The sequence below is a fragment of the Citrus sinensis genome, chromosome 4, assembly GCF_022201045.2.
Source record: "Citrus sinensis cultivar Valencia sweet orange chromosome 4, DVS_A1.0, whole genome shotgun sequence".
NCBI lineage: Eukaryota > Viridiplantae > Streptophyta > Magnoliopsida > Sapindales > Rutaceae > Citrus > Citrus sinensis.
This window is the reverse complement of record NC_068559.1, coordinates 14,344,700-14,416,788: the sequence shown is the minus strand read 5'-3', so window position 1 is coordinate 14,416,788 and position 72,089 is coordinate 14,344,700. Positions and strand designations below refer to the sequence as shown.

Sequence of the window (72,089 nt, the reverse complement as noted above, 5' to 3'; positions counted from 1 at the left end):
ACTGGTCAATTGAAAGGTTGGTGGGATCATCTTCTCACTAATCGGCAACAACTAGACATCCTAAATTCTATCCAAACCGATGAGAATGGAGCTCCTATTCTTGATGAGTTCAACAATCCAATCCAGGATGCTGTTGCAACTCTCATTTTGACCATTTCCCTCCATTTCATTGGTGATCCTTCTCACCTCCGTGATAAAAACGCTGAGCTACTACATAACTTGAGATGTAGGAAACTTAGTGAATTCCAAAGCTACAAAACCTCCTTTTTCACCAGATTATTTCTAAGAGATGATGCAAATCATACTACTTGGAAAGAAAAATTTCTTGCTGGATTACCTACCCTTTTGGGTGAAAAGGTAAGAAATTCTATCAAAGCCCTTTATGACAACCGTATTCCGTATGATGAGCTCACCTATGGTGAACTTGTCAGTTTTGTCAACAAAGAAGGTTTAAAGATTTGTCAAGATTTGAAATTACAGAAACGACTTAAGTGGGAGCTTAAGAAGTCTAAACAAGAATTAGGCGGTTTCTGTAAACAATTCAATTATGACCCCTTTAAAACTTCTATTTCCAAAGATTGTAATGGTGAGTGTTCTTCTAAACCTCGCAGGAAACATTACAAATCTAAACACTTTAGAAAACCTTTTCGTGATTTTAGGAAGCTTCCTTATAAGAAACCTTCGAGGCCTTATAAGAGACAAAGTTTCTCTAAAAAGAAAGATCTTAAAGCCAAACCTATAACCCCATTCAATTTCAAAGATGCTACATGTTTCAAATGTGGCATGAAAGGTCATACTGCAAAATTTTGCAGAATGAACAAAAGACTTCATGAGCTTGACCTCGATGAAGACATTCTTTCCAAATTAGCTCCCCTCCTTGTTGAATTTTCTGATTCTGAATCTTCCATGTCGGGAGATAATGATCCTTACCAAGTTGATGAGCTTTTTGACTCAGATGACTCTGCATCTAGCAGTAGTGAATCTGAATCCGATTCATTTTTAAAGAAAATCAATGTTTTGACCAAAGACCAAGAAACTTTTCTTGAACTTGTAAAGCATATTTCTGATCCAAATCTTCAAAAAGAATATCTTGATAAACTTTTGAAAACTTTGGATTTTAACAAAACCGAGACTTCTAAAGTCCCAATTGTTAAAAAGAGTTCTTATGATCTTACTCAGATTTTGGACAAAAAGAAAACAAAAAAGTCAACACCCACTATCCAAGATCTTCAAAACGAAATCAAGCAGATTAAGCTTGAAATCAAGGATTTAAAAGAAAAACAAAAAAGTGATTCTGATACTATTCAACTCCTTTTACAAAAACAGTTACAGGATAATTCAGACAATGAATCTAATCCTGATGATGATGGTGATGATATTAAAGTAGAAAATATTGAGTCTGTACCCAATGATTTTCTGTTTGTTTTAAAACAAATCACCACAAGAAAGTATTTGATTAAAGTCACTCTCATCTTTTCTGATGATTTTGCTATGGACGCCATTGCCCTTTTTGATACTGGCGCCGATTTAAATTGCATTAGAGAAGATATTGTCCCCAAAAGATTTCATGAAAAAACAAAAGAAAAACTTTCTGCCGCTAATAATTCGAAATTGAATGTTAGCTCCAAAGTTGAAGCCTCGATTTATAATAATCAAATTGAATTTAAAACTTCTTTTGTCCTTACAAATGATATTCATCATGCTATCATTTTAGGCACTCCTTTTATAAATCTCATAACTCCTTATGCTGTCAACTATGATGGTATATATTTCAAAGCAAAATCTAAAGAACTGGTTTTCCCATTTATTGAAAAACTAAAAACTAGAAATCTAAACATTGTTAAAGCCTGTTCTGTTTATCAGCACAAAATCAATGCCATTCTTAAATCCAAACAAGATGATTTGTTTTGTTTAAAAAAGGATTTAAACTTCCAAAGAATTGAGAGTCAATTACAAAATAATTTTATTCAAAGAAAAATTTCCGATTTTAAAAGCCTCATTGAAAAAGAAATATGTGCCGATTTACCTTCTGCTTTTTGGAATCGAAAACAGCATTTAGTAGATTTGCCTTATGAAAGTTCTTTTGATGAAAAACAAATACCCACCAGAGCACGTCCAATCCAAATGAACATGGAATTGGAGGAACATTGCAAAAAAGAAATCAAAGATTTGGAGTCAAAGGGACTCATTGTCAAGTCAAGGTCCCCATGGTCTTGCGCCGCTTTTTATGTAAATAAAAATTCTAAAATTGAAAGAGGTGTACCTAGACTTGTGATAAATTATAAGCCCTTAAATAAAGCCTTAAAATGGATTAGGTACCCCATACCTAATAAAAAGGATTTGCTCCAAAAATTGTGTTCTGCTCTTATTTTTTCAAAATTTGACATGAAGTCTGGTTTTTGGCAAATTCAAATTCATCCAAAAGACCGTTATAAAACTGCTTTTACTGTTCCATTTGGACAGTACGAATGGACTGTTATGCCCTTTGGTTTAAAGAATGCACCCTCGGAATTTCAAAGAATCATGAATGACATTTATAACCCCTACTCCGAGTTTTGTATAGTTTATATTGATGATGTGTTGATTTTTTCTCAAAGTATTGATCAACACTTCAAACATTTAAAGACTTTTCATCTTGTTACAAAAAAGGCTGGCCTGGCTCTTTCAAGTACAAAGATTTCATTATTTCAAACAAAAGTCAGGTTCCTTGGTCACCATATTTCCAAAGGCACTATTACCCCTATTGAGAGATCACTTTTGTTTGCGGATAAATTCCCAGACAAAATTCTTGACAAAACCCAATTACAAAGATTTCTTGGTAGTTTAAATTACGTTCTTGACTTCTGCCCTAATATCAATAGGATGTCTAAACCTTTGCATGATAGGTTAAAAAAGAATCCTGTTGCATGGTCGGATGAACATACCAAAGTTGTTAGGTTAATAAAACAGTCTGTTAAAAACATCCCATGTTTATTTCTTGCAAATCCTGCATTACCTAAAATTGTTGAAACTGATGCATCTGACATAGGTTATGGAGGAATATTGAAACAAAGGGATAATGATAAAGAACAGATAGTTCAATATGTTTCTGCTCATTGGAATGACTGCCAGAAAAACTATTCTACTATCAAAAAAGAAATCCTTTCCATTGTTTTATGCATTACAAAATTTCAAAGTGATTTATTAAATCAAAAATTTTTACTTAGAGTTGACTGCAAAGCTGCAAAACATGTTTTAGAAAAAGATGTTCAAAACATTGCATCAAAACAAATTTTTGCACGTTGGCAAGCTATTTTAAGTGTTTTTTATTTTGATATTGAATTTATTAAAGGTGACAAAAATTCTGTTCCTGATTTTCTAACTCGGGAATTTCTTCAAAACAGATAATGCCGCCGAAGAAGAATAAAGGTAAAGCAGTTCTCAAAGACACTGGTTCCCAAGAACTTTCCAAAGAACCCCAGTCAACCCCTTCTAAAGAAAAATTACTTTCTTCTGCCATGCCCATTAAATCTTGGATTGAAATGGTTGAAGAACATGGAGCCCAATACAAATCTATTTCTTCTGATGACCAAGTAAAGCAATGGATGAGTTCCATTACAAAATCACCTGAGCTCATGCTCGCCCTCCAAAACTTTTCTCAAAGCCAAATTTCTCCCCAAAAAGAAATTGAAATTACAAAACCTTCTTCCCAAAATGTTGTTGTCTCTGCTGAAAGCTCATCCTCCCAAATTGTGCTTTCTCAGCCAACACCTTCAAAGAAAACCTCCGATTGGTTTGATAAAACCCATTTTCAAAACATTCTTTCTCTAGAAGATGGATTTTACCATTCTGATCCTTTTCAAAGCATTTCAAAGTTTTTTCCCAAAGGCTGGTTTTTCAAACCATGGGATTTGACAAAACCCCAGTCTTATTATCAAAGGATTTTGGAAATAACTGAATCAGTTAAATTCAAACATTTCTTTCTTGACAAAGCCCATCCAGAACCGGCTTATTCCACGGCCACAATCCTCAAAGTATTGAGCCCAAATCAGTGGGGTGACCTACTCCACAATTGTAAAACCTTCCCTCTAAATTTTGAAACCCGTTTACCACATTGTCGGACTTTTTCCTACTGGGATTACCAACAAGCATGGTATAACACCTTTTTTATCCAAAACCCTAAAAAATCCCACTCTTGGTTATTTTTCTTCAACACAAAGATAACCGTTCAAAGCCTTCCAAATTGGTTTCAGCATTGGTGGAATCATTTTGGCCCAATTCCACAAATCTTATCACCAAACGCTACAAATTGCCTAAACCTCTTCAAAGCCCATTATTTACCCTCTGTCTCAGAAAAAAGATTTCCCCCCTTTCTTTGCTTTTGTGCAAATTTCTTCCTTCCTTGGGTTTGTTCGTGGAACCTACGTTTCCACAACCAAGATTCCCAAGTCATCCTTCAAAGAACCTTTAAAGTCAAATGGTGGTCAAAATTTGATGAACAGTCCAAATTGACTGTCAACATGATCAAAGATTGGCTCTCCTCCAAAAACCTCCTACAACCAACCCTGGAAGCCTCTAAAGCCCAACAGACTTTCCTAACCCAAAAATCCAAAGCCCAGTCTCTTTTGGCAAGCGCCAAAACGGAAGATGAGTATTTCAAAGCCATGGAACAGCTCCTCGCCTCTCGATCAAAGTCCTCAGCTGCAGGTTCCTCTGAAGATGAAGATGAAGATGTTGATGATGATGAAGAGCCTTTCATTTCTCTCGGAGACGATAATGAAGATGACTGTTTTGGCATTTTCTCTCCGATAAAGCATTGTAAATAATTATTTGATTATTTACTTAAAAAAAAAAAAAAATGTATTTTCGGGTGGTCCCCTAGACACAAGTGAGAGCGCACATGTCTCTTCACCCGTATTGTATTTTTCTACAAAGAATCTACTATTCAAAGCTACGATCCAATTGTTACTGTGCACTCAAAATCCCGCTACAGTGAACAGTGCAACTTTCCAAAGTTTACTGTGCACTTAAAATCCCGCTACAGTGAACAGTTTAAAGATTTTGTATATAAACCGAGAGGAAGACTTAGACTCCTCAGGTTTTTCATTTTCTCTCTTCAAAGCCTCTCTCTCTTCTTCTCTTCCTTCTCTCTAAAACCTCTCTCTCTCTCTCCGAAGGGTTCCAAAGAAGTTTTCTGCTTACACAATAGTTCTATCACAAGAGCTTTGAGTGATCAGACTAGTTCTTTACCTTCAATCTTCCCGTCTTTCAATCTTCCCTTCTGGAAAGATTTGAAAATTTGTAAAGCCAGAAAGCAAAGATGTATGTTTAAATTCAGTTCTTTAAATTTTTAAAGTTTAATGTAATTTAAATTTTCGCAATTTACTTTAAAGCATTTACTTTTCTGCAATTTAATTTTATGCACATTTAAATTCCAGCAATTTATTTTCAAAGCACTTTTCTTTTCAAAGCATGTTTGCAGACTGATCTGTATCAGATCTGCCATATAAATTCTACATTCCTCTGAGGCAAAGAGACCGGATCTCGATCCTCAGTTGTAAATCTTCTCTTCTCCCTCCATTCCTTCAGAGCACCATTTCCGGGATCCGGATCTGGTACTGTGTATGTACCCAAACCTTTAAAAGAACCTAATCTAAATCTGATAATAGCCCAATAAAAAGAATCAACCACGTTTAAAGCAACTTAACTTTATTTGGTAAACTAAAACTGATTTGGTATATCGGCTGGAAACCCGAACGTGCGGGCTATTGATCTGTTCTAAGTCAGATCTGGGTCCAAAGGCTTCACTCTGTGTAGCATCGATCTGGTTTAACAACGCCACGTATCAATTAGTTATTAAAATTGACTAACCGCGTTCAAATTTGTTTGAACATTGTATGATCCAAAGAATTCCATAATCAAAGCTGGTAATTTATTATTTTATAAAATTTGGAAAAGCCGATCCATTAATTGGTTTATTTAAAGTTTTTAATATTGAGATCTAACGAAAGCACATCCATCCTTCGATCCTATTTCCTTCTGGTATCAGAGCCAAGGGGAGGAAAGTGTTTTATCGTTTAAAGTTTCCTTGTTTTAAAGCCTTGTGTTTAATTTTGAAGTTTTGTTTTGTGGTGAATTTTTACTGGTAGTAAGTCCCGTTATAGGATAAGTTTTCCGCTGAGGGCTGTAAACCCATACCTGTAGCCATTTTGACCAAACCAAAGATTAACCATACGGTTTTAACCATGGATCCTATACACTGTAGAACATCATCCTTTTCTAGCTCTTCTTCCGGGAAGACTAGTGATTCAAAGCATGTTGTGAGTTCAGAGGAATTCTTTATTGAGAACTTTGATAAAGCAATTGATTGTTGGGAACTTCCAAAAATTTCTAAAGAAAAGATTTACAAAACAAAAAAGCTTGATTTTTTAAAGAATGATTATATTATAAAGACTGAAGAACGTGACATAACTCTTTCAAAACCTTTTGAAACAATTCACTTGTTTTCTGAGCATTCTTTAAAGAAATTAAAAGAAAAGAATTTTAATTATATTCACATCGGCCTTATTCAAGTAGGAATAAAACCCTTAACCAAAGAAGGCTTGGATACTTCTATCCTTGCTATCTTAAGAGATGGGCGATTCATCTCTTTTGATGATTCTTTGCTAAGCAGCATCGAATCTAGTCTTTGTAAAGGTCCCATATCTTTTGATTGTTATCCAAATATAACAATTTCCCTTAAAGACAAAAATATTTTGAAAAGCATGATTTTACAAATCAAAACTCATAATTATAATATGATTGAGGGATCTATCCCAGTTGCCTTAATTTTTAAAATCTCATATAAGGCAATGATCACTGCATTTAGTACGCAACATAAATTCCAGTCAAAAAGAGATGAGACTCTTCTCTTGCAGACTGATTTGTCTAGAGCCAACACAGTTATTCCAAAACCTATTCAATGGAAAGATGTCCATCTTCCAGAAGAATGGATTCTTGAAGGAGCCGCTTCACCAGCGATTCCAAAACAACTTGAGCCAAATACAGAGTTACAAAACGTAACTCAGTATTCAGATGGTAAAGTCAAACTATCGTTCAGAAGATCCACCTCATCCAGATTTTCTGATAAAGCATCGTGCTCAAGTATTCCTTCATTAGAAAGGAAATTCACAAAAGTCCCTTCTGTTATAAATCTTCCTTTTCAAAGTCAACCTAGGTTTTCTACTTCAGATATTCCTAGTACCTCCATCCGATCAGTTGATTATACCACTAGTGTTCCTCATCCGATCTACACTAGTAATCAACATATTCAAAGTCAGGAAGAGAAGGAACCTTCTCCTCCAACATCTCCTACGTTTTCTGCTGTTACAGAAAATGTCATTAGTGTCATTGAAAAAGAATTTGAATTAGATAAAACTCTTCTGCATAATGATTTTTATTCTGATTTAAACAAAGAAAAAAGACTTTGGTTTTTCAAACACTTTTTAAACCAAAGAAAAGAAATCCAACAATCTTATTATGAATTTGTGAATCTTCATAAAGTTCATATATTATTTTTTGATTGGTTCGAGATATATTCCTCTAATAACAACATCTCTTACCCCTTCAAAGAGTCAAATCCTATTACTATTAGGAAAAAGACCACTGAGTGGAAACTCTCCGAAAGTAATAGAACAGTCGATTCTGAGCATCCACCCCTCCGGAGCGTAACCGTTGACCACGGCGAACCTCCTGTAGAAATCAGAGCTTCACCTTACAAAATCCCCAAACCAAATGATACTGATAGTAATTTAAGTAGTATTATTCAACAGAATAATTTCTGTAATACTAACTTAAATACTATAGGAAAACAGTTGACTAGAATAGAAAACCAATTCCAACAGTCAACCATATCTGTTTCTCCTAGTCAAAAGCCCATTCCTTCAAAACCAGATTCTGATAAAAAGCTTAAGGAACCTATTTTCAAACCTTTTCAGGTTTCGAAAACTAGCCAAAAGCTTGTTCAAGAATCAAAATCAGATTTTGCTAAAGCCATTAGAGAACAACTAGATAGGATAGAAGCTGCTTCTTCCTCATCTAGCAAAGCCCAGATAGCTCTTGATACTCCTCAATCTAGCAAAATTGGAGTATTAGAAAAAGATGACCAAACTTCTATAGCCTCTTCGGATGTTGAAGCCTTCCAAGAGGAATCCACTCCTAAAGCAAACAAAATCCATTGGGAATTAGCCCTTCCCACTGTCAAGACTCCACCTGATCTAGCAATAGATAATAGGCCAAGTGCATTAAATCAATCCCGATATAATGCATCTTCAGTCTATGAGTGGAATATCGATGGCATGTCTGAATATAATATCCTAGGATTGTTGCAACAAATGACAATGGCAGCCAATGCCTATAAAACCCAAGCAGGAACTTCTGATCGTGCCATATCGGAAATCCTCATTGCCGGTTTTACTGGTCAATTGAAAGGTTGGTGGGATCATCTTCTCACTAATCGGCAACAACTAGACATCCTAAATTCTATCCAAACCGATGAGAATGGAACTCCTATTCTTGATGAGTTCAACAATCCAATCCAGGATGCTGTTGCAACTCTCATTTTGACCATTTCCCTCTATTTCATTGGTGACCCGTCTCACCTCCGTGATAAAAACGCTGAGCTACTACATAACTTGAGATGTAGGAAACTTAGTGAATTCCAAAGCTACAAAACCTCCTTTTTCACCAGATTATTTCTAAGAGATGATGCAAATCATACTACTTGGAAAGAAAAATTTCTTGCTGGATTACCTACCCTTTTGGGTGAAAAGGTAAGAAATTCTATCAAAGCCCTTTATGACAACCGTATTCCGTATGATGAGCTCACCTATGGTGAACTTGTCAGTTTTGTCAACAAAGAAGGTTTAAAGATTTGTCAAGATTTGAAATTACAGAAACGACTTAAGTGGGAGCTTAAGAAGTCTAAACAAGAATTAGGCGGTTTCTGTAAACAATTCAATTATGACCCCTTTAAAACTTCTATTTCCAAAGATTGTAATGGTGAGTGTTCTTCTAAACCTCGCAGGAAACATTACAAATCTAAACACTTTAGAAAACCTTTTCGTGATTTTAGAAAACTTCCTTATAAGAAACCTTCGAGGCCTTATAAGAGACAAAGTTTCTCTAAAAAGAAAGAACTTAAAGCCAAACCTATAACCCCATTCAATTTCAAAGATGCTACATGTTTCAAATGTGGCATGAAAGGTCATACTGCAAAATTTTGCAGAATGAACAAAAGACTTCATGAGCTTGACCTCGATGAAGACATTCTTTCCAAATTAGCTCCCCTCCTTGTTGAATTTTCTGATTCTGAATCTTCCATGTCGGGAGATAATGATCCTTACCAAGTTGATGAGCTTTTTGACTCAGATGACTCTGCATCTAGCAGTAGTGAATCTGAATCCGATTCATTTTTAAAGAAAATCAATGTTTTGACCAAAGACCAAGAAACTTTTCTTGAACTTGTAAAGCATATTTCTGATCCAAATCTTCAAAAAGAATATCTTGATAAACTTTTGAAAACTTTGGATTTTAACAAAACCGAGACTTCTAAAGTCCCAATTGTTAAAAAGAGTTCTTATGATCTTACTCAGATTTTGGACAAAAAGAAAACAAAAAAGTCAACACCCACTATCCAAGATCTTCAAAACGAAATCAAGCAGATTAAGCTTGAAATCAAGGATTTAAAAGAAAAACAAAAAAGTGATTCTGATACTATTCAACTCCTTTTACAAAAACAGTTACAGGATAATTCAGACAATGAATCTAATCCTGATGATGATGGTGATGATATTAAAGTAGAAAATATTGAGTCTGTACCCAATGATTTTCTGTTTGTTTTAAAACAAATCACCACAAGAAAGTATTTGATTAAAGTCACTCTCATCTTTTCTGATGATTTTGCTATGGACGCCATTGCCCTTTTTGATACTGGCGCCGATTTAAATTGCATTAGAGAAGATATTGTCCCCAAAAGATTTCATGAAAAAACAAAAGAAAAACTTTCTGCCGCTAATAATTCGAAATTGAATGTTAGCTCCAAAGTTGAAGCCTCGATTTATAATAATCAAATTGAATTTAAAACTTCTTTTGTCCTTACAAATGATATTCATCATGCTATCATTTTAGGCACTCCTTTTATAAATCTCATAACTCCTTATGCTGTCAACTATGATGGTATATATTTCAAAGCAAAATCTAAAGAACTGGTTTTCCCATTTATTGAAAAACTAAAAACTAGAAATCTAAACATTGTTAAAGCCTGTTCTGTTTATCAGCACAAAATCAATGCCATTCTTAAATCCAAACAAGATGATTTGTTTTGTTTAAAAAAGGATTTAAACTTCCAAAGAATTGAGAGTCAATTACAAAATAATTTTATTCAAAGAAAAATTTCCGATTTTAAAAGCCTCATTGAAAAAGAAATATGTGCCGATTTACCTTCTGCTTTTTGGAATCGAAAACAGCATTTAGTAGATTTGCCTTATGAAAGTTCTTTTGATGAAAAACAAATACCCACCAGAGCACGTCCAATCCAAATGAACATGGAATTGGAGGAACATTGCAAAAAAGAAATCAAAGATTTGGAGTCAAAGGGACTCATTGTCAAGTCAAGGTCCCCATGGTCTTGCGCCGCTTTTTATGTAAATAAAAATTCTGAAATTGAAAGAGGTGTACCTAGACTTGTGATAAATTATAAGCCCTTAAATAAAGCCTTAAAATGGATTAGGTACCCCATACCTAATAAAAAGGATTTGCTCCAAAAATTGTGTTCTGCTCTTATTTTTTCAAAATTTGACATGAAGTCTGGTTTTTGGCAAATTCAAATTCATCCAAAAGACCGTTATAAAACTGCTTTTACTGTTCCATTTGGACAGTACGAATGGACTGTTATGCCCTTTGGTTTAAAGAATGCACCCTCGGAATTTCAAAGAATCATGAATGACATTTATAACCCCTACTCCGAGTTTTGTATAGTTTATATTGATGATGTGTTGATTTTTTCTCAAAGTATTGATCAACACTTCAAACATTTAAAGACTTTTCATCTTGTTACAAAAAAGGCTGGCCTGGCTCTTTCAAGTACAAAGATTTCATTATTTCAAACAAAAGTCAGGTTCCTTGGTCACCATATTTCCAAAGGCACTATTACCCCTATTGAGAGATCACTTTTGTTTGCGGATAAATTCCCAGACAAAATTCTTGACAAAACCCAATTACAAAGATTTCTTGGTAGTTTAAATTACGTTCTTGACTTCTGCCCTAATATCAATAGGATGTCTAAACCTTTGCATGATAGGTTAAAAAAGAATCCTGTTGCATGGTCGGATGAACATACCAAAGTTGTTAGGTTAATAAAACAGTCTGTTAAAAACATCCCATGTTTATTTCTTGCAAATCCTGCATTACCTAAAATTGTTGAAACTGATGCATCTGACATAGGTTATGGAGGAATATTGAAACAAAGGGATAATGATAAAGAACAGATAGTTCAATATGTTTCTGCTCATTGGAATGACTGCCAGAAAAACTATTCTACTATCAAAAAAGAAATCCTTTCCATTGTTTTATGCATTACAAAATTTCAAAGTGATTTATTAAATCAAAAATTTTTACTTAGAGTTGACTGCAAAGCTGCAAAACATGTTTTAGAAAAAGATGTTCAAAACATTGCATCAAAACAAATTTTTGCACGTTGGCAAGCTATTTTAAGTGTTTTTTATTTTGATATTGAATTTATTAAAGGTGACAAAAATTCTGTTCCTGATTTTCTAACTCGGGAATTTCTTCAAAACAGATAATGCCGCCGAAGAAGAATAAAGGTAAAGCAGTTCTCAAAGACACTGGTTCCCAAGAACTTTCCAAAGAACCCCAGTCAACCCCTTCTAAAGAAAAATTACTTTCTTCTGCCATGCCCATTAAATCTTGGATTGAAATGGTTGAAGAACATGGAGCCCAATACAAATCTATTTCTTCTGATGACCAAGTAAAGCAATGGATGAGTTCCATTACAAAATCACCTGAGCTCATGCTCGCCCTCCAAAACTTTTCTCAAAGCCAAATTTCTCCCCAAAAAGAAATTGAAATTACAAAACCTTCTTCCCAAAATGTTGTTGTCTCTGCTGAAAGCTCATCCTCCCAAATTGTGCTTTCTCAGCCAACACCTTCAAAGAAAACCTCCGATTGGTTTGATAAAACCCATTTTCAAAACATTCTTTCTCTAGAAGATGGATTTTACCATTCTGATCCTTTTCAAAGCATTTCAAAGTTTTTTCCCAAAGGCTGGTTTTTCAAACCATGGGATTTGACAAAACCCCAGTCTTATTATCAAAGGATTTTGGAAATAACTGAATCAGTTAAATTCAAACATTTCTTTCTTGACAAAGCCCATCCAGAACCGGCTTATTCCACGGCCACAATCCTCAAAGTATTGAGCCCAAATCAGTGGGGTGACCTACTCCACAATTGTAAAACCTTCCCTCTAAATTTTGAAACCCGTTTACCACATTGTCGGACTTTTTCCTACTGGGATTACCAACAAGCATGGTATAACACCTTTTTTATCCAAAACCCTAAAAAATCCCACTCTTGGTTATTTTTCTTCAACACAAAGATAACCGTTCAAAGCCTTCCAAATTGGTTTCAGCATTGGTGGAATCATTTTGGCCCAATTCCACAAATCTTATCACCAAACGCTACAAATTGCCTAAACCTCTTCAAAGCCCATTATTTACCCTCTGTCTCAGAAAAAAGATTTCCCCCCTTTCTTTGCTTTTGTGCAAATTTCTTCCTTCCTTGGGTTTGTTCGTGGAACCTACGTTTCCACAACCAAGATTCCCAAGTCATCCTTCAAAGAACCTTTAAAGTCAAATGGTGGTCAAAATTTGATGAACAGTCCAAATTGACTGTCAACATGATCAAAGATTGGCTCTCCTCCAAAAACCTCCTACAACCAACCCTGGAAGCCTCTAAAGCCCAACAGACTTTCCTAACCCAAAAATCCAAAGCCCAGTCTCTTTTGGCAAGCGCCAAAACGGAAGATGAGTATTTCAAAGCCATGGAACAGCTCCTCGCCTCTCGATCAAAGTCCTCAGCTGCAGGTTCCTCTGAAGATGAAGATGAAGATGTTGATGATGATGAAGAGCCTTTCATTTCTCTCGGAGACGATAATGAAGATGACTGTTTTGGCATTTTCTCTCCGATAAAGCATTGTAAATAATTATTTGATTATTTACTTAAAAAAAAAAAAATGTATTTTCGGGTGGTCCCCTGGACACAAGTGAGAGCGCACATGTCTCTTCACCCGTATTGTATTTTTCTACAAAGAATCTACTATTCAAAGCTACGATCCAATTGTTACTGTGCACTCAAAATCCCGCTACAGTGAACAGTGCAACTTTCCAAAGTTTACTGTGCACTTAAAATCCCGCTACAGTGAACAGTTTAAAGATTTTGTATATAAACCGAGAGGAAGACTTAGACTCCTCAGGTTTTTCATTTTCTCTCTTCAAAGCCTCTCTCTCTTCTTCTCTTCCTTCTCTCTAAAACCTCTCTCTCTCTCTCCGAAGGGTTCCAAAGAAGTTTTCTGCTTACACAATAGTTCTATCACAAGAGCTTTGAGTGATCAGACTAGTTCTTTACCTTCAATCTTCCCGTCTTTCAATCTTCCCTTCTGGAAAGATTTGAAAATTTGTAAAGCCAGAAAGCAAAGATGTATGTTTAAATTCAGTTCTTTAAATTTTTAAAGTTTAATGTAATTTAAATTTTCGCAATTTACTTTAAAGCATTTACTTTTCTGCAATTTAATTTTATGCACATTTAAATTCCAGCAATTTATTTTCAAAGCACTTTTCTTTTCAAAGCATGTTTGCAGACTGATCTGTATCAGATCTGCCATATAAATTCTACATTCCTCTGAGGCAAAGAGACCGGATCTCGATCCTCAGTTGTAAATCTTCTCTTCTCCCTCCATTCCTTCAGAGCACCATTTCCGGGATCCGGATCTGGTACTGTGTATGTACCCAAACCTTTAAAAGAACCTAATCAAAATCTGATAATAGCCCAATAAAAAGAATCAACCACGTTTAAAGCAACTTAACTTTATTTGGTAAACTAAAACTGATTTGGTATATCGGCTGGAAACCCGAACGTGCGGGCTATTGATCTGTTCTAAGTCAGATCTGGGTCCAAAGGCTTCACTCTGTGTAGCATCGATCTGGTTTAACAACGCCACGTATCAATTAGTTATTAAAATTGACTAACCGCGTTCAAATTTGTTTGAACATTGTATGATCCAAAGAATTCCATAATCAAAGCTGGTAATTTATTATTTTATAAAATTTGGAAAAGCCGATCCATTAATTGGTTTATTTAAAGTTTTTAATATTGAGATCTAACGAAAGCACATCCATCCTTCGATCCTATTTCCTTCTGGTATCAGAGCCAAGGGGAGGAAAGTGTTTTATCGTTTAAAGTTTCCTTGTTTTAAAGCCTTGTGTTTAATTTTGAAGTTTTGTTTTGTGGTGAATTTTTACTGGTAGTAAGTCCCGTTATAGGATAAGTTTTCCGCTGAGGGCTGTAAACCCATACCTGTAGCCATTTTGACCAAACCAAAGATTAACCATACGGTTTTAACCATGGATCCTATACACTGTAGAACATCATCCTTTTCTAGCTCTTCTTCCGGGAAGACTAGTGATTCAAAGCATGTTGTGAGTTCAGAGGAATTCTTTATTGAGAACTTTGATAAAGCAATTGATTGTTGGGAACTTCCAAAAATTTCTAAAGAAAAGATTTACAAAACAAAAAAGCTTGATTTTTTAAAGAATGATTATATTATAAAGACTGAAGAACGTGACATAACTCTTTCAAAACCTTTTGAAACAATTCACTTGTTTTCTGAGCATTCTTTAAAGAAATTAAAAGAAAAGAATTTTAATTATATTCACATCGGCCTTATTCAAGTAGGAATAAAACCCTTAACCAAAGAAGGCTTGGATACTTCTATCCTTGCTATCTTAAGAGATGGGCGATTCATCTCTTTTGATGATTCTTTGCTAAGCAGCATCGAATCTAGTCTTTGTAAAGGTCCCATATCTTTTGATTGTTATCCAAATATAACAATTTCCCTTAAAGACAAAAATATTTTGAAAAGCATGATTTTACAAATCAAAACTCATAATTATAATATGATTGAGGGATCTATCCCAGTTGCCTTAATTTTTAAAATCTCATATAAGGCAATGATCACTGCATTTAGTACGCAACATAAATTCCAGTCAAAAAGAGATGAGACTCTTCTCTTGCAGACTGATTTGTCTAGAGCCAACACAGTTATTCCAAAACCTATTCAATGGAAAGATGTCCATCTTCCAGAAGAATGGATTCTTGAAGGAGCCGCTCCACCAGCGATTCCAAAACAACTTGAGCCAAATACAGAGTTACAAAACGTAACTCAGTATTCAGATGGTAAAGTCAAACTATCGTTCAGAAGATCCACCTCATCCAGATTTTCTGATAAAGCATCGTGCTCAAGTATTCCTTCATTAGAAAGGAAATTCACAAAAGTCCCTTCTGTTATAAATCTTCCTTTTCAAAGTCAACCTAGGTTTTCTACTTCAGATATTCCTAGTACCTCCATCCGATCAGTTGATTATACCACTAGTGTTCCTCATCCGATCTACACTAGTAATCAACATATTCAAAGTCAGGAAAAGAAGGAACCTTCTCCTCCAACATCTCCTACGTTTTCTGCTGTTACAGAAAATGTCATTAGTGTCATTGAAAAAGAATTTGAATTAGATAAAACTCTTCTGCATAATGATTTTTATTCTGATTTAAACAAAGAAAAAAGACTTTGGTTTTTCAAACACTTTTTAAACCAAAGAAAAGAAATCCAACAATCTTATTATGAATTTGTGAATCTTCATAAAGTTCATATATTATTTTTTGATTGGTTCGAGATATATTCCTCTAATAACAACATCTCTTACCCCTTCAAAGAGTCAAATCCTATTACTATTAGGAAAAAGACCACTGAGTGGAAACTCTCCGAAAGTAATAGAACAGTCGATTCTGAGCATCCACCCCTCCGGAGCGTAACCGTTGACCACGGCGAACCTCCTGTAGAAATCAGAGCTTCACCTTACAAAATCCCCAAACCAAATGATACTGATAGTAATTTAAGTAGTATTATTCAACAGAATAATTTCTGTAATACTAACTTAAATACTATAGGAAAACAGTTGACTAGAATAGAAAACCAATTCCAACAGTCAACCATATCTGTTTCTCCTAGTCAAAAGCCCATTCCTTCAAAACCAGATTCTGATAAAAAGCTTAAGGAACCTATTTTCAAACCTTTTCAGGTTTCGAAAACTAGCCAAAAGCTTGTTCAAGAATCAAAATCAGATTTTGCTAAAGCCATTAGAGAACAACTAGATAGGATAGAAGCTGCTTCTTCCTCATCTAGCAAAGCCCAGATAGCTCTTGATACTCCTCAATCTAGCAAAATTGGAGTATTAGAAAAAGATGACCAAACTTCTATAGCCTCTTCGGATGTTGAAGCCTTCCAAGAGGAATCCACTCCTAAAGCAAACAAAATCCATTGGGAATTAGCCCTTCCCACTGTCAAGACTCCACCTGATCTAGCAATAGATAATAGGCCAAGTGCATTAAATCAATCCCGATATAATGCATCTTCAGTCTATGAGTGGAATATCGATGGCATGTCTGAATATAATATCCTAGGATTGTTGCAACAAATGACAATGGCAGCCAATGCCTATAAAACCCAAGCAGGAACTTCTGATCGTGCCATATCGGAAATCCTCATTGCCGGTTTTACTGGTCAATTGAAAGGTTGGTGGGATCATCTTCTCACTAATCGGCAACAACTAGACATCCTAAATTCTATCCAAACCGATGAGAATGGAGCTCCTATTCTTGATGAGTTCAACAATCCAATCCAGGATGCTGTTGCAACTCTCATTTTGACCATTTCCCTCCATTTCATTGGTGACCCGTCTCACCTCCGTGATAAAAACGCTGAGCTACTACATAACTTGAGATGTAGGAAACTTAGTGAATTCCAAAGCTACAAAACCTCCTTTTTCACCAGATTATTTCTAAGAGATGATGCAAATCATACTACTTGGAAAGAAAAATTTCTTGCTGGATTACCTACCCTTTTGGGTGAAAAGGTAAGAAATTCTATCAAAGCCCTTTATGACAACCGTATTCCGTATGATGAGCTCACCTATGGTGAACTTGTCAGTTTTGTCAACAAAGAAGGTTTAAAGATTTGTCAAGATTTGAAATTACAGAAACGACTTAAGTGGGAGCTTAAGAAGTCTAAACAAGAATTAGGCGGTTTCTGTAAACAATTCAATTATGACCCCTTTAAAACTTCTATTTCCAAAGATTGTAATGGTGAGTGTTCTTCTAAACCTCGCAGGAAACATTACAAATCTAAACACTTTAGAAAACCTTTTCGTGATTTTAGAAAACTTCCTTATAAGAAACCTTCGAGGCCTTATAAGAGACAAAGTTTCTCTAAAAAGAAAGAACTTAAAGCCAAACCTATAACCCCATTCAATTTCAAAGATGCTACATGTTTCAAATGTGGCATGAAAGGTCATACTGCAAAATTTTGCAGAATGAACAAAAGACTTCATGAGCTTGACCTCGATGAAGACATTCTTTCCAAATTAGCTCCCCTCCTTGTTGAATTTTCTGATTCTGAATCTTCCATGTCGGGAGATAATGATCCTTACCAAGTTGATGAGCTTTTTGACTCAGATGACTCTGCATCTAGCAGTAGTGAATCTGAATCCGATTCATTTTTAAAGAAAATCAATGTTTTGACCAAAGACCAAGAAACTTTTCTTGAACTTGTAAAGCATATTTCTGATCCAAATCTTCAAAAAGAATATCTTGATAAACTTTTGAAAACTTTGGATTTTAACAAAACCGAGACTTCTAAAGTCCCAATTGTTAAAAAGAGTTCTTATGATCTTACTCAGATTTTGGACAAAAAGAAAACAAAAAAGTCAACACCCACTATCCAAGATCTTCAAAACGAAATCAAGCAGATTAAGCTTGAAATCAAGGATTTAAAAGAAAAACAAAAAAGTGATTCTGATACTATTCAACTCCTTTTACAAAAACAGTTACAGGATAATTCAGACAATGAATCTAATCCTGATGATGATGGTGATGATATTAAAGTAGAAAATATTGAGTCTGTACCCAATGATTTTCTGTTTGTTTTAAAACAAATCACCACAAGAAAGTATTTGATTAAAGTCACTCTCATCTTTTCTGATGATTTTGCTATGGACGCCATTGCCCTTTTTGATACTGGCGCCGATTTAAATTGCATTAGAGAAGATATTGTCCCCAAAAGATTTCATGAAAAAACAAAAGAAAAACTTTCTGCCGCTAATAATTCGAAATTGAATGTTAGCTCCAAAGTTGAAGCCTCGATTTATAATAATCAAATTGAATTTAAAACTTCTTTTGTCCTTACAAATGATATTCATCATGCTATCATTTTAGGCACTCCTTTTATAAATCTCATAACTCCTTATGCTGTCAACTATGATGGTATATATTTCAAAGCAAAATCTAAAGAACTGGTTTTCCCATTTATTGAAAAACTAAAAACTAGAAATCTAAACATTGTTAAAGCCTGTTCTGTTTATCAGCACAAAATCAATGCCATTCTTAAATCCAAACAAGATGATTTGTTTTGTTTAAAAAAGGATTTAAACTTCCAAAGAATTGAGAGTCAATTACAAAATAATTTTATTCAAAGAAAAATTTCCGATTTTAAAAGCCTCATTGAAAAAGAAATATGTGCCGATTTACCTTCTGCTTTTTGGAATCGAAAACAGCATTTAGTAGATTTGCCTTATGAAAGTTCTTTTGATGAAAAACAAATACCCACCAGAGCACGTCCAATCCAAATGAACATGGAATTGGAGGAACATTGCAAAAAAGAAATCAAAGATTTGGAGTCAAAGGGACTCATTGTCAAGTCAAGGTCCCCATGGTCTTGCGCCGCTTTTTATGTAAATAAAAATTCTGAAATTGAAAGAGGTGTACCTAGACTTGTGATAAATTATAAGCCCTTAAATAAAGCCTTAAAATGGATTAGGTACCCCATACCTAATAAAAAGGATTTGCTCCAAAAATTGTGTTCTGCTCTTATTTTTTCAAAATTTGACATGAAGTCTGGTTTTTGGCAAATTCAAATTCATCCAAAAGACCGTTATAAAACTGCTTTTACTGTTCCATTTGGACAGTACGAATGGACTGTTATGCCCTTTGGTTTAAAGAATGCACCCTCGGAATTTCAAAGAATCATGAATGACATTTATAACCCCTACTCCGAGTTTTGTATAGTTTATATTGATGATGTGTTGATTTTTTCTCAAAGTATTGATCAACACTTCAAACATTTAAAGACTTTTCATCTTGTTACAAAAAAGGCTGGCCTGGCTCTTTCAAGTACAAAGATTTCATTATTTCAAACAAAAGTCAGGTTCCTTGGTCACCATATTTCCAAAGGCACTATTACCCCTATTGAGAGATCACTTTTGTTTGCGGATAAATTCCCAGACAAAATTCTTGACAAAACCCAATTACAAAGATTTCTTGGTAGTTTAAATTACGTTCTTGACTTCTGCCCTAATATCAATAGGATGTCTAAACCTTTGCATGATAGGTTAAAAAAGAATCCTGTTGCATGGTCGGATGAACATACCAAAGTTGTTAGGTTAATAAAACAGTCTGTTAAAAACATCCCATGTTTATTTCTTGCAAATCCTGCATTACCTAAAATTGTTGAAACTGATGCATCTGACATAGGTTATGGAGGAATATTGAAACAAAGGGATAATGATAAAGAACAGATAGTTCAATATGTTTCTGCTCATTGGAATGACTGCCAGAAAAACTATTCTACTATCAAAAAAGAAATCCTTTCCATTGTTTTATGCATTACAAAATTTCAAAGTGATTTATTAAATCAAAAATTTTTACTTAGAGTTGACTGCAAAGCTGCAAAACATGTTTTAGAAAAAGATGTTCAAAACATTGCATCAAAACAAATTTTTGCACGTTGGCAAGCTATTTTAAGTGTTTTTTATTTTGATATTGAATTTATTAAAGGTGACAAAAATTCTGTTCCTGATTTTCTAACTCGGGAATTTCTTCAAAACAGATAATGCCGCCGAAGAAGAATAAAGGTAAAGCAGTTCTCAAAGACACTGGTTCCCAAGAACTTTCCAAAGAACCCCAGTCAACCCCTTCTAAAGAAAAATTACTTTCTTCTGCCATGCCCATTAAATCTTGGATTGAAATGGTTGAAGAACATGGAGCCCAATACAAATCTATTTCTTCTGATGACCAAGTAAAGCAATGGATGAGTTCCATTACAAAATCACCTGAGCTCATGCTCGCCCTCCAAAACTTTTCTCAAAGCCAAATTTCTCCCCAAAAAGAAATTGAAATTACAAAACCTTCTTCCCAAAATGTTGTTGTCTCTGCTGAAAGCTCATCCTCCCAAATTGTGCTTTCTCAGCCAACACCTTCAAAGAAAACCTCCGATTGGTTTGATAAAACCCATTTTCAAAACATTCTTTCTCTAGAAGATGGATTTTACCATTCTGATCCTTTTCAAAGCATTTCAAAGTTTTTTCCCAAAGGCTGGTTTTTCAAACCATGGGATTTGACAAAACCCCAGTCTTATTATCAAAGGATTTTGGAAATAACTGAATCAGTTAAATTCAAACATTTCTTTCTTGACAAAGCCCATCCAGAACCGGCTTATTCCACGGCCACAATCCTCAAAGTATTGAGCCCAAATCAGTGGGGTGACCTACTCCACAATTGTAAAACCTTCCCTCTAAATTTTGAAACCCGTTTACCACATTGTCGGACTTTTTCCTACTGGGATTACCAACAAGCATGGTATAACACCTTTTTTATCCAAAACCCTAAAAAATCCCACTCTTGGTTATTTTTCTTCAACACAAAGATAACCGTTCAAAGCCTTCCAAATTGGTTTCAGCATTGGTGGAATCATTTTGGCCCAATTCCACAAATCTTATCACCAAACGCTACAAATTGCCTAAACCTCTTCAAAGCCCATTATTTACCCTCTGTCTCAGAAAAAAGATTTCCCCCCTTTCTTTGCTTTTGTGCAAATTTCTTCCTTCCTTGGGTTTGTTCGTGGAACCTACGTTTCCACAACCAAGATTCCCAAGTCATCCTTCAAAGAACCTTTAAAGTCAAATGGTGGTCAAAATTTGATGAACAGTCCAAATTGACTGTCAACATGATCAAAGATTGGCTCTCCTCCAAAAACCTCCTACAACCAACCCTGGAAGCCTCTAAAGCCCAACAGACTTTCCTAACCCAAAAATCCAAAGCCCAGTCTCTTTTGGCAAGCGCCAAAACGGAAGATGAGTATTTCAAAGCCATGGAACAGCTCCTCGCCTCTCGATCAAAGTCCTCAGCTGCAGGTTCCTCTGAAGATGAAGATGAAGATGTTGATGATGATGAAGAGCCTTTCATTTCTCTCGGAGACGATAATGAAGATGACTGTTTTGGCATTTTCTCTCCGATAAAGCATTGTAAATAATTATTTGATTATTTACTTAAAAAAAAAAAAAAAATGTATTTTCGGGTGGTCCCCTGGACACAAGTGAGAGCGCACATGTCTCTTCACCCGTATTGTATTTTTCTACAAAGAATCTACTATTCAAAGCTACGATCCAATTGTTACTGTGCACTCAAAATCCCGCTACAGTGAACAGTGCAACTTTCCAAAGTTTACTGTGCACTTAAAATCCCGCTACAGTGAACAGTTTAAAGATTTTGTATATAAACCGAGAGGAAGACTTAGACTCCTCAGGTTTTTCATTTTCTCTCTTCAAAGCCTCTCTCTCTTCTTCTCTTCCTTCTCTCTAAAACCTCTCTCTCTCTCTCCGAAGGGTTCCAAAGAAGTTTTCTGCTTACACAATAGTTCTATCACAAGAGCTTTGAGTGATCAGACTAGTTCTTTACCTTCAATCTTCCCGTCTTTCAATCTTCCCTTCTGGAAAGATTTGAAAATTTGTAAAGCCAGAAAGCAAAGATGTATGTTTAAATTCAGTTCTTTAAATTTTTAAAGTTTAATGTAATTTAAATTTTCGCAATTTACTTTAAAGCATTTACTTTTCTGCAATTTAATTTTATGCACATTTAAATTCCAGCAATTTATTTTCAAAGCACTTTTCTTTTCAAAGCATGTTTGCAGACTGATCTGTATCAGATCTGCCATATAAATTCTACATTCCTCTGAGGCAAAGAGACCGGATCTCGATCCTCAGTTGTAAATCTTCTCTTCTCCCTCCATTCCTTCAGAGCACCATTTCCGGGATCCGGATCTGGTACTGTGTATGTACCCAAACCTTTAAAAGAACCTAATCTAAATCTGATAATAGCCCAATAAAAAGAATCAACCACGTTTAAAGCAACTTAACTTTATTTGGTAAACTAAAACTGATTTGGTATATCGGCTGGAAACCCGAACGTGCGGGCTATTGATCTGTTCTAAGTCAGATCTGGGTCCAAAGGCTTCACTCTGTGTAGCATCGATCTGGTTTAACAACGCCACGTATCAATTAGTTATTAAAATTGACTAACCGCGTTCAAATTTGTTTGAACATTGTATGATCCAAAGAATTCCATAATCAAAGCTGGTAATTTATTATTTTATAAAATTTGGAAAAGCCGATCCATTAATTGGTTTATTTAAAGTTTTTAATATTGAGATCTAACGAAAGCACATCCATCCTTCGATCCTATTTCCTTCTGGTATATATATATATATATATATATATATATATATATATTTGTTATTAAATTTTAATTTTTTGGAAATTTCAAAGTTAGCCCTCACTAATTTCTTCCCCGTTCGATGTCACTGCAAAATTCTCTCTTACCATGGTTGCCTGAAACAGAACTCTCTTAACTTTAGATACAAATGGAAATATTTGTTAATTTATATCATTATCTTTAGATAGAAATTAGGAGATCTTAGTTTCTCCTTATGAAAATTTAGATGAAAAAATAATTATTTATTCTTTATGGTACGTGAAGATTGCATATAGATGGTTGGTTTTGTTCCTCTTTATTTTTGATAGATTATAACAATATTTACTTGAATTTTGAATAGTTTGTTTCATTTCTCAAAATCATTTGCAGATTATCACTAAAAAGAAATGTAAAAATTGGTGAGAAACTAAAGGAAAGGGAGAGAGAAAATAAGGTTAGTTAGAGAAAAAGAAAATATGGTTAGTTATGTAATTTCATCAAAAAAATTTATTAATAATAAAAGATTAATTGAAAAGAGGGTGTAGAGAAGAAATTAATGGGTTTAAATAGCCACGGCCATAAAATATAATAAATTAAAAAATAATAAAAATACTAGAAAAATATCTTATTATTAATTTTTTATTCACATCAAAACATATATTTCTTATCTTTAGTGTTTAAAATTTTTTATTTTAATTTCAATTTATATAATTTATTTAATTTACAATAAATATGAATAAAAATATATTTGAAAATAAAGGCAATACTGTAAAATTATACTGTTAGGATAGTTAATGGCTATTATGAAAACAATAAGGGGTAAGTGATATATATTAATTTTAATATGGGAAATTAACAATCTCCCAAGGATAAATATCATATTTTCTCATACAAACTGATTATTTGAGTCTTGAGATTAGGAATGGCAATGGGCACTGCCCGCAACGGGTTTTTCATTACCAAACTCAAACCCGCACAAAATTTAAATTACCAAACCTACCCGTAACCTGCAGCGGATTTTAATTTTTTTAAAAAAACCCACCAGCTGTGGGTTTTGACAATTACCAAACTCGCAATGGTATCCAGCGGATTTTTAGTGGGTTTTTACATTTAAAATCACAAATGTTCAATATATAAATTTACAATAATAGCCTCAGATTCAACATAACATACTCCATTTTAAATTTAACCAATGTAAATGAAAAATTAAAATTTCAACATCAATCCAATATAAATTCTTAAATTTAAGTATAAAATATACAAATCTATTTAAAAAAACCACAAATTAGTATCTAAAAATAACAATTAAATTTCATATTATTGTTCAACACAAGCTCCAAGAGAATATTTTCATTTCATTCACCGTCATTAGCACCCATCCAACATGATGGCTACAATAATCATTAAGATTAATATTTTTCAAAGAATAATACTTTTTAAATAGTAATCTGAAGAAAAAAATTATAATAATGAAATAATTCATGCATTAAGTTAAACAAAAATAGTTCATACAAAAGCACTTTGATTATTTGGCACTTTGCATATTTGCATTCTTTTCCTTATATATTTTTTAGATTTAATTTTTTTTCAAGTAAAATTAAATTAAAAATATTTTTAAAAAATATTGCAGGTTTAACAGATATCCATGCGGGTATCCACCGGATATTGGGCTAATACCAAACCCACCCGCATCCAAATGCGGATTTCAATTTGTAATACCAAACCTGCCGCAACCTGCAAAATTATCCGCAGCGGGCAGTTTTTGGCGGATGGGTTTGCGGGCACAATTGACATCCCTACTTGGGACCTCTATATTTAAGTTAAAACTAGTTAATTTACTTGTTAAAATATTTCACTTATATTTCGTGTATATGTTTTCTACATAACTATTTTAACACCTAAGATAAAATGAGGAATTAAAAATTTATCATGGTTTAAGTAGTAAAAATGATTTTTTATAACAGATTAAAGTGTGATTCTCCCAATCTATTGATGGTAAGTAATTCGAGCATGCTAGCGCTCTTTCCTTTTCTCCAAGAAATTTAATCCAGAGGCAATTGTTTAATTGTTTCTTAGATTTGTTAAATTTCAGGAATACTATTAAGTTATGTAATTTAATAATATAGTGTCTGAAAAAGTTATTAAAATATATGATTTAATAGTGTAAAAACATTAGTTTTTTCGAATATTAATAAAGTTCAGTAGCTTAGATCATATCAGTACTCTTGGATTAAGGTTATATTTCATTTAATTTGTAAAGCAATAGGATTATATGATGCGGCAAAGTATCTCGTATGGATCAAAATCCTTGACTCATTTTGCATTTTGCTTACTTTTTAGAATGCTTTGTCCCTTTTGTGGGCATTAAATTTAATAATAATAATAATAACAACGATAATAATTACAACTATCTAAATGAGTAAGGGACACATCTGAATGGATCAAAATTATTAGGCAAGGGGAAAATGCGGGCTTGGGTTGGGCTTTTTGAAGCCCAAGCCCATTGGAATTGTAAGGCAAGGCTTGGGCTGAGCCCGTTGCGGGCCTAGGTTGGGCTTGGTCAGGGTTTGAGCTTTCACTTATTTTTTCACATTTTTTTAAATTGTTGTAAACTTAAAAAATGAGTTAATAATAATAAAGTTGTTATAATCAACAATAAATTAAAAAAAATGAATCTTTCAAAATGAAATAATAAATAAAGAAAATAAAATTTAGAAATTTAATATCTTAGTACTCGATTCTCTAATTCATGCATTCTCTTATTTAACAATTAAAAGAGAATTTAGTATTATAATTTTAAGTTTTTTGATTTACTATTGATATATGAATTAAGGATTTAATTTTTTTATTTTCCCATTATTTTTAAATTTTAATTTATTATTCTAATTTATAAATTTATTTTAAAAAAATAAAAGGCTTAAGCCTGTCTTAAACTTTTTTTTTTTTCCTTAAGTCCTTGTCTAGATCCTCATGCAAAAGGCCCAAATCAAAGTTCGTGGGAATGGGTCGTGCTAACCTACGCTCTGGCCGGCCCAAACTTATTTGCTATTCCTAAAAATTATGCAAGCAAAAGGTAAGATGAGCAGAGAATCTCAGTGAATTCGTTTATGTAAACATAAGAAAATTAACCTCTTTTGAAATTTTATTCTAGTCACTGGTCACGAGTCTATTGGAGCATAGAGTCATAGACCAGGCCAGCGCAACAAGGTCAAACCTACAAAGACTACTAATTTTAGGAAAACTAAATCTAATCTAAGCAAATTATAATTATATCTTAGTCTAATGTAAAAATATTTAACTTTTAAAAAATCTAAACTGAATTTACCAATATTTTAGAATCCACCATCATTAAACTTAATAATTATTTAATCATTAATTACTTTCCTAATTTAGAATGACAAGTTAAAATTATTTTATGAGACGACAACCACTACTTATGCATTTAATATTTAAAGCACCAATTAAAATAAATCTTACATGAGTTCTTTTTCTATTCTATGCAAATAATTTCAATGAAAATAATAAAAATAATTACTTATAAATTTTATAATCCAAGCATAAATTAGTTGAATAACATTGAATTAGGATTGGTTAAAAAAGCTTTGATCCTTCAAATGAGGGTTTGGACAAGGGCTTAATAAAAAGGCTCAAGTTAGGCCTACCCCTCTATTTTTATAAATATAAATTTATAATTTTAATCCATAATTTATAAATCAATAATGATTCAAAAAATCTAAATTTATAACATAAAACTATCTCTTAAGCCTTAATAAATTAATATGGTATCTATATTAAAGAATCCAGTACTAAAAATTTAAATTTATGAACTTTTATTCGTTTTATGTTCTTTATTTATAATTTTATTTTAAAATTATCATTTTCTTTAATTTATTTTTTATTATAACAACTTATTAATTATTAACATATTACAAATTTTAGTCATACGCTTGGAAAAGTCCGATTTGACCCTTGAATTTGCCCTCCCTTCACTCAATTATGCGTGGCTTCCTCTATTTTTTTCTGTTAGCCCGGGCTGCCACTTTGCTTCTTGTAAAAGTATCAAATCCGTCGAAGGGAAAAAAAAGAAAGAAAGAAAGAAAAATATCAAATCTAAGCCACACAAAAATTTCAAGGGCCTTCTATTAAATTTCAAGAGCCACAAAATGTCTTTGCTACAATAGTAATAGTAATGTTGGCATTCTGATATTTTAATTTCAACTTAAATTTTAATTATTTTGACATTCATTAATTAGAGAGTGAAATAGAGTAATAAATAATTTTATATTTAAAATCTAATAAATTAACAATACATAGTATTGAACTTAAATTAAGACTTAAATGTTGAGATCTAGCATTATTGATAGAGAAAAAGACATTTTCACCCTTAGGATTTGATACAATAGCTCATTTTATCCTTATTTTTTACAAAATATCCCAAATCATCTCTACTTTTTAAAAAACAACCTAAAATATCCATTGTAAATTCACAATTAATTTACTATATAATTTATTGAGGTGATATTTGGTACTCCTCATGACAAGAGGTTGTATTACATTAGCAATACAATCTCATGTTTGGCTATAACAATTGACTGCATTATAATATAGCTAATTGCAGCATATCCTAAACCCGACTGGGAGTCGGGTTTAATTGCCACATTAGTTAGCTTTTCTTTAACTTTATTATAATAATATAAAAATAAATATAAAATTTTTATTTAAAATAATATTAATTTTATTTTCTTTTATCTTTATCTTAAATTACTAACATAAATTAATAAATTTATTATTTATTATTCAATAAATTGTATTACACTTTTTATTTTTATATTCAAGAGTAACTAAATAATGTATTATTTATAATTATTATATAAAAATTGATTATTATTTACTAAATTAATATAACTAATATAAATATTTAAATAATATATAAAATAAAAATATAACAAAATATTACATTATTTAATTATATTATAGTAATTAATATATAAAAACTTATTATATTAAACAATTTAATATAACTAATAATAAATACTTAAATATTAATAAAATGAATAAATTTAATTTAAATTTAATAGTAATATAAGTAATGATATAAAATATTATTACACATACTTAAAGTCATGTTATACCTAACATGATATTGTATTATAACTTAATACAACTTAATGCAATACACTATAATGCACTGCAGCTAATGCAGTACAATACAATGTGCCAAACGTAACCTTAAGGATAAAATAAGATCTTTAATTAAATAGATTGAAAACATTTAAAAATAAAAATATCAAGAATAATTAAATAACATTTGGCTTTCCACATAAATTTAAAATTTAAGGATATCTCAGTGAAACAAAAATAACTCTAAAAAATCTGTAGTGAATGCCTATGTGTGTAAATGTTTTAATGAAATCAACTAAATAACATATATATATATATATAGACACATACACACATATATACATATACAGCTACTGACCATATTAATAAAGTCAAGAATAAGTTAGAAGATAAAAAAAAATGCACACTTTAATGCAGTGCATTTTATCATATAGTAAATTAAATTTGTGTTTTTATATTTTTAGTATGTGTTTGTCTTTAAGTAAACGAAGGAGTCTGTGTTTATTTTTAGTAAAATAATAGTATTGATTGATTATTTATTTATTTTGATCAAATTAATTAAAGTAAGGACAAACTAAAAACAAAAAAATCAATTTAGTGCATTTAAAATCTGTTATTTTTTTCCTAAATATATATTTTACATATTATTTAGTTTATTATTTTATTATTGTTTATTCAGTAAATTATCTTTAAATTTTAAATTTATGCAGATGTTATTTAATTGTCTTTGAGAGTTATATTTTAAAATGATTTGTATACCCTCATTTCAAAATCCTATTTTGACAATGAATTATACAAAACACTAATAGTAAAGGGAAATTATCATTTTTACCCCTAAGGTTTGATATAATAGTCAATTTAATCCTTATTATTTAAATAATATCTCATTTCATCCTTACTTTTTAAATAATAAGCCAAAACTTTCTTTCGTTAATTTACCGTTAGTATACTGTATAATTCATTGATGGCAAAATAAGATTTTCAAATAATGATATACAAACTATTTGAAAATAAAACTCTAAAAAATAATTAAAATACTGTCTTTTTATATAAATTTAAAATTTAAGGATAACTATGAAGTTCTAAGTAAACAACCCAAGAGGGGGTTGAATTCAGTTTTTAAGAATTTTTTAAAACTAAAAACACAGTCCAATAGAAATTTGTGCTCCAAATAATTATTAATTAACAAATACAACAATAAGTAAATTTAAGGAGATAAAGGAAAGAGAAGCAAAAACAAGATTTTTATATGGTTTGGCAAAACCGGCCTACGTCCACACCTTCAAGCCAACCATACTTGAGAATTTCAATAACCAAGCCTTACAACCTAAAGCTTTAAGATGATTGCAATTAACTTTTAAGATGTCAATGGACCTTTACAATGAGAGATGACCTCACACCTCTATCCCAAGTGTCTCTGACACTCACAAACACTCAAATTTTGAAATGAAATTGAAGTTTACAAAGATTGTACTCTCACAAGAGTATATTTGCGAGTTATAGCTCAATGATAAATCAATATAAATGAATAAGCAAGTGAATGCTCAAATTGATCTATATGAACAATGCTAAGCTTGATAAATTGAAGAAGACGATGAATAGTAAAATGAGCAAGCTATTTTGAAATGAGCTTGACTTGGCTTTTATAGTTTGAGTAAGAAAACTAGCCATTATGTTATTTCTTGGAGTAAATGGATTATCGCTTGCTATGAAACAGATTGCTGTTTGTCTAATTTGGCAAGTTACCGTCTTAAACCAATTTGAAAATTTTTTAATTTAGATCACCGTTAAAAATTTATCGATCAGCTGTTTTAACCAAGAGACTCTCTTAAAAATTGTCGGTTGGCTTGTTTAAGTAAACGACTCACCGTTTTGAGTCTAGAACCTCTTTGAAAGATATCGGTTAGTCGCTAGAACCTTATCCAAGATTTATTTACTCTTATCGGTTAGTCGTTTTCCATAAATGGTTCAACAATGAGCTCCAGAGGCTAAATCAATCAGTATCAGTTAGCCGCTTAAAATTACCGGTTCACCGCTAAGATTTTAAAATTATAGTTTTGCCCCAAAACATTATAAGTCTTCAAACAAACCCATTTCTAGGATTTTAAAGTTCTCAAAAACATTTATCAATTTAGTTTATAAACTTTGAAAAACAAATCATTTCATAAAATCAATTTTCTTTTAAATATAGAACATTTATGTTATGAAAATGATTTTCTTAAAGGTGTCATGAAAATAATTTGAGCTTTTAAGTACATAGAATGCATTCAATTTATCATACTAGCTTTACAAGAATTAAAGCCAGAGAAATCTCCTGAACTAGTGCCCTTGGTGCTTGTTCTTGATTGATGAGCTTTGTACCTTTGGCTATTTGAGAACCTTGAACTTCATCTCGCGTGAATGATTTTTGTCCTTAAAAAACTAGTGAGATTGTAAAATGCATATTTATCATTTTGCCCTTGACATGTGGTTCGTTATTATCAAAATTAAAGTTCATCTAACCATTTAGGCCAACAAACTTAACAAATAAGCAATAATAACACTAAATAATATGTAAAATATATTTAGACAAAATTAAAAAAAAAACATAGATTTTATAGGCACTAGAGTAATTTTTTTTTAATCCTTTAATTTTTTCTTAACTTTAATATGGTCAAGATAAATAAATAAATAATAAATCAATACTATTATCCTTCATTTATTTAAAAAATACACACTAAAGACATGAAAATATAAATTTAAAAATATTATAAAATAAAATACATTGTAGTGCGTGTGTGTTTTAATCTTTTACTTATCCTTGACATTAACATGGATGGTGATTTCTTAATATTATTATTATTATTATTATTATTATTATTATTATTATTATTTTTATGCTTATTATTATTATTATTATTATTATTATTATTATTATTATTATTATTATTATTATTATTATTATTATTATTATTAGTATTATTATTATTATTATTCATCATCATCATCATCATCATCATCAAAAATTAAGTTGACTTCATTAAAAAAAATTAATGAACACACATACGCGTGTATATATGTTGCATATTTCTAGTGTTATTTTTATTTTACTAAATTATCTTTAAATTTTAAATTTATATAGAAAGTCATATGTTATTTAATTGTTGTTGAGATTTTTATTTTAAAATGGTTTGCATTTATTTAACTAAAAATATTATTTTTCCCTCAATGAATTATAGAGTAAACTAACTGTAAATTTATGGAGGGATACTTTAATCTATTGTTTGAAAAATATGGATGAAATGAGCTATTGTTTATAAAATAATGATGAAGTAAACTATTACATCAAAACTCTAGCAGTGAAAAGAGCTCTTTCCCACCAGTAAATTAACAGATGGGTGTTTTAGAATATTACTATAAAAAAAAAAGGATGAGACACTATTTTTTAAATAGCAGGGTTGAATTGTGCTATTACATCACACTCAAGGGGTAAAATAGACTTTGTACGTGACTGATGCTGCAGACCTGAATACGTGTTAGGCTTTTAAATTGGGCCAATAAATTTGATTTTGAGTCGGCCTTAAGCCCACAAGCGACAAACCCAATATTCTCAACTCTCTGGGTATTTTTTTTTTTGTTTTTAACCGATTTAACGGCAACCCGATTTTTTATCCATTCATGTGAGTCTATCTTGAATCCTAAACCTTCATTTTTAACATAAAAATAATTTTTTAATTAAAAATATAAATAAAAATAAGTAACAAATAATTATAATTTTATCTTTGTGCGGTCAGTTAAATAAAATCATTTGAAAACCACTCAGCTATGCTTTCGGAGGCTAGATTTTCATTGTGATTGAATTAGTTCTAACAAATAGACAACGTGTTTTTATCCTACACTCGCCAATTTGCACTTGTAATTTATCAAGAATTAATTGGAACGAACCTCAAACAGTCAAAATTAAATAGTTAGTACGGGTAAAAGAGAATGGAGAAATGGGTCTTAATTACATGAAGATGCAGAATTACAACACACATAGCGAGTAAAACAAAGAGATTTATTAGTATGTTTTGGGAAAAGAAAATGAAACAATGTGAAGATTCTAATGAGCTGCATTTTCTTCTTCGCAAAATTTCGTGTAAGCCTGTGGATCCATCAAGGATTCTAAATCCGAAGGGCTGCTAGGCTTCACCTTTATCAGCCATCCTTCTTCATATGGGCTTGAATTGACCTACATCATTCAAAGGCATCCATGTTAGAGTCCAAAATTTTTATGGTGAAAATGTTCTTAGATTACGGACGCAAAATTTTGGTTACGCTTATGTTGCCAAGTGCTTCAGGATGGGGCTAGACATCTAGGCCTTAAGTTGGAACGATTCATCCCTTTTAAGACTTTTTAAGTATCTCCAAGTTTTCTTACTAATGTGAGAGAACTCTTAACAATTTCCAAATTGGACGACCCAAATGGACTCACGGTGAGACCACTATCCTTATATAAACTCAGGCACTTGCTCTTTATTAGTCAATATGGAATAACACAATAATTTCATTAAACAAAATATCTACACGAAAATTACGAAATTTTATACCCATTTTACTTTTATTAGGTTCCTAGAGTGTGAAAGAATTGACTGAGAAAATTACCAAGCCAGGCGTTTCAGTGAGCTTGGTGTTAACCTCAATAACTTCACCAGAAATGGGGGAATTAACGTCACTGGTTGCTTTCACACTTTCTACAACCCCGAAGCCGCCGCCTTGTTTGACTGAGGCACCAGTTTCTGGCAGCTCCACAAACACTACTTCTCCAAGATGATCCTGTAATATTGACACAAATAATTGGTCGAAAGTATACCGAAACAAAAGACAGTCGAAACGATGTCGTTTAAAAAACTTGTTTCCGTCACCATTATTTCCCCGTTCAGGAAATTTCAACTAACATGGTTAAAAAAAATAAAAATCTAACTTAAAAGCTCAGAAATCCTCGTGATAGTCTCCCAAAATTTTCATAGAATTTAAATAAAGAAACATTATCCCCCACGAGTTCATACATAACTAACCAATCTAATGAAAGAAACAGAGATAAGAAGAACCTGGGCATGATCAGTGATGCCAACAGTAGCCACAGAGCCTTCATGCTTCACCCATTCATGCGAGGATGCATATTTCAACCCATCCAAGACTACAACAAATCAAACCAAATAAGTAATCTTCTTTAATTGACAATAATGACTCAAAAGAATAGCTCTTGAATTTATGGAAAAAAAAAAAAAATCAACCCATTAGCTTGCAGAAAATAATCATTGGAAGGGGAAATGAAATGAGTTGAGTACCAGAAGAGAAGCATCTGGAGAGGGCAAATGCAGGAGTTTTGGAGGCGCAGGAAATTCTAAGAGCATTGGCAGTAGACGACGCCCACATTCTGAGTGCCATGCCTTATTTGCTTTATTTTTTCAGTAGCTCCAAGTCTCAAAGCATATAGGGTGAAAGAGATAAAGAATGGATGAAAGCTGACTATATATTTTCGTGGCTAGTTTTATCTTTGTTTGAATGGTTGATAAAGAAAGCCTAATCCTGAGACCACCACCACAGCACGATCTCCTAATGCGTTGGGCTTTAATCAAAAGCTTTTTCTTGCACAAATAGGTACAAATTTTATACCCGTTATGCCCATTGAAACTGTGACTTGTTTTCACAATAGATTTTCCCGAGAAAAATTATGGGCTTAAATGAGATGAGAAACCAACAAAATATCTGTATTTTCATTTTAACAAGCCCTGGACCACTTATAGTTTTCAGTTTTCTCCCTTGAGGTTTCATGGATCTCCATTTTAACATAAAGTATTGGTATTACTTCACCTTCCCTACCATTAGTATATCGACTGGAAGCCCATTTATTGATGATTAAGTAAAGGGCCAAAACACCCTTGTACAATTAAAACCAAAGCTATGGAAGATCTGTTGGGTAATAGCCTCTCGTAAAAATTGGCGCCAAAGTGTATAAACAATATGAAATGATCATACTATCCTTAACAAATGTTAACTTGTCTTTGCTGATTCAAAAATCAAAATTTAACAATAAAGAGCTTTAAAAATATTGATGAGCACTGCCAATATAAGCAGTGATTTCAAATGGCTACATTGGCAGTGATGTTCGTTATGTATTCATCATCTCAATATCACCATTCACAAGTAGTTTGCTCGACATAAGCCGTGGAAAATCATCAAGTTTTGACAGCATAGATCCAATGCCATTGTCGACAAATAATAATGGCCATGGATATTCACTTTAATGCCCAAACCTTTTATATTTAATGGCATACACAAATTCGCTATAAAATTTAAGACATTAAAGCGAAACTGCCATTAAATTTTATTTTATTTTTTATAAAAATACTTTGATTCCGAATTTACTTTTTATTTCATTTAAATAAATGTGACATATTCGTGTCTTATACACACCATCTCATCCATTGTTTTAACAAGCATGAACAGAAGCACGGCATTAAAATTTTATTATAATAAATTATCAATATACAATCAATGAAATTGTTAAGTATTTCGTTTGACATAGCTCATGAACAGATAAACTTTTTAGTCGAATGATCAAAAGAAAAGAAAGACATTTCTTGTCGCTTCTAAATATCAATTCGTTTATTTCTAATTCTTCGTGCCAGTAAATCCCTGGCAATAAATTAAAAAGAACAAGAAGAAAGTATTATTTTACAGAAGAAAAAATTGGATGCTATTTAACAAAAACTGTTAAATTAAAAAAAAAAAAGTTAAGAAAAGAGACTGATTCTAAGATTTTACCACAGGAGTGGTATTGGGCAATTGGCCATTATAACTTATCGCAGAACATAATAAAAGAAAATTTAATTGTGTGTCGTTAAAGATTTATAATAACAAGCAAAACCCAAATAAATTATAGTAAACAAACAAGTCTAAATAGATTATTAAAACTATGTGAATTGAATAAATAAATAATGAATCCAAAAAACAATAGTAATAATAATCGTAATGATAGAAACGAAAGCAATTCTGAATCCAAGAACAAATCCATCGAATGAATTTGTACAGTGAATCACTCAAATGGTAATGGTTAAAAAAAAGGTAAAAGAGGCAGAGAACTTGTAAAAGAGGCGGAGAGCTTTAGCCTAATGTTGTTAAATCTCGATATAGAGAAATTACTTAATTTAATTTTAATAGTAATTGACATTTACTTTTAATTGCATAATCCAAATAGGGATGGCAAAAATCCCCACGGGGACGGGTACCCTTGGGGATTTTCCCCATTCGGGGAGGGTACGGGGATAATTTTATACCCAATTTTTTATTCGGGGAGGGGACGGGGAAAATTTTTTACCCAATTTTTTATTCGGGGAGGGGACGGGGATGAGGTGGAATCCCCATCCCCTACCCATTTCCCCATTTTAATTTTAATTTTTATTTTTAAAATTACTAATAAATAAATAACAAAATTATAAATATTGTTAAAAATAATAAATATCAAAATATTTATATTATTAAATGCTAATAGGTATCCTACATTAGCTCGAATTGCTAGAGATATTTTGACAATTCCAATTACAACAGTTGCTTCTGAATCAGCTTTTAGCACCGGTGGTAGAGTTGTGAGCCCACACCGTAACAAACTTCATCCAAGCACATTGGAGGCCTTAATGTGCTGTCAAAGTTGGTTACGAGCTTACAATAACAATATGAGTTTATTTTACATTGTGATTATATTATACAGTTATTAATATTTGCACTTATAAGTTACTTTACTTATATTATTTTCATTCTTTTATAACTATTTTAATAATTTATATTTTGAATGTGACTTTGTAATGGATCAATATTAATGTAAGATATATTTTGAACTTTATTTTTATCTGAATTTTTTATTTTAATATGATTAATTTAAAATCGAAAATAAAAATAATGTATTAGACTATTAGTTATTCGGGGACCGGGGACCCTCGGGGATCCCCTGTTATTATTCGGGGAGGGGATGGGGATTCTCTCAAGTAATTCTGACGGGGACGGGGAGGGGACGGGGACATATGCAAAATATCGGGGATGGGTATGGGGAGATTGGTCCCCTCCCCTCCCCTCCCCATTGCCATCCCTAAATCCAAATGCCATAATAGATGTGTAATTAACGTCATATATATTTATGCCATTAAAAAACTTATAATCAATGACAATAATATTTACCTTGTCAAATGTTGTTTTTACGGTAATTATTATTTGTCCACCATTAAAAAGAAATTGACTTTCATATTCAACAACAGGTAAAATAAATTTGCTGTCCATTTATGATTTAACAGCATATATTTTAGACATGCCTTCTTTACTTTAGCAGCATTTTTTAATTATCTGCCATAGAAACTCTACCCTCAAAACCTATTTTTGTTGTAGTGGCTCATTCATTGCAAAATCATCTCATCATTTTCATTCATCATCTAACTCAATTTCTGCACAGAATCATCAACCATTAATTTCCTGAACACAAAGATCTAACACTTGAGTATCCATGGAATCTTAAAGCTCAAACACTACAAGCAAATCAAACAAATTTTACAAATTGGAGGAATTGTGTCAATGGCAAGCTCATAAAGTATTCAAACAGAATATGCAATGTCTTAGAGAGCTGATTTGAAGATTTTTGAATCAGATGACAGTCCATAATGTTGTTCTAAGAAGGAAGGTTGTGGACATTTTAAGTGGTGGCTACCAGAGAGGATTAACTTCAATAATGAAGTTGTTTTTTAAAGGGTAAGGCAACAGTAGTGGATCATGAGCTGCTAATTGCACTTCAAAGTCAAGAGGAGAAGCTAAAAGATATGTTGAGGAAGTCTCTACAGCCAACTAAAGGTCATTACTGTGAAGATATTTATTATCCTAAATGTGGTGCTCTTCATATTCAATTGTATGATGTACTTGATGTCAACCCTCTTGACCTAGTGTTTTAGAATTCAATCAAGTAGTGTATTATGCCAAAGGGTATCATGCCTAACTATTATGCCTAGTTTTTATATGCATATGTAGCATTTTAACAAGATATGGCTGCACTAAACTCTCCTTAGGAGATGAAATGAAAGAAATTTGCTCATCTCAGAATCTATTCTAATAGTAGAACACAAATGCATATACATAGAAAAAAAAATATTATGTAATCCTAAGCAAAGCTCAGCTTACCAACTTAAAGTCAGAATATAACAGTTCGCCAATGCTTCATACAAATTTTCATAATAAGCAAACTCAAACATCAATAAATTTTGCACCAAAATATCACCAGCAAACAAATAAATTAAGCGCTACATAACTTGGACAACTATTCTTTAAAACATATAAAGAAAAAAGAAGCAATCTTAGTATAATTAAATACAAATACAAGATACTAAATAATAATTCATTCATGTAGTAATATCAGTTTATACAGTCAAATCAAGTTGTATTGTGACCAACTAATACATCAACAGATGTCTTTATCTACCTTTAAGCATCTATTAAAAGTTTGCTATAGTTAGCATGAAGAGAGGCAACACTGGCTTTGTCAAGCAAGTGAGTTTATCAATATCTAGTAGTACACAAAATATATAAAAGCTCAAATATATACCTAAGGTTGAGTAACAAAAAACGATACAACATCTTCATTATTTCAATGCTTTTAGTTAAAAGGCGACACATCGGTTAATCCCTCAAAAATTTATATGTATAGGATTAGCTTGGCCTTTGTTGTCATTGCTCATTGACAAACCATGCTATCTTTTCATTTGTTGCTGGTACCATAAGTTTATACTGATTAATGACGTAAAACGAAAATAAGTGTTAGTAAATATTTAACTGAACAATATATAAGTCATATGAGTAATGAAAATGTTGACAAACTATAAATTCAAACCATCAAGCTAGATAGTTATTTATATTACATTAGATGCCTAATCATGTTTGTTGGTGCCTGAACTTTGAGTTCTGTGTTTCTTGGTGCCTTAACTTTGACTTCTTTTATTCTTAGTGCCTGAGATCTATTCCTCGGTCTACAGTTAAAGAAGTCGTTGAATATTAATTAATAGTTATCAAATTTATAGTAATTAAAAATAAATGTATGATTTATAAAAAAATATCAACAAAGCTAAGTAAACCTTTAAGAGCTTTATAAGTCCTAACATTTTAACCCCACTCATCATAATTAGAGCACTTAAGATTGGAACTCCTATGGAAAGACCTTCCCTCATTAACCTCTCTTCTTCTTTTAATATGTGATCTGTTAGCAACTTTTACAATAATTGGTAAAAGAAAATTATCATGGAGAAATTAAGACCATTTGCTTTCATCATGCTTATGAATGTTCCTAGATGCTTCTTTTTTCAACAAAAAGATGCACATACTCATTGACATTGTATCTCATGGCATCAATGCAGTATAATCTATGTAGATAAGGTAAACTTGACACATCCAACTCCTACATTCATAGTGCTTACTCTTTAAATCAACAACAAATTTTTTAAAAGAATCTATCATTACTTCAACTGTGTCATTATGGCTAAAGATGATAGACAATGACCTAGATTCTTCCATTCATTCAACTATTCTCCTTTTTGCAAGTGGTGGCAACTCGTCTTGCCAAGTAATAGCCTATTGGTACTTTCTGCGAATCATAAACATGATTTTTCTTTTTATTTCCTTAAGTAATCATATTATTCGCATTTCTCTAAGGATTTCATCATGTTGTTAGTGACATGAGTGCACTTGATGTGAGTAGAGAATATGTGTTTGACCCAACATACAACTAAAATCCACATCAGCTAATAATGTGCTACATGATCGATGCTATACAGCTCGAACATATGATTATGAAATTCAGCTGAGTTGAAGTCTTTGTATGCTTTCCAAAATGAGAATTGTAACAACAAACAAGAAAACTTCTTTTTGAAGTTGGCATAAATATACCTACAGTAATACCTCCTCAAAAGAACCAAGGGCGACCATCTCCAGTACCTTCAAATCACCCAACTAAATCCTATTTGCTTATTCAATCCCTCTAAAAGTTTACCCATGATTGTATGTTTTGACACTCTACAACACATGTACCAGATGCGTAAATACCAGAATTTGTATCAATACTAACAGTAGTCGACAATACACCCTTGTACAAATCTTTAAGATGACAACAATCAATTCTTATAAATTTTTTGCATTCTTCAAAGGATCTTATTATTTTTGCATCAAACATAAAAAAAAAAATCCTAAAATAAAGGTACTAACCACCACCTAACCAATCTCTATATAATGCTACAACTTATTGTAGCTTGCATAATGATGCTCTCCCAATAGCTTCTATGCTTTGTTCATTGCCCTACAGAGCCTTGAACTACAACGTTTGATCCCATATTACCTAAAAATTTTAGTAGCTATAACTACATAAAGGAATATCACAACAATCTAGGTAGACTTAGCTTTATGATTGTCATTGTTTCTTACACATGTGTGCTCAGGTTGGAAAGTATTGACCTGGAAGTGCCATTTGTTCCAATTAGGGTTAGCATGTATCACCTTGCACATTTCAAGGTAACCCTTGACTTCCCATTTTTTATTCTCTGCGACCTGAAATCATTTTGAATTACAAATGCCTTGACCACTTTTCTTAAATCATTAGTGTGTTTGTATAGTTGACCACACTCTTAAGATAATTTTCTTTTTATATTTGCTAAATGCAAACCTCCGGAAATTTTCTCATATCTATTACAATCTTCCTCATATCATCATCGGATTAGTTGTCTGATTCAGCTCCACTGTCATCTCTTGACCAATAATCATAAGGACTAGTAGTCCATCCATCATTAACATAATTTGTAGGATCAAATCTATTATCAATATCTTCATCCTCAACATCCCCTTCATGATCTCTGTCTTTTGGTGCATCCATAACTCTATTAATGGAATCTTCAACAATTGCATGCTCATCAAATGAAACTTGAAGTATTTCAGGTGTAGCCTTTGCATCTTCATTGAGGTATAGCACAAAAAACTTATTTATTTTTAATCTAGCTCAACATCATCATCTAAATGAAAAGGAATTTGATTTCTAAGTGATATTAAAGTTTCATCCTTCTCTTCAGTAACGGCTCAATTTGCTTATGTAAATGTATTTAATACACATTCCAACTCAGTTGAAACTATGAAGAAGAATGTCTTTTTATAAGACTTTTCCCTTAATTTCTTAAAAGTATCTCGGAGATCTAAGTCTAGCTGCATATCTGTATTGCTTGTTTCCCATGGCAATATAACCTTAAATTTCATTTCTTTAGCTTATCTAAGTGACTATCAAACAGATGTTCTTGATATCTTTCCAAAGTTTCTTCAGACTATATTATTTTGGAATTACTAAGCTTATTTCAATACATCTCTATCAACCACTACCTCTATGTCCAAGTATATGAGGATGCAAAAAGACAAGTATACACATATTGGTGTGCAATTACTACTCACAACTTCTAATATATTGCTCAAAATATCAATACAACTCAACAATGCACAGTTTCTTTAGATTCACTGCTCTATCAGCTTCACTAAGTCAATACTCTAATAACAATACTGCTACTTTCTAATTCAGTGCATTATATATCAATATAATCCAATAATAGTTAACATTGAATAAGCACATAACCACATGACTAAAACTACCATTTTTGGACAAACATGAACACAAATATTCTAAGCATGTCATGTCATATTCTTACATTTACAAAACTGAATCAAACACAAACATTTCACACTAGCAAAATTCATATTATCACCCAAAATCAAACCAACACAATCACTGCAACACTAAGCATATATGCCAAACAAATACTTTAAAAAAATAAAACTCAATAAACTCAACATCCAACAAATGCATGCAAAATTCATATAATCTTTAGCCTAAAAAATCTATCTCCAACGAAATAATATGCAACTGAAACACTAATTTATGTTAATCATTTTCATACATTAAAGAAAAAATGTGTAAAAACCATCCCTAGAAACCCACATCACCAATAAGAGTAAAAATCCCAACTTCACTTTAACTGATCTTATCACCATACTGAGGAAAAAAATGTATAAAAGGAGGGAAAGTTTCTGTTACCTAACTCGTGAGACTAATGCAAGTGGATGGCTTCTAGGTTGTCGTCGGTATTCACTGATGTCAATTCATTCAACTAGATTTATCAAATCTATCTTGACTATTCTCAATTTATATTAGTTTGTGTTCATTCTATTAATGATAGCTTCAAATTTCTTCAAACCATTTGTGAGTCATTGAAATAGGTTATAATTTTTTATTTTTTTTTTGCGCCTTTGATTTGAGTAAATGAAAGAGAAGAGCATGCCTTTTGTTTTGAGTAAAAACACAATAGATAAAAACAGGCACCTCTTATTACTAAATGGGCATTAGACTATTACAATGAATCCACATTTCCCAAAGTTAAAAATTTTAAATTTGCCTGAATAGTTAATCAATAAAGTGTGCAATTACTAACTTGCCTTTATGACTAACCTTGTACGAAATATCATATTAATGGTAGGGGAGAAAAGTAGAGATACACCAATATTTTCTATCAATATGGAGATACATCAAACCTCCGGGGAAGAAACTAAAAATTACCCCACTTCTATCTGGACTTGCTTAGATTTTAATTGAGGGAGCCCCTATGTTACAATTAATGTAACATACACACTCAATAACAACCACACAAATAATGAGCCCACACAATTTGTGTGGTTGTTGTTGAGTGTGTATGTTACATTAATTGTAACATAGCATTTGCCTTTAATTGATTTTATCCAACATTAATTGACTCTAACAAACCTTAAATTCTACGAAGTCTAAAAATTAAATAGGAATATTTTGGTCTATTTCTACTTTACTGGGACATTTTTATCTAATATGATTATTTATTTGTTAGCTATTTGTAAGTTTTATATATTTATTTAGTAGAAAAGACAAAAGGTAGTCAAAATCTAAAAAATCATTCTTTTAACCCATTCTTTCTTAAGATTTGAACTATTAGTTAAATAAAATTATAAAAAATATTTCGTACAAGGTTAGTCATAAAGGACTTGTAAATATTAGTTAAATAAAATTACTAAAGTGTGCAATTACTAACTTGCCTTTAATTTCAAGGACTTTTAAATATTTTGGTATATTTAAATAAAAAAACTTATTTTTTCCTTATGTTCAGAAATTATCAATGAATACCAATGGGCCTTTGGTCCAGTGGGAGAACACTTGCACTTAAAATAATGAGTGCAAGGGTTCGAGCCTCCATAAAAGCATTTATGGGGCTTATTTACAATCCTTCCTCAATTATCAAATAATTGAGTGGAGCCAGTATATTCCTCACGAAATGTGAGTAGAGTGGACAGCCCTCGAATATTTGAAAGGGTTTGAAGAATTTGGGCAACGCTTCAGAGGAGTATATGCCACGAAGAAAGTCGCAATTGTAGAATCTGTTTGTAAATATTAATTGTAATACCTACAGTACTGTATAACAATATTAAAAAAAAAAAATTTATCAATGAACCATTGTAGTAACGAGATATGATATCAAATGTGAATACATGCAGTAAGAAGGATAGTGTCATTTGCCCCCCAATAAAAAAAAAAAAAATCCTCTTTACAATCTCAAGGCTGTTTTTATAGTACAAAATATCATCCTTATTGAAAGATTTAAAAAATATAAATAAACTGTAATTTATTAGACCAAGTCATTTTTTGCACAATATATTATTATGAGTATTGATTATGTCTAAAATTTTAAAAAAATTATTAAGTTATATAATTTAATAATTTTAATTATTATACTATAAAATTATATACTTCATAACTGTTTTAGACTTTAACAAAATTGGGACTAGAATATTTCTAATGTTATTATTACAATTATTTATTGCTGATTTTTTTTTAAAAAAAAAAAGAGGAATTATCCAATGTGAGACAGCGCACGCGGGTATCTTGGATCACTATTTAATATTTACCCCAGAAATTAAAAAGACGGAAGAAGAAGGAAGAAGGATCTGTGTTGGAATCAAATGGTATGGGAATGGGAGAAATTTCAGAGTCTGTAGAGATCACCGTCAAAACAATTGGCCCTGCTCCTCCCTCTCGCCTTTCTGTCTCTTCTCCCATTAAGGTATCGCTATTTGCATCTCTTTTGAATCTGAAAATGAGTAAATTCAATTCATTCATTCATTCCCTGCGACTTTTTGTTGACGATTAGGTGCGTGATTTGAGAAAATTGATTGCCACCAGCTCCGCTAATCATTTACCCATTGAGAATTTGAGGCTTGTTTTTCGCGGCAAAGTTTTGGACGACACTCAAGATGACGACGATCGTGATGATGTCTATCTCCAACTCAGTAATGGTGGTAATATTAACATTTCTCTCTTTAATTTGGACGACTTGTCGTTTCAATTTGAATTCGGAAGTTAGGTTTTGGCAACATTGTTTTTCATGTAAATTGTTTCACAAGGTTGCTTAGCTGCCTGTTAGTATGCGTTCTTTCTCTCTGATTAGCAGCCATGTTGCTTAGCTACAGTTTCCGTTTACTTTCAACCCTATCACCGATAAGAAAATGTGAAACAAACCATGTTACTCTTTCGAAGATACTTTGCAGGAATGTTAGTTTTCTCACTTGTGTTCTCTAAGTCTTTTTCTGATCCAGAATGAGTCACTTTTGTTGCAATCTTTACTTGCCCAGTCTAGTTTGGTTGAATAGGCAAGAGTCAAATGGAATTTTATTTCTATTGATGCTTTGAATAGCTTCATTTCTATCCCAAAAGCATGATAGCTGGCTGCTCCGGTTGGTTGATCCAACCTCAAGGCAAGCTAGCTAGTAGCTCGAAATTGCATAATAGATGAAAGAGAGTCCATTCCAATCGATTTCTTATATTCATTCTTTAAAGGGAAAAGGGACGCTAACACCCTTGTAGTTTGGCAAAATGGTCACGTAAACCCCTTTTAGGGCAAGACAAAATTACACTTACTGCCAGAAAATAAAAATTTGATCAGTGGAGTTTCTGCCACTTCTAATTACCTATTTTGATTTTGTAAAATCTTTCTGGCATATTTTCTCTTTTGTTTTGTTGAGCGCAGTTTTGTAATTTTAGTGTATTGGCTTTCAGGTTTGATGATAGTCAAGATCTTTGTTATTTATAGAAGCTAATATTCCTGTTTTGATGATCAAGAAACTTGCTTATTCAATTGAATGTAAATAAATAGCCATCAACTTAATTTGATTTGCTTACTCAAAATTTTACTTGTAGAAATCAAAAAATACAAAATAATTACTAATGATATAATTACGTAAGATGAAAAACATCTGTATCTCATCTTGTAGACAGATCCTCATTGTTGTTATCTTTTATAGGTATGTATAGTTCCGGTATTATTTGGTTTCGAGTGTAAAAAATTACTGACAGTGATTGCTGCTGTCATCTTGTTAATATGTTATGTTGGATCTTTTTACACCTATTCTCTAGACTCTGTGATTGCTGCTGTCAAACCAAAGCCACCGCCTAGACATCTCCGGGATGATACTTGTATCGATGATGATGATTTAGATCTGGTAATCAAATTACTAATTTCCTTAAAATTCAGATGTTGTTTCAAAATTCAAACATTTCTCATTTGAATTTTTTTTTTTTTTTTTTTTTTTTTTGCCCCTTGCTTTTTGAATGTCAAGAAGTTTAAGCTTCCACGGTCAACAAGCCGGTGGAAGAGGAAGCTTTTCTTTTTTCTCCGCAACAAGTTAAAGCTTCCTGGTAAGCGTTGTCAAAGGCGGGCTTCTAGGCCAGGCCGCTTCTCTGCAATGGTCATCTATTATATTTTGAAGTGCTGACTGCCTCTTCGGCTGATGTTGTTTGATAGAGATACTTCTGATGGCGATTTTCTCACTCAGTCTAAAGATTTGGGCAATTATCATTTTATGGTTTGTCTTTGCACCTATTGCCCACAGATGGGATCTTGGACCTTTATACGTAAGTCTTTGCATTGATTCCAGTCATCCACAAATGCATAAAACTGGTTTTTTTTTGTTTTTTTGCTCTCAATTATTTGTTTCAAAATATATATATATATCTCAAAAGTGAACACAAGTTTAAGTTCAATGTTTGTTCCTATTGTTGAATTTTTTTGGGTTCCCCTTTTCTTAGTCTTGGAGGAATAGTCTGGTTTGAAATTACAGTAAAAGGAAACAAGAAAAATTCAAACATCCCATCCTTTTTTCTTTTGGTAGTTAATGAATCTTTATTTTAATTGGAAAAGTAAATTAAGCTTTCTGTTTCTGGAAGTTATCATCTGAAGGATAATCTTCTGTAGTTGTCTTGCTAAACAACTCTTATTCTCCATACACTTACCACAATTTGAGGAAAATGATTTTGAATCTTTCTATTCCTTTTTATTCAGATACTTGGGACAGCATTCTCTATCATCTTCCTAAATCTGGGACAGCGTCAACCTGGAGACATGAGGTAGAAAAATTATAAGCATATAATGCTTGCTCCTGATTTAATGAATTGTGATTCAATTGAAATGGAACATAAAAATTTTGTTATGATAATATTTATGGGGAAATATTATATCGACAAGCTACTCTAGCAAGGCATACATCTGTAAGGAAGAAATGTGATCGAAACATATTGTTTTTTCCTTGAATCTTGTTCGTTCTTTAATTTAGTTTTCCATTGTGTTTTCTTAATTTGTAGTGTAACCTTGCTGAACAACTTAGATCAGTCCGAATTTACCTAGAGTGTCTTACATTTTGTTTTTAATCTATGCAGTGCATATTCTATCTTCAACGATGATTTCAGAGAGCTTCCCGGGACCCTTAATGCTGATCGTCTGGATAGAGACATTCGGGCAGGTCAAATTTGAGCTTGTAAGACACCCATTACGATCACTGAATGTATTTAGTTCATGGATAGAGAAAAAAGAAAAAAAATGTACACAACTGCACACCAGTCCTGACCTTAAGCAACCAATTAGTTTTGTTTATATAATGAAGTGGAGACGTTTGTGTAAGACGAAAACAAAATATTATGACCAGAATTATTGAGTAAATTAGAACTTGAACCTGAGATTTGAAGCTGCCTATCAGAGATTTGCATTTTGCAGCAGTCACCATTAATAACAGCAGGTCATTGCAGCAAAAAGTTGACAGATAGATCTTGCGTTATCTTAGCTTGTTAGTTTCCACTTTGTGGGAACCAACAATCTTTTCGAATGGCATTCTATATGCATACTTGCAAATGGCAAAACATGAATGAAAAACTTACATGAGACGCATTTGGGATTGGTTAATTTCAAATCCAAGTATATTTGTCATAATCTTAATGGACACACACGTCATGTGGTCTGTTCCACTTGAAGTTTTTCTCAAACATAAATTGGTTAAAAGCCAGTGTGATTTAATTTTTCATCCACTCGCTTCACTTAATTCAATGGTTGATGGATAGAAACACAAAAACTTTTTTTTTAACTTTAAATCCTGAATTTTGGATTCAATTTATCTCTAATATTCCGTGCGTGGATGGAGACAAAAGTAAGAGGATTCGAACCCGGGTGACTGTATGTTTGTGCTAATGCTAATTTTAAGCATTATCTTTTTAATACTCCATATATTGTAGCATATTGTGACCACTGGGCGTCCATAAATGCTAAGAACTACAATTTGGGCCTTGAGCAAATGGCAATGCTAAATATGATGGCATACGCAACTCTTGTTTGACAAAATCACTTTGGGGCCAGGCTAATGAGGTCGTAGTTTCAATTATGAAAGAGAAAACTACCAAGTAGTTGGGACGAAAAATGAATTTTTAACCGAATCACCCATGATAATCATTATTATCATGATTAATGATTTGTGCTATAGACTTGAAAGTCAAGTCGATAGTAATGATTTTAGGCAAGTAATTAACCAATAAGTAATTAAGGGCGAGATTACGTTTCAACATTTACAAGTAACATCACCAAGATTTTCATTATTAGCAACAAATTTTTTATTTTTTTTTTGTGTTGATAAAATTTTGTGGTCGTATTTATAATTCGTGCAAATCATGATTAACTTTTATGCAAATCATGATTAATTGTTTTGAAATTTTCAGGTTATTATTGTTTATGAGGTCATTATTTGCAAATGTCAAATGCCTCTCTCTGTTTCACATTTTGTATATTTCCTGTCTAAATTATCAAGTCAGTCTACTTCAAGATTCTTCTTAAAGCGTGTTCTTTCATTTTTCTATAAACAAGTTGGAACAAAATTGACTAATAAATTAAATATTATTTTGTGACTTGAAATCATGGGACTAAAATATTGAACCTTTTCACAAGCTAATGTTTGCCTTTATCTAGCCGTTTAATTTTTTTTTTTAAATTTTCAAGTGATTACTTAAATTAAACTGACAGAAAATCATAATAAAGACAAAAACTGAAAATAATAAAATATGCATATTCTATGTATTCACCACATAGTCTAAGAAAATTAGATGGCCATCTAGAAGTGTTTTCAAATATTTATAAAAACATTTTTTGGACAACTATATATGTAAGAAGTTGGGAAAGTGATAGAATATTTTACTAGAAAAACTAGTTGATTTTTTTTTTTTTTTTTTGGGTAAATGTAGCAGTGGCAGATTTTAACAAATAGTGTGAATAATATTTTAAAAATTGGAACTAGCTTTGAGTGCGATTGATATTTTATGGCAGTGGTGAATAAAAGTGGGTTTAAACAAGAAGTTTTGGATCTATCTTGTTTTTTTTTTTCTTATTTTGTAATAACCTTTAATCATGTTGTTGAAAAAGAAAAACTTGGCCTGACGGGAATAGTGGAGTTGATAAATAATTGTTTTACTTAGAAATAGGTTGTGTGAGAGTTTGATGTTCTCGAGATTTTTTTTTTTTTTTTTTTGTTAAGAGTGAAGAGTTAGTTGATCATAATCTTGTCGTAAGGGTAGGTCCTCAAGCTCAAGGGGCCATTTGTTTATGTTATCGGTTGGAATTTGATAAAAGTATGTGTATAAAATGTATTAATAAGGATAAGACTTAACTAATTAACTATTATGACTGCTTCTAAAGAGTTAAAAAAAAAAAAACCAGCAATGAATATTCGTAAAAAATAAGAACTATTTTGACAATTAAAAATGTTTGTGGAGTAAAAAATAATTTGTAAAATTTATAACAACATAATTATTACATTGGGGTAATAAATGAATAAACCATACAAAACTCCCAACCCCCCTCCCTCACCCAACACACACATATATATAGGAAAATTATTTAATTATCGATCTAATTATGTTAAAATCAAAGATAAGTTAAAAGATTAAAAAAAAAAAAACCCAGACTCTAATACAGTGTAATTTATTTCTGTAGTTGTTTTTTTGTTTTTTAATTTATTCTTAACTTTAATTATCAAGGATTTATAATTGGAAACTCACTCTCTCACTCTCTCTCTCTTTATATATATATGGTTTTCAATTAGAAATCTTTGATCATAGTAAAGTCAAGGTTAAATTAAAAGTTAAAGAAACATAAATTTCTATATACTATAGGATAAAATAAACTGCATAATTTTTTTTTGTTTTAGTTTATCCCTGATTTTAATATAGTTAAAGATCTTAATTAGAATATATATATATATATTAAGGGTAGATTATATTACTGTCTAATAAAATTAAATAAAAGAAGGAAAAAGATAAATTTGATAAAATAATTATTGTACGAACAAAAACATAAAGAATGTGGGCGTGTTCACACGTATTTTGTGGCCTCATATGTTTCTTTGTCTCTTTGGTCTTTGCTCCAAAGATATAAAATAAAAAATAAAAATAAAAAATTCTGAAAACCAACAAACTCTTTGACTTGCAGGGTGAGATTTCCCGCCTTCACATGCAAAATTCCTCTCTCTCTTCCTTTTCATTTTAAATAAATATTTTAAACAATTTTTTCTACTTTAATAATTAAAAGTGCGTTTTTTTGACTTAGCGGGAAAAGTTACTGTCTCTTACAAACTAAATAATTTATTACAAAGAAGAATATAAATACGTAAAGTCGTATTTATGTGCGAAAGTCATATTTAAAAAAAAAATTAAAAAATTCGGTATATTGTTTATTTTTTAATTCCATTCGTATTTAAAAATTATCCATCCGACTATAAATATATATAGCTGTATACATACATACATACATACATAATATTTTGAAAATTAAATGTTAAATAATTTTGTAGAGGGCTTTGGTGCTTTTGGATCACGACAAAACAAAGAATGAAGAGGAATTCGTGCCCTTTGACTAATCAGATGCAGTCCATGCGATGCACATTGGAAACAATATTCTCTCTTTTGCTAGCTTTGAATCCTGACCGTCCAATTTTGGTGAATGTCTTATCTTGTGATTCATGTCGGTATGATGGGGCAAAGTGCTGTATAGCCCAACCTGGCAACCTGGATCTTTGAAGGCCAAGATGGAGATGTATGTTTCCCTTTCCCCAAAAGCCTTCTAAAATGACAAAATTACCCCTGCTAAAAAATTTACTCCTACCCACTTATCATCGTATTCCATATTTTGTTAAAGTATGTACCACTGCATTATTAATTTTCTTTTCTTTTCTTTCTTTTTTTTTTACTATTTTTGTTCAATTTCTTTTTGAAAAAAAAAACTATTAATTTCTGTCGCCTTTTTAATCTATACGAAAATGAACAAGATCATACCCATATTTATTATAAATATTTTATTAAAGGATTTCTTAAATTATATTTATTATAACTTACAAACAAATAGACCAATTAAACCAATTCTACTTAATTGTGAATTATATTAAATATAACTTAGCGAGACCTCTTATTAAAATATTAGCGAAGAGAGATTTATTGATCATTAAGTTTCTCCTAAATTTATTAAGCAATCTTCTTGGGTTGGCAAAAAATCTATCAAAGTTCCTTAACATTTTAAAATGTATAGCTCATTTGTTCGGGAGAAAATAAATAAATATTATTACGTATTATTTTTGTGCAACATCAAACAAGTCTAAAAACAATTGTCGTTGTCCCGTTTACCTCTTTTGTTTCTTATCATTATTAATGAGACTATGATATGAATTAGACGCCGGGCCGGCCCGAGGACCGGGCAACTAAGGCAATTACCTTATGCCCAAGATTTAAAATCTAAAATAATTAGAATATTAAAAAAATTTAAAATATTAATTAAAACAATAATGTTGGGGATCGTAACATTTAGATCCAATATTAACTTATGTGATATTTATCTATCGGAGCATTCATTTTTTTATTTAAGAACATATTATAAGCCTCTTATTTGAGAACATATTATAAGGCTAACTTTTTAACAAGTTTCATTAAAAGTTATTACTAATGTAAGTCATCTTTTTTGTTAAAAATATTTTCTTAAATTAATTGCACATTTCATATTTCATATGTAATTGCTCTACCTTATGGTTAGTAGCTTTTTTTTTCCTTAAAAAAATTTATTTATCTTGAATAAATCCCTCATTTTTTTTCTCATTAATTGAATTATTAAACTCTCTACATACACGTGAGAATGGTTCCTCTTACAACATCCGAAACCAATGTGACTGCAACTGATTAATTTGCTAATAATTTAGTATCCAATGAATCGATCACCTAGATTTCTTTTTATAATGAGATTATGCTTGTTTTTATTAACTACGATAAAATAAATTTAAAGAACACATGTATTATATTCAGTGTACTAATAAATGAGAATAATATCATAATATACAAATTGAATTTGAAGAACAAAATGATCATTTTGCTGAGATTCTCTAACACTATTAATGGAAAAGTGAGAAAATTAATATAATTTATAAACTTCGAGTGAACAGAATAACAAATTAATTTTTTTTTAAAAGGAAATTGGAGAAAACAATGAGTAGATGATCAATATAATTTCTGAAAGTAACAAATGAGCAGGAAAATAAAGAATTTCTATCTTATACATTAGATAAATTTAAATTGACAGCCAGCAAAAATAAGGAAAGATATTGTTTTACAAACAATTAAATTATTATTAATTATTTTCAATAATCATAGTTCTCAAATACCTACTACTTAGACTATAAATTGCATTAGTCTTTTGTTTAAGTTCAAATCAAAGCAGCTTAAATCTTCAAGATGACAAGTATCAATCTCTTGTCTTATTGTAACTTCAGATTAACTTATCGCTTTCACCTAAAATAATTTTACAAAAAGTATATAATAAAATATGACTCTATCTGGGTATGTTTGAAATTGATTGTTGACTTATAATTCAAGAAAGACAAAACCATATGAGCTTGAACACCCCCAAGATGTAAACCTAATCTGGTTTTTGTCATCCTTATCATTATTGAGCCATTACTTTTGGTATTTTAAAACCTTTTTAGAATTCATACTATCGTGTTAATTCTTTTATCTTCAACATAATCAAACTTTAATAATAACTACTTATTTTGTCAAATGTTTACATGCATGTTTCCTAAATACTTAATTTATACATAATTCTTTTGTTGACGGATGCTCTTATTACACCTGTAGTCTTTTGAAGGACGAGAACTAACTTAATTTATATATAGAATACTTAAACCATATAAGTTTGACTTCATTAGTTTCGTATATATCTTATTGAGGTTTTGTTTGAGATTGAGATACTGTAATTTTAATAAAATTATTAAAGATATAATAGATTTTTTATTATACAAGTGGAAAATCAAATCAACATATTTTCCGAGTTACAATAGATAGTGTTTAATAAACAATATAGCTTTTGAGCTACAACTATCCAACCTCAATCTCAAACGTACCTTAAAACTTGAAATGAACTATTGTTCTCTAATAAGATTGTTAAATGTTCAACATATAAGTAAATTAAATGTAACTCATTTGGGTATCTTTTGAATAATTATTGACTTCAGTAAATGAGAAACTATATAAACAAAAATACTCGTTAGATCTAAATATAGCCTCATTTTAATATTCATCCCTATTGTTCAACCCTTATAACTATACACGGTACCGTGTATGCAGCTTAAATAAGAAAATTCTATTTATAGGATAGACTCTAATAATTGTTTATATCTTTTTCTAAGTAAATAAAATTTAAGTTCTTAAATGGATAGAATTGAGTGATTAAAAGAGCTTTCGGCCTTTGATTGGATTCATTTTTCCTTTTTATAGAATCAAATTTTAAGCACGTATGTAGACAAACGTTTCTATGCATGTTTTCCAAGTGGCTGACCATTTAAAATTACTTTTGACTTTCATTTATATTATTGTTTGATACTAGATAGGATTGACATCTTTGTACGCATGGTGCTTGTTTGGTTGAAAGAAATAGGAAGAGAAGAAATGAGTGGAAAGAGGAGAGAGTGGGAGAAATAAGAAAAGAAAAATGAATTCTTTGTCCATCCAAACAATAAAAATGAAATTGAGCTTATTTTTCACTCATTTTCTCTCCCTTTCTTTTCTTTACATTCATTTCCCCTCTTACCATTTCTTCCAACTAAACATGAGCTTAGTGGAGATGAGTGGAAAAGGGAGAGAGGGAGAGAAAATAAGGATTAATCTCAGTTTCATTATTTGATTTGATATGGAATCATCTCTTATTCTCTTTATTTCTTTCCCCTTTCCTCTACTCTCCTTTCCTTCCATTTTTTCAAACCAAACACGCCGTAAGTGTATTTTAAATGAAGAGAATATTTTTATTAACTCTAATAATTGTTTACGTGTTTTATTTATTTATTAAAATCAAATTTAAGTAGTGAAATGGACAAATGTTTCAATGCATGTTTTCCAGATGGTTGAGTCATTGAACGGGCTTTCAAGCTTCAATGAAATTATTTTTTTACCCAAAAAATAATTAATATTTAAGCATTTATTTAAACAAACATTTGAACGTATGTTTTTCGAGTGGGCGATCCATTGAAAGAATTTTCAGCATTCATTTGTTCTATATTTAAACTGGATATATGTGTTGATCTTTGTACTTTTACAACAGTTTCAAATTATAAGAATCTATAAATTTCTAGTAATGCTACATATATATATATATATATATATATATATTTATTTATTTATTAATTCCTAACAAAAATTTATATATATCTACTCTATAAATCCAGCATTAGATAGAATTTTGTATATAACACAGTGTTATACAAACTCTATTACACATTCTTTCAAAAAAAAAAAACAAAAAAATATTATTTTGTGTTATCATATGATTCACAATATTTATTCTTATTAATTTTTATGATTCTATCCCATTTATATTTGTTTAGAATAATGTACTAACAAAAATTACATGCAATTAGGGGCCCAAAAAAAAAACTTAAGTAGGAAAATATAATTTTATAATCTAAAAATCCAAGGGTATAATTGCCAAGCTGATATTAGGCTCTTGCTTCCAAACAAGGAGTTTTCATTGACCGGGCAAGGAAAAAGACAAAAGCATACCTCAAAAACAACCCTTTTCTCAGCCACTGTTTCCCACTTTGACCCTACTGCTCTATTATTCCTCAGTCCCAAAAGCCACCCCCCTCACACACAGAGGACTTCCTTGTCATTTTGAAGACGAAATTCCAAAAATGGCAATTAAATTGCAAAAAGTCTTAAGAGGACCCACGAACTCTGAGCTGGCATCTGACGTGGCAACCATCCACCCTCCGTAGTAAACCTCCTCCGCTGCTGCTAAACGCCAGGTGTAACCGTCAACCAAGAGCCAGCAACCAACTGCACACAAACTGAAAACAAAGAGATAGCATTTGGAGGAAAAAATAAAAAAATAAAAAAATAACAAAAACAAAAGCAACAAAAACAATCTCTCTCTCTCTCTTTGTCAATATAAATAAGTCTACTCCAAGTTCAAATATAAAATACTCTCTCCAGTCTCTCTCTCTTTTCTTTGTTCGTTAACTTTTTAATTTTTCTTTTTTCTTACTTCGCCAGAAACTTATAAGTTAAATTTTCTCAGCTGCCAAGCAGGAAAAGAAAAAGATTAAAAAAAAAAAAAACAAAGCTGAAACGAAGCTGTGAAATATCAAATGTGATGGGAAGTGGACTCTCTTCCCTCTTCCCTTGCTTCAAACCGGTTAACCATACGAACCGGACCCAACCGGACCAAACCCAGCAACAGCCGGACCTGATCTTCACCTCATCTGAGCCGTTGGATGAAACTCTGGGTCACTCTTTCTGCTACGTCAGATCATCCAACCGCTTCCTCTCTCCAACTCCCTCCGATCGCTTTGTCTCTCCTTCCCAGTCGCTCCGGTTCTCTCCGAGCCGGGCCGGTCCCGGGCCGCGCGGTCTGCAGCCGGAAACCGGGTTCAGGGCCATTTCTGGAGCTTCCGTCAGTGCCAACACCGCTACTCCCAGGACTGTCCTTCAGCTTGACAATATCTACGACGATGCCACTGAGCCTACGTGTGCTGGTGGTTACGGTGTCAAGAGCAGCATCGTGAATGTAAGTGGCTTTGAGGGCACGTCGTCGTTTAGCGCCATGCCCCTCCAACCGGTGCCACGTGGCGGTGCTTACGATGCGTCGGAGCGGGGGCCTTTCTTTCTTTCTGGCCCGCTAGGCGCATTGTCGGGCCCACTCGACCAAAACGCTGCCTCGGAACCAGGCGGCGGCCGCGTCCATTTTTCAGCTCCGCTCGGCGGCCTTTACGTAAAAAGGAAGAAAAAGAGGGGCATTTTGGGGATGTCAGGAATACGGAAAGCCTTTCACGATAAGAAACGGCCGTGGGTGGTACCGGTGCTGAATTTCGTCAGTCGGAAAGACAATAACAACAACAGCAACAACAACGTGGAAGATGATGATGCTGACGTGGCAAAAAACGAGAGGGAAAATGATAATAACGTGCAGTGGGCGCTGGGTAAGGCCGGTGAGGATCGCGTGCACGTGGTGGTGTCGGAAGAACACGGGTGGTTGTTTGTTGGCATTTATGACGGCTTCAATGGCCCTGATGCGCCCGAATTTTTGATGGGTAATCTTTATAGAGCTGTTTATAATGAGTTAAAAGGTTTATTTTGGGATGTTGAAGAGCCAGATGAAACAGTTAATAATGTTACTGTTAGTGTTAATGAAAATGATAATACTCAGGAAATTGAAATTAAAAATGACCCATCAGTCTTAATTAGTGAAAATGAATTGGAAGACAAAGAGAGAGCCAAAAGAGTGACTTTTGAATCGGAGAAAACAGAGACTAGGAGAAGAAGGTTATGGGAGTTTTTGGCGGAGGATGATCAAGAAGATGGCCTTGATCTCTCTGGATCAGAGAGGTTTGCATTTTCCGTGGATGATGCCATCAGTGTCAACAAAGCCGGGTCAGCTGTGAGTAGGAGATGGCTGTTATTGTCAAAGTTGAAACAAGGGTTGTTAACCAAACATAAGGAGTCTAGTCAAGGGAGGAGGTCTTTGTTTCCATGGAAATTTGGATTGGAGGAGAAAGAGAAGGTTGAGGTAGAGGAGAATAGAGTAGAAGAGAGGATTGTACAGAGTGGGAAGAAGCGAAGAGTTGGTCCGGTTGACCATGAATTGGTTTTAAGGGCATTGTCACGGGCTCTAGATTTGACTGAGCTCGCTTACTTGGATATGACAGAAAAGGTGCTTGATACAAATCCAGAGCTGGCTTTGATGGGTTCCTGCTTGCTAGTTGTGTTGATGAGGGATGAGGATGTGTATGTGATGAATGTAGGTGATAGTAGGGCAATTGTGGCACAATATCAGCCAGAGGCAGTTCGAGGTAGTGGGTGGATGAAGGGACAAGTGGACACTGGGTCAAGTATGGATGGTATAGTTGAGGAGTCATCAGTGACATTGGGTGAAAGGGGAGGTAAGGTAGCGGCAGATGAAGCTCCTGCTCAGGCAATGAAATTGACTGCAGTGCAGCTTTCGACTGATCACAGCACTAGCATTGAAGAAGTAAGTATTGAGTATGTTAGTGCTAATTCATTTCCTTATTCTGCAGTGCATATATTGAAATCCTCATATCTCATTGGCTTTATTACAGTATAGTAACTTATCAGTTTGGCTGGTTAGATTAGTAACAAAGTGGTTGCACTGTATATCGGTAGAAGTTGACTGGCCAAAGTTTTTTTTTTTTTTGAGAGGGGGGGGGGGGGGGAGGGAGGGGGGGTGGGAGGCTGCTTTAGAAGCTAAATGTGTCTGACCTTGAGGTTTGCATGCATACAAACCTTTTTTTCTTTGGCCTCGAAACTGTTGGATCTCAAAATTGTTGGGAAAATACTGATTTCAACAATTTTCTATACCTAATCCTTCGCGATTAAGTTGCTCTTCTTCTTCGTCTTTATAAACTTTATTCTTTGATTAATAGCTCCAAGATATATATAATACAAAATTAGCTTAGAAAGAATTTTTAAGAACCTCCAGCCACGAAAAACTTGTATGCCTTCAATACATTTTCTGTGAAAAAGTTGGACCACTTCATAACTGTTAGGTACTGGTTACTGGTTTATTTGGGATATTGTCCTCAGATACCTACTGGTTTATTGGCCTGTCCAATCAGCTGCTTGGAGATGTTGATTCCTCTTATGCTTGGAATTCAGTGCTGAGCAAATGTTAGGTTTTTAGAAGTTTTAAAGTGAATGACTATTTGTCTATTTGACCTGCATTTGCTATCTTTCATCACTTATGTACACCAGTCTAAAACATTGATGGTATTTGGCAGAGCAAATTTAATTGTCCAAAATACAATGACTGATTTTATAATTAGCATTTAATCTTTTTTAAGTAAGGGGGGTGGGCAAACCCCAAATAGGTTTTTTATTTTTCCCCCTTGCTACCCCTAAGGATCAAACCCGGGTGGTCAGCGGCTACAAGCTTCATGCTGTTACCAACCCGACCATGCTCTTGGGGGCATAATTAGGATTTAATTAACGAATGAGGATATTTACTTTTGACTGATTGACTCCTGAGGCAATGCCAAAGATATGTTGCACTTCTCTCTGGTTATGCATGCAATCAGGTGAAGCTACAATAAGGGCTGCGCCCAGACTTACCCATAGCTATGGTCATATCATACTATTTTTTCATGTTGACATTCTTACATTGTGGGGTATTTTTTAATTTAATACATGATCTGATGTCAGATGATGTGCCAGTCAGTTCAGTAAGTTCAACGTATAAAATATACTGTCATATTTCAGTCACATGTTGATCAAAGTACCCAGTGAAATGATTTTGCTATGATAAGTCTATGTTGACATGTATGTTTGTGATTAGGTGAGATTCAGCACCCCAAAAAAAAAAAAAAATTAATAATAATAATAAAAAGAAAAAGAAAATAAAAAGGGGAAAAAAAAAAGATGAGACAAAGAATAGTTTTCCTGGCATTATTTTCATTATTGAGTCAGACTGTACATTCTGCTGATCTCAGGATAGATATGCTCTCCTTCTGGTGGCAGCTGAAGTTCATTGTATGTTTTGACTTAACATATTGATGCCGTCAGATCAAGCCACAAATATATTCTTTGACAACCACATGCATAATTGATGCCTTCAGACCAAGCTGCAAATATATTGTTTGACAACTAATGCATAGTTGCACCTGCGTGTATATTTTCTGCGTAGTTAATGCTAAATAGTCGATTCTGTTTGGTGGTGTCTTTATCTTTTTCTTTTTCTGCCCCTTAATTATGATGATTGGCACCTTTAACTCACTGTAGGATGATGTTATTGATGGGTGGTGATGCCCATTTGCTAAGAACTTTTCTTTGTTCAAATTGTGCAGGAAATCATAAGAATCAAGAATGAACACCCTGATGACAGCCAATGCATTGTCAATGATAGAGTGAAAGGACGTCTTAAGGTTACAAGAGCATTTGGAGCAGGATTTCTTAAAAAGGTTTGTTAAATGTGCTTTGTTGTAACTCTGCCTTAAAGATTTATAATAAATGGCAATTGTGGTTAATGAAAGGTACAACTGACTGGTGGTGTGTGTGGACTGGTGACATAAGACTATTATTATTATTTATTTTTTATTAAATGCTTTTGTGCGGTGTTCTAGTAAAGCATTGTATACTCATCTTCATTGTAAAAAGGGAAATAATCCTTTATTTTTCTTATAAAATGACACCAAAATAATATTAATAAAGATTAAGTTCTGCTTAGACATACAAATGTAACCTTCTACATGCTTTTTCCTAACTAAAATTCTTTCAAGATATATACTTCAGTGTTTCTTTTCTTTTTTGATGGTTTCATTGTTCTTCAGTAAGCCTGTTTACATCTTTGGCTCTTAATTAGTCGGTCTTTAACAAGTCGTACAAGGCATGCTTTTGCTTTGCTCATTTATTGTTTGATTTGTGTACCTGATGTATCATGTAAACTACTTAATTGCATTACAATTCATTTTGCATTTGTTAGGGTCAGATGTGACTAGTGGCTACTTGCTCTTTAACAAGGCCACCATAAGCTTTATGCCTGTGTTTGTTACGCTTGATTAAGTTTTGTACATGTCATTCTTTTTGGATGTAATGTGTTTTGAACTCTGATAATAATATGATGGCATCTTGGTGCAGCCCAAGTTGAATGATACATTATTGGAAATGTTTCGAAATGAGTACATTGGTACAGCTCCATACATATCCTGCACACCTTCTCTTTGTCACCTTAGGCTCTGTCCAAGAGATCAATTTTTGGTCCTCTCATCTGATGGCTTATATCAGTATCTGACCAATCAGGAAGTAGTTTCTCTTGTGGAGAGTTTCATGGAGAAATTTCCAGACGGTGACCCTGCACAGCACCTAATAGAGGAGCTGCTTCTCCACGCAGCAAAGAGAGCTGGTAAAATATTTTTTCTTCTCTGCAATTTTATTTATTTACTTAATAATTAACTCATGAAAGGTAATGCACTTTTCTGAGTAAATAATAATGAGCTCTGTCAGTTCTTTCTAATCTTCACATGCTGTCATAATTTTGTTGTTAAATTTTCTTCTACATTAACATGTGTACCTTCATGAGTTATGCTCGTAGTATCACTAACAAGATCAGTACGTCACAAGTTTTTAAATGATTACCATAGTTACTCAGCTTTTCACTTGATTTTAGTTATTCATATAGTTTGCCGATTATAATTCTGATTTGGTTGTCTGCAGGGATGGATCTTCATGAATTACTTGACATCCCTCAAGGAGATCGCAGAAAATACCATGATGATGTCACTGTTATGGTGATATCTCTTGAAGGAAGAATTTGGAAGTCGTCAGGAAAGTACCTTTAGCAAGTGCACAAGAGTTGCAACTCTCAAGTCAGTTTCTGCAAATTGTTTACGAATTTTGAACTTGATCTATTTTTGGTGGGTTCGATAAGTGTCTTACAGTGAATAGGGGGGAATCCAAAAGACACAGGCTGAACTAGTGTTAGGTAGTCATCAAAGGGTTGAGTAGAGAGGCCTGAAACTTCTATTCAGGATTAAAGAAAGTGGGAAGGGTACCTGGGAAATGCTCATTAGGACACATAGGATATAAAAACAGTTTTCTATTTCTTTTATTTAAACCTTTTTCTTTTAGACTTTTAGAATTTCCATAGATAGAGGCTCTTTAGATTTTTAGGAGCCTTCTGTTTTTTAATTGTTATTTAAGTCAGGTAAAAAAAAAAAGGGGGGGGGGGGGGTGGAGGAACAAAATGAAAAAGAAAAAACTAGCATTTTTAGTTTGGTGGGGGTACAGAGTCATACTTACTGAACTTGACCATTGCCTTGTCAAATGGTGAGAATCTTTGTAATTTTGAAGGTGGATTTTCCACCTATGCGGTTTACAGAGTTGAAGTGAATTTCATTTTGAGATCCTTGCATAAAAATCATTTCCGCTTTCAACCATTTACAAATCTCATTACTATTATGAAAAACTGATCTCAGCATTACAAAATTCATAATTGATTCTTGACAATAAATTGTAACAAAGCAACATCCAAATAACTATTGACTGCCAAAACAACTATGATAAATCTCAATTACCCAAAAGCATTTTCAAAAGGAACAATGGAAACTTCAATATTTCTTGCTATTCCCTAAAGCTAATATAACAAATTAAACTTGCAGGTACAAACATTTAGGCAGTGGTGAAGAATTAGCTTCCTATTTTAGGCTGTAATAGATGAGCGTCTTGCTTGCACCCATGAAACTAAATCTTCTCTGGTTGCCACAAAACAACCAGCTTTCCCTTCACTTTGCCTAAATGGTGCAGCAAGTTTGTTTACGTGTGAAGCAAAGGCTGTCGCCAAACCTTGCGAGAATTTGTGAGTTCCAGTGCCTGTTTCAGCCAAAAATAACTGCGGCAACACTTCTTCACGCCGAACAATTTTGGCCAAAGTCCACATCCACTCTTCAAGGGCTGTCTGAGCTGCACCGACAGATAGTGACCTGACGTCAAGACTCCATTCATCCAGAGTTTTGTTATGTAAACCAGGGTACAAGCCATATAAGGTTCCCAAATAAAGCAGCTCGTGTGCTCTCTCATTGAGATTTCTATTTCGACAAATATCAATCAAGCAATTACAGAAGGGTCTTCTAGCATCAACTTCAGTGTCCTTGATAACATTCCTAAACTCCTCTTTAATGTTCTCAAAGCCAGTACAATTATCTTCAATTAATTTCAGAAAGGCAACCAACTTCGGATTAGCTTGCTGCAGACATGTAATAACCTTATCAACATCTTCACTCGTCACACAAAGAGACACTACAGATAGTAAACACCCACAAAGTCTATCGTCCGGTTTAACTCCTCTATCAATTGAGACACCAAAGACTCTAACCAAATCATCAATCCTCCTAGCCTTACCCAAGCACTGAATCAAACAAGTACAACCCATAACATTGACAGCAACTCCCAGTTTGGACATTTCTTCGAACAATTCGATTGCCTTATCAACGTTCCCTCCACTCCCATATATATTCAACATTGCTGTATAGCTATAACTATCTGGCTTACAATACTCAGATAGCTTCATGTCCTCAAAAAGCCTCTCTGCCTCCTCCACTAATCCAATATCTGCGCACATATTCAACAATGTATTATACAAAATGAAATCCATCGGCCACTTATTTTCCCTCATTCGCTCCCATAATTCTAAAGCATCTTTAGCCCACCTGGCTTTGCCATAAATCTTGATAAGGGCAGTTAATGTTTTCTCATCTGGAGTTAAACCTGATTCCACCATTTCATCAAATAAGCTCCTAGCCAAGCCAGGCTTCCCTGCCTTGCCCATTGCCTCTAATAAAGTATTGTATACAACCAGATTAGGCTGCACCCCTAAGGATTTCATCTCTTGCAAAACATACCTAATTCCATCATAATCCCCGGATTCACCAAACATCTTCCCCAACACAGAAAATGCAATGGGGTCAGGTTTCCAGCCACTAGCCACCCCTCGCTCATACAAACTCAACACTTCCTCAACTTTACCAGATTTAGCATAAACATCTAAAATAGCAGAATATGTAACTTCATCAGGCATTAAACCGGTCTTGTACATTCTCTCAAACCATTCTATAGCCTCATCAAAAAGATTGCACCTCTTAGCACAAGTGATAATAGTAGAATAAGTAATGTTATCAAGCTCAATTTCATTGCTTACCATTTCATTAGCAAGCTGCTCAATGAGTTGAAACTGTCTCCCAAACCTCAAAGACTTCATAGTAACATTATAGAATATAGTTTCCATGGGAAACAAGTTCTGGGACTTGATCCAATTGAAGAAAAAATAGCTCTTCTGCCAAAACTTCAAGCTGTTGAGTATTAAGAGCGCATTTTCTCTGGTGGGTTGATGTGGGATTTCAGTTATAGCACGTAAGAAAGCTTCTTCAGTGTTGTCACAGTCATTGAGCTTTCTTGCAAAGAGTTTAAGGTCTCTGACCCGAGGATTGTAGGAGTATGTAGAGCGCTTTTGTCTTTGCAGTGAAAGCACAGACCTTCTGGGCTTGGTGGGGTTGACCCACGTTGACTTTGGCTTGGATAACAGAGGGGTTCGGTCATTCTTGGTTGGTGAGAGTGTCGTTGAAGAAAGAGGCTTGAGCTGCTCGGATAAAGATAGGGTTTTGGTTTCGGGGTTTGGAGATTCTGCTGCCACGTTCTCAGAAGACTTTGAGTTGCAAGATATGTTAATTTTGATTGGGTGGCTTCTTTGAGTAGGTTTGGTCAAGAAAATGGGCCTCTTCGTGTCTGATTTTGGTATGCTCAAATGGACATCCAGAGCTGTAGAGAGAGATGCAGCCATTAGAGCGAGGGAAGTTGAGAAATATCTATTCGTCTTTTGGATATACGCGCGCACACACATCACACTAGTAAGAAGAAATGGTTTTGGATATATTTGGTGACCTGGTCCCCAGGACGTCGAAGATACCCACCCGGCCAGGAGCGGCTTGGGATGAGCCAGGCCTGGTCAGTTTTGGCATCACTTAAAGGTTCAGAGTCCGGCCTGAACTTAGATTTTATTAAAAAAATTATGAGATAAATATTATTTTAAATAATTATCATTTATTTAATCCACCTATTACATATATTTAAAATTTTAAATATCTAAATTTTATATTTTCATTCTCAATTTCATTAAAATAGAATTTAAAAAATATAAAAATATAAAATAAATTGATATAGATATAATATTATAAAATATAAAATTTGGACTTTTTAAATTTGAATAAAAAATCTGATCAAGTGTTTAAAGAATATGTCTAGATCAAATTCGAACATTGCCATATCTGAATCCGGACTTGTATTTTACTATCCTTATTCAAAATCAAAACATTAAGTGATGTTGCTTTAGAATGAGTTAGTTATCTACTCATTCTAAAGAAAGGCGAATGCGTTTTTTTACTCTTTTTTTCTTTTCTTTTTTTCAGAAAAAATTGGGCTATCCACCTTAAAGATCAAAACATTAAGTAATGTGATGTAATTAGAATTAATTTTCTTCTCATTCTATAAATGAGGTTTTTTTTAACTCTTTGTTTCAAAAAGAAAATTGGATTATGAGATTCATCTTAAAGGTGGTAGGTGAAAACATTACATTTTCTCATTCTGAAGTAAGGTAAATGAGTTTATTCTTCTTCTTCTTCTTTTTTTTTTTAACTATTTTTTTAAAAAGAAAATTGGGTTATGAGATCCATCTTGAAGGTGAATAAATCAAAACATATTTTCTACCCATTCTCAAGTAAGGTGAATGAGTTTTTTTTTCCCCCCAAAAAAAAAACATAAATGAGTTTTTTTTAACTCTTTGTTTCAAAAAGAAAATTAGGTGAATAAATCAAAACATATTTTCTACCCATTCTCAAGTAAGGTGAATGAGTTTTTTTTTTTCCAAAAAAAAAAACATAAATGAGTTTTTTTTTTCCAAAAAAAAAAACATAAATGAGTTTTTTTTTTTCCAAAAAAAAAAAAAAAAAGGAGTTTTTTTTTTTCCAAAAAAAAAAAAAAAAAAGGTTTTTTTTTTTCAAAAAAAAAAACATAAATGAGTTTTTTTTTTCCAAAAAAAAAAACATAAATGAGTTTTTTTTTTTCCAAAAAAAAAAAACATAAATGAGTTTTTTTTTAACTCTTTGTTTCAAAAAGAAAATTAGATTATGAGATTCACCTTAAAGGTGGGTAGGTCAAAACATTACATTTTCTCATTCTCAAGCAAGGTAAATGAGTTTCTTTTTTTTTTTTTTTTTAACTCTTTTTCTTTTAAAAGAAAATTGGGTTATGAGATCTATCTTGAAGGTGAATAAATCAAAACATTATGTAATGTTGTATTAGAATTACGTAATGTTGCGTTAGAATGAATAATGATTTTTTTTTTTCCAAAAGAAAAGTTGGAATGATTATTATTTTTTTTTAAAAAAAAAATTGGTATAAGATCCACCTTTAAGGTGGGTAGCCTTAACCGGATGTGTGGGAAACAAGAAATGTCCAAAGACAGTTCCCGTCCCTGTCAGGGGAGATGCCAACCATCTCTCCTTTTCACGAACACAAATGCGAAGTATTTTAATGGCCTTTTATAATGATATCAAGTTTGTCTTTTTGACGATGTGGGATATTAACCTAGCTATCAATGTACCCCACTGACATTCTCTTAAAGCCATTCTCGTTTCCCTGTTTTTCATTGTTGGATACTTGGATCCCTGCATCCCATGTCTGCATCTAAAGGTCCTAGATTTCAAATCAACCAAACGCTTTTCTCTTTCAAAATAGACACACCTTAAAACGAACAGAATCAGAAGCATAGATGCCATATTGTTTGTATTCAGAAAAGAACAACTCGTTTCTTTCTAAACAATAATATTATTATTCTGATATTAAAAAAAATAAAAATTGATCGTATAATATAATGTGTAGGGCACAACAAAAACAGAATATGCACACCATCTATAAACCCTGACTACGAGAAACTAACATCAGTAGTTCCCATCAAATTTTTGACATGACTCACGACTTGGTTTCGAATAGAAGGGTAAGGAAACCGTTCGATCACCTCAGCTCCAAATGAAAAAACAAGAGCTTTCCTTGCTGTCTCTAAGTCAATGCCCCGCGCCTGAAAGTAAAAGAGTTGGCTTTCTTCTAGATCACTTATTGCAGCTCCGTGTGAGCACTTCACATCGTCGGCAATAATTTGAAGATTGGGTTTGACATTTACAGTTGCACGGGGTTCAAGGAGGAGACTTCTTGTTAGTTGTCCAGCATCTGTTTGCTGTGCATATCTGCATGCACAAAAGATATATCGATTCAGAGTCCAGATGCATGCCTATTCAACACATTTTTTTTTCACCTCTACAACTTCGCTAGCTATTTAATTTAGCATCAATTTTCAACATGTATCGTTGGAGAAACTAGTAGTCTAGAAAAATTGCGTAGAAAAAAAGGGACTCTGATAATGGAACAATGTGATTTGTATACCTGATGATTTTGAACGGGGACATATAATGGCATGTAATGCAAATAATGCTACCAGGTATTACGATTGGATGTGACACAGTTACCTGTTAACCTTTACGTTCCCATCAAAAACAGCTTGTCCTAGCGAATGAGCCACAATACACTTGTGAAGCTGTCGACAATAGCCTCGTGGATGGTCCAACACTAGCCTACTATGAAGATCTTGTGTTTGATCAGAGACCAACAAATGAAATGAAGATAACTCTGTCTCTGTATCAGGGCCTAATTGTTGAACATGGACATTGTGCCTGCTCAATTTTCCACCAGTACTTACCTCTACAAGCTCATAACCACTAGCTGTTTCCTGCAAAGAAAAACAGATTGATGAATAATTTGCTTGCTCAATCAATTCACAGTACATAGATAGTGCACAATATGGTTTGAAGAATTAATCTAGAAAAATTAAGCGCTGAGGCTGTGTGGTTCTCCTAGATCTCTATGACAAGGTGAAAATTTCACCGTTCATTGACAACCTATTAAAATCAGCCTTGACCAACAAAATGGAGTCAATGAAACTCCAATTAAAGTATCAATAGCAAATTACTCCACTAATTCAAAAAATACAAATACTCTGTTGAGAAAGTTATCAGTTTGTAAAATTGATTCTTAGAATCAATTAAACAAAGTTGCCTACGTTTTTACAATTTCACAAAAGAAAAAGTACGCATCAATGATTCCCCTTGATGCGGGGTCTAAACCTGCAAAACAATAAGATTCAAATGCTTCAACCATGTCTGCCAATGCTTTTCTACTCTCAGGATACCCCTTGACCTAATTTTAAAGCCCCTCCTCAATATAAATTTATTAATACGATGGGTGAGATTCAAGCAAAAGGCTACCTGTCACAATTATGTAAACGCACGTATACAAGTATAAGTGCAAACCATCACTGCATGTGTGGGTTTTTTTTTTTTTTTTTTAATAATATCAAAAGGTGGGTTTTGAAGAACAAGAACATTTTTTCCCAGTCACATCTAATATCCATCTCAAATAAAATTGTCAATTTCAAGTAATAAAACCAGAGTTCTAAATTACTCACTAATATTTCCTGAAAAACTTAAATAAGAAAACATTTGAGACTCCAAAAGTTACCCTGGAAAACTTCAAAACATTTCTACATAGAGACGGAAAGTTATCATTCTTGACCAGGCAAAATAAATGACATACCGCAAATTTTTGTTCTCATTAAAACACTACCATTAACAAAAACCAAGCAGATATAGAAACTAGGAATATGTTTCTACGACATGCAAATAAGAAAAGACTCCAAATTTTAGTGTTAAATTTCTGCTTGATTTGAAAGCTTAAGCTGGCAGGTGAAGGCTTGAACAATTTTATTAAGCTCTAACACTAGCTCGCAACATGGAAACCCAACCAGCTTGTCACTGGGCCAAGCCCAAGAAAGACAGAAGACAGAAACCAAACCCAAAAGAGATAGAAGACAGAAATAGAGACAAATTCAATCATTTATTTATTTTTTGGCTGTTTTTTGGGGGTGGGTTGTTTAAATACAAGAGATCATGATAAACACTAGCTTTGACACCATGTCAAGATACTATTTGACCTGAAAGCTTAAGTGGGTAGGTACGGATCCAAACAATAGTTCTAACAATTAGAAGAGAAAAAATTTATCAGTATTTTAAATCAGTTATTAAGTTCTGATTTATTAGATATCAACAACTTCTAAACCATAACTCATGCAGCAAAAGGAAGGAAAAAGAAAAGGAAAAAAGAAATTGGATAAGTAACATCCAAGAAGACTGCCCCTCAGCAAAGGATATTAAACATCTAGCAGGAAGGTAAACCGAAATACAAACACATTATGTAAGGCTATTGTCCTTCAAATTTTCTTTGGATAGAGAATAGACTATGATACTACTCTCTCTCCCCATGTATATCCATTTAGTTCTTTTCTCTAAAACAATCTCCATTATAGTGCGACGATTACCTCATAAAAATCCAATCTTCTACAGGTTATTCATTACTTAACATAAATAGATGCGTATAAAGTTTCGATCTAAAATGGACATCTTGGAAATCTTTTCTCTAAAATCCTTAACTTACAGAGCGGTCAACTCTCTTAATTGGATGAACCAATGACCTAACCGCTACAAGACAAAGAAACAACTTAAGAGTCGATATAGAACTGCTACAGTGTACTTGAACAGATGACTAGAAAACTCAAACAACAATCAGTCTGGTTTGTACATTTAATTAAAAAATCAAAAGTGAAGGATAATGACTCAATGATAGCAATGGTGGATGTACAACAGGTATGCAGTCATGTCACAAAATTGCTATTATTTACTAAACACATCACCACTGATCATTACTAAAAGAATCAGCAACTTTTCCAAGCGACAAAACTGAAACTACATGTACACAGATTGTGCAGTAGAATCCACAATAAAGTTGAGCAAAGAAGAAACAACTTGCTACCGCTCAATCGGTTTGGTTGATATTTAGGATGGCAACATAGTCACAAACGATTTTGCAGTAGTAAAGAAAGCCCAATTTCTCATTCTAAACCAACAATTCTAATCAAATCTGTTATTATTAAGTCACTTAGGCAAAGAAATTGTCATCTAAAGTCTTTACAAGGTATGAAAACCCATAAACACCAGACAAAGAGGTACCAAGAAATTTAAAGGTTTATAGAAGAGAAGATATATGGTAGAAAAGCAAAACCTGATTGCAAGATTAGAAATGGTGCTAGGCGTAAAAACATCGAACAGGTAATATTGCTGTCAGTAGAGGGTAAAAAAAAAAAAAAAGCTTTGATTTCATCTTATATCTAGTTTAAATGAATGGAGCAAAGCAAGTAATAGATACTCATGGACGAATGCTGTAGCGCTAGGTAAAGCCGAACATTGAATCCTCTCAAAGTCAACATATGGTAACCATTAAACTCTTTTTTTATTATATTAGTAGCATGATGGTAGCCAAATCCCTTCCTCACCAATGTGAATAGCATTCTAACCCGATCCCCTCCCACCGAGCAATAATGCTACAAGAGACTTTACCAGTTAAACCTACTAGCACCCATACAGTTACCATTAAACTTTATAAAGCAGGTATTAGACAGACATTAATCACAAAATTATCTGTTTCATGTTCATTGCTCAATTAAACATAACGAAATTCACCAAAGTTTCAACCATGAGGAAGCACAATAAACTCACTTTTAAAAGCCTTCTACAAACTAAAAGGACAGCATTAGGAACAAGAATTTACCTGCCTCACAGCAGTCCACTTGATATGAGCGGCATTCAAAGACTGATTCTGCAAATAAGAATGCCTAACCTTTCCCCCTTTTCCAATCACCACCTCCAAAACTGAATTAGCCCAATAACAGTCATTACCCTCTTTGCCAACGAACTCTTCAATTATACCGACCTCTCCTCCCTCCTCCACCAACACAACCACCCTAGGATTCGATATGGGTAACTTTTTCGAATCCACATTTCCACCTTCAACTGATAAGTACTTCAAATAAATGGGATTCTCTACCTTACAGCCTGCCGGAACATAAATAACCCCTAAATCAGGAGCCCCCATCCCATTAATTGACCAAAACAAATCACCACATTGAAATTCACTTATAAAATCACTAACCCTCTTCATAATCCCATCAGATACACCTAATAAGCTGCCAACATAGACCCCGTCAGGTAAATTTGACAAATTCAAAGCGGAATTTTGGATAAACCCATCAATAAGAACAAGACTAGGGAACTGGGCATCGGTTGAAACATCCAATGAAGAAGAAGGACGAGTAATGGGTTGAATTTGGGAGCTTTTGATCATTGAAGTGTCAGTGAAGCGAAAAGGTTCATCTTTGCGAGAAGGCCAAGGGGTTGACAGGAGGGTTTGTGAGGAAGAGTCTCGAAGTTTCTGGAGAGGCAAAGGCTGCGGTAAAGATGATGATGATGAGGGGAGAGAGTCTTCAAGGGACTCTGCTAACTGGATCACAAAAGGGTCTGAAAAGGTGGCTTGTGGAAAAGTTGTTTGCAGTGAAACTCTGATCTTGTTGGGTTTAGCTCTTCGTTTTGGAGTGAGTTTGGGGTTTCTGTTTATGTTTATGTGAAGATGTGGTGAGAATGAAAGTGCAGACATTGATGAATGATGATGGTGTTTGCTGTTAATAGATTAGATTATACATAGATTGGGATCTGGATGAAGTGTGTTGTTGTTGTGACCAGACAGTTTGAGACTCGGTTTCGAGTTTGTGTCTACAGTTCTCGTTCTGGTTAAAAGGAGTCGTGCTTTGACATCACAGAGGTTTGCTATTTCCTACGCTCGCCATAGTTGAATATCTCATTAGAAAAATAAAAATAGGGGAGGGCTACGTTGCGACGGTGATTCCATACCCCTATAATTTGTCTTTTACCAAATTGACCGTCAAATATTATTCCAGGGCTAATATTGATACACGTTGAAGGGAGGTGGTAACCTGACATACAGGTCATCAGCCAGTCATCAAAACTTTAACACATGTTTGTCCAGATAAAAAATTATAAAATTCTATAAAAAAAAAAGATAAAAAATTATAAAATTAATTTTTTTTAATTTTATCTTAAATTTAATAAAAAAAATTAAACTCTCCATTATTTTCTTCTCTTTTTCTTTCTCCTCCACTCTTTTTTTTCTCACCTCTCTCTCTTTTCCTACAATCGAACATGACCTAAATTCGGTGCATATGCGTAACAGGTAAATCAATTGAAAAAGCGAGAAACTGACCTGCAAGTGTAGGTTGCATGCAACATGTTCATCCATGCAAATGTCGTTTGGACCAGAATTCGTGGATAGATAATTTATTTTAATGCTACATTATTATTTTTTTGGGAAAATTAAGACAATAGACATTTAAATGGGAAAAAAAGATAATTGGAATAAAGGATGTGCAGAAGCTGTGTGCGTGTGTTTTTCTTTTATGAGACTTTAAGATTTATAATTTTTATTGTATGTTGGAGATTTTTATATTAATTTAGGGATATTATCATTTTTCCACTAAAGGTATTCTGACACATCATGTCAGTACCATAGTTTGGTAAAATTATCATTTTACCACTAAATGTTTAAACTGTTAGCATTTTTCCACCATTCCGTTAACTGAATAAAAATTATGCTGACGTCATAAGGGTAGTTTGGACATATCACGTGAGGCGAAAACATTGCGTTTTGCAATTGTAAAGAAAGCGGGCAATTTGGACATGGAGCCCTAGAAATCGAAATCAACCCCCCTCTCTCTCGATTCTTCTTCCATCTCTGCCCTCTCTTGCTCATTGTAACCGACGCATATCTCTCTCACTCTCTCGCAGCAGTGTTCTTCCATCTCTACTGTCTTCTACTCTGTCCATTGTAAGTAGGATTACTACTTGGTTATTGTTAATGAATTTTTGCCATTTTATTTGTAATCATCAAGCTTACATGCATTTGCCATTTTGCTGTAATTTTGGTTATTGGGCATAATTTTGGTTATTGTTCGTTACTTTTTACCTAATTAAATTGCTTTGAGTTGTGATTAGCACTTGAATTTAATAGATTAGGATTATTAGTTGCCTACTGTTAATTAATTTTTGCTTACTGTTAATTAATTTTTTATTTGTAACCATCAAGCTTACATGCATTTGCCGTTTTGTTGAAATTTTGGTTGTTGGCCATAATTTTAGTTATTTTTCATTACTTTTTACCTAATTAAATTGCTTTGAGTTATGCTGTAATTTCAGTTATTCAAAATGTTTCCTCGTTTTTAATCTTATAGATGATGTTACCATTACAACTACATTTACTTTACAAAGGTGAAAGACATCGTATAAGGTTGATTGAACCTGAAGAATATACCCTGCAGCAGATGAAGAATAAAGCATTGAAGATTACCAGGGAGCATGGGTTGACGACTCCTGAAAGTGTGCAGTTATCGGTTACCAACCCAAGGAACAAACTTTCGATTATTGTAGATTATGAGGCAGTCTTGTAGGCTCAGTTCGCTGCACATGATTCAATGGAAGTGGCAGTGTTTGAAGCCACAATTTTGCCAACCCTACGTCCTGATTTACCGCTTTGTGGGGTGTTACAAGCGATGCTACATAACTGTGGAGTGCAGTTATCTGCAGAGCAAATTACATGGGTGAATGATGGTGGAAATGAACCACCACCTAGGACTGGAGGCACACAAGGGCCACCAACAGAGCTGAATGAGAATGATGGACATGAGGATGATGATGTTGATGAGGAATATTCAACTGATGGGACTCGTATAGATGACACTGATGATGATGATGCTAATGACGATGACCAAAATAAAGATAATGGTGCAGATATTATGGATGATGCTAGGGGTTCTAGTTCTGACGATGAAACAGCTGAAGTAGATCCTCAGCTGTTAGCAGACACATCATATTCAGATTATGATTTGGGTACCACTCAGCTGGAGGATTACATTGAAGTGCATGCATATAAGCCAGGGCGTAATGGTAAACATAGGCTGAGGTTAGGAGATGTGTTTGATGATGTTGAGCATTTTAGATATGTGTTAGGTGAAGTGATGGTGGATAAAGGCTTTGAAATTACATAGGTGTACAATGAGCCTAGGAGATTTTACGAAAAATGCAAGATTAGTGAGTGTCCATGGTATGTGATGGGAGGTAAAATAAGGGGCAATGGTGGATTTGCAATCAAAGAGTTGCAAAAGAAGCATGAATGTAGACAGACTGGAAAGTCAGTGGCTGTGAACAGTAAATGGATAGCAGAGAAAATTAAGAGCAAAGTTACTGTAGATCCTTATGTGAAGATTTATGTTCTTCGTGAGTTTATGTTGGAGACTTATGGTGTGCGGATATGAGATTTAAAACTATATAGGGCTAGAGAGAGGGCAAGAAAAGACATTAATGGAGATCATGCGAGGGGATACGAAGATTTGTTTCAATATGCTGCAGTGATTCACAAGTATGATCCTGGTGCAATTTGTATAGTGCTTTGTGATGCTGTAACTAGGCCTGAGAAAGTGCTGTTTCAGAGATTCTTTATGGCATTTCCAGCTCAAAAAAATGCCCTTAACAATGGCTGCAGGCCATATATCGGGTTGGATGGGTGTCACTTGAAATCAAAATATGGTGGA

General features: G+C 33.1%; 5 protein-coding genes and 1 non-coding gene across 8 annotated transcripts; 2 read left to right on the top strand and 4 right to left on the bottom strand.

Moving 5' to 3' along the window:
- Positions 1-31,972: 31,972 nt before the first annotated feature.
- On the bottom strand, positions 31,973-33,555 carry LOC102614363 (glycine cleavage system H protein, mitochondrial). The gene is made up of 4 exons (XM_006485367.4): positions 33,315-33,555; positions 33,075-33,163; positions 32,629-32,799; positions 31,973-32,215 (listed from the first exon to the last, which is right to left on the bottom strand). Exons 1-4 carry the CDS (start codon positions 33,412-33,414, stop codon positions 32,087-32,089), a joined length of 489 nt encoding a protein of 162 aa, XP_006485430.1. The 5' UTR covers positions 33,415-33,555; the 3' UTR covers positions 31,973-32,086.
- A 9,443-nt stretch (positions 33,556-42,998) lies between these two features.
- LOC102614653 (uncharacterized) lies at positions 42,999-46,108 on the top strand. Of its 2 annotated transcripts, none has more exons than XM_006485369.4 (7): positions 42,999-43,163; positions 43,251-43,398; positions 44,513-44,598; positions 44,719-44,794; positions 44,901-45,010; positions 45,438-45,502; positions 45,812-46,108. In XM_006485369.4, the coding sequence occupies exons 1-7, from the start codon at positions 43,068-43,070 to the stop codon at positions 45,903-45,905; spliced, it is 675 nt and encodes a 224-aa protein (XP_006485432.1). In that variant the 5' UTR covers positions 42,999-43,067; the 3' UTR covers positions 45,906-46,108. The 2 variants fall into 2 exon arrangements, with proteins under 2 accessions (XP_006485432.1, XP_006485431.1); XM_006485368.4 differs by having other exon boundaries at positions 44,716-44,794.
- A 7,661-nt stretch (positions 46,109-53,769) lies between these two features.
- Positions 53,770-60,681, top strand: LOC102615163 (protein phosphatase 2C 29). Of its 2 annotated transcripts, XM_025100626.2 has the most exons (5): positions 53,770-55,964; positions 57,793-57,906; positions 58,583-58,847; positions 59,159-59,310; positions 60,103-60,681. In XM_025100626.2, the coding sequence occupies exons 1-4, from the start codon at positions 54,090-54,092 to the stop codon at positions 59,281-59,283; spliced, it is 2,379 nt and encodes a 792-aa protein (XP_024956394.1). In that variant the 5' UTR covers positions 53,770-54,089; the 3' UTR covers positions 59,284-59,310; positions 60,103-60,681. The 2 variants fall into 2 exon arrangements, with proteins under 2 accessions (XP_024956394.1, XP_006485433.1); XM_006485370.4 differs by lacking the exon at positions 60,103-60,681 and having other exon boundaries at positions 53,771-55,964; positions 59,159-59,845.
- Positions 59,881-62,421, bottom strand: LOC102615437 (pentatricopeptide repeat-containing protein At5g46580, chloroplastic). Its single transcript, XM_006485371.4, has one exon. The coding sequence runs from the start codon at positions 62,334-62,336 to the stop codon at positions 60,144-60,146; it is 2,193 nt and encodes a 730-aa protein (XP_006485434.1). The 5' UTR covers positions 62,337-62,421; the 3' UTR covers positions 59,881-60,143.
- A 1,454-nt stretch (positions 62,422-63,875) lies between these two features.
- On the bottom strand, positions 63,876-64,007 carry LOC112499088 (U6atac minor spliceosomal RNA). The gene has a single exon (XR_003066614.1). It is a non-coding gene; the product is annotated as a U6atac minor spliceosomal RNA (small nuclear RNA).
- LOC102615744 (protein ABCI7, chloroplastic) lies at positions 63,879-69,312 on the bottom strand. The gene is made up of 3 exons (XM_006485372.3): positions 68,204-69,312; positions 65,014-65,273; positions 63,879-64,734 (listed from the first exon to the last, which is right to left on the bottom strand). Exons 1-3 carry the CDS (start codon positions 69,083-69,085, stop codon positions 64,416-64,418), a joined length of 1,461 nt encoding a protein of 486 aa, XP_006485435.1. The 5' UTR covers positions 69,086-69,312; the 3' UTR covers positions 63,879-64,415.
- Between the last annotated feature and the right edge of the window lie 2,777 nt (positions 69,313-72,089).

Bases quoted from the DNA above. Each gene is read 5' to 3' on its own strand.
- LOC102614653 (XM_006485368.4), top strand. From the start codon at position 43,068: ATGGGAATGGGAGAAATTTCAGAGTCTGTAGAGATCACCGTCAAAACA. The intron at 43,164-43,250 runs GTATCGCTATTT...GTTGACGATTAG, and splicing joins CTGTCTCTTCTCCCATTAAG to GTGCGTGATTTGAGAAAATT. The intron at 44,795-44,900 runs GTAAGCGTTGTC...GTTGTTTGATAG, and splicing joins CAACAAGTTAAAGCTTCCTG to AGATACTTCTGATGGCGATT.
- LOC102615163 (XM_025100626.2), top strand. From the start codon at position 54,090: ATGGGAAGTGGACTCTCTTCCCTCTTCCCTTGCTTCAAACCGGTTAAC. The intron at 57,907-58,582 runs GTTTGTTAAATG...ATCTTGGTGCAG, and splicing joins GAGCAGGATTTCTTAAAAAG to CCCAAGTTGAATGATACATT. The intron at 58,848-59,158 runs GTAAAATATTTT...GGTTGTCTGCAG, and splicing joins CCACGCAGCAAAGAGAGCTG to GGATGGATCTTCATGAATTA.
- LOC102614363 (XM_006485367.4), bottom strand. From the start codon at position 33,414: ATGGCACTCAGAATGTGGGCGTCGTCTACTGCCAATGCTCTTAGAATT. The intron at 33,164-33,314 runs GTACTCAACTCA...GATTTGTTGTAG, and splicing joins CTCCAGATGCTTCTCTTCTG to TCTTGGATGGGTTGAAATAT. The intron at 32,800-33,074 runs GTTCTTCTTATC...TCAATATTACAG, and splicing joins GCATCACTGATCATGCCCAG to GATCATCTTGGAGAAGTAGT.
- LOC102615437 (XM_006485371.4), bottom strand. From the start codon at position 62,336: ATGTGTGTGCGCGCGTATATCCAAAAGACGAATAGATATTTCTCAACT.
- LOC102615744 (XM_006485372.3), bottom strand. From the start codon at position 69,085: ATGTCTGCACTTTCATTCTCACCACATCTTCACATAAACATAAACAGA. The intron at 65,274-68,203 runs GTAAATTCTTGT...TTTTCTTTGCAG, and splicing joins AGTGGACTGCTGTGAGGCAG to GAAACAGCTAGTGGTTATGA. The intron at 64,735-65,013 runs GTAACTGTGTCA...TTGTGCATGCAG, and splicing joins GGGAACGTAAAGGTTAACAG to ATATGCACAGCAAACAGATG.